At 44.5% G+C, this 72,089-nt stretch overlaps 1 long non-coding RNA gene and 1 other non-coding gene across 2 annotated transcripts; one reads left to right on the top strand and one right to left on the bottom strand.

The window, feature by feature from the left end:
- Window positions 1-15,306: 15,306 nt before the first annotated feature.
- LOC123590876 lies at window positions 15,307-71,626 on the bottom strand. The gene is made up of 3 exons (XR_006709011.1): window positions 71,545-71,626; window positions 71,140-71,294; window positions 15,307-15,602 (listed from the first exon to the last, which is right to left on the bottom strand). It is a non-coding gene; the product is annotated as an uncharacterized LOC123590876 (long non-coding RNA).
- On the top strand, window positions 59,043-59,154 carry LOC123592307. Its single transcript, XR_006709699.1, has one exon. It is a non-coding gene; the product is annotated as a U6 spliceosomal RNA (small nuclear RNA).
- Window positions 71,627-72,089: the final 463 nt, after the last annotated feature.

Raw genomic sequence — 72,089 nt, 5'->3', positions numbered from 1 at the left:
TTTCAACGTAGCATAAGAAGACAGTCATTTTCAGAAATTTTCATACAGCTACAAGATTATTTTCAGGTCACAGAAGGGGATGTTTTCACTTCTTATTTCTCTCAACTCTTCTTCAACTCAGACTTGGGAATCACTAACATTTGCCCAGCCAGCTCCCAAGTAAGAAACTGGTCAGATGATTAAAGGTATAGGTAGCCAAATCTGCCTAAAGTGGAACCAGAACCCGGAAGCTTCTCGGGTTGGCTATCAATAACTCAAAAGGAGAGGGCAAAATTATAAACAAATTAAAGAAACTCCCCCACTGTTAACAAACAGAGGAGCAATTTGCAGGTCACTGAAAAAGGTGTTCTCACTTTCATACCAGAATCAGTAAGCTGCCTCCACTCTGATTCCAAAAATATCCTGGTTCTACAGGTTCCCCGTGAGGCTTTCCTTCATTCTGGCAAACCGCATCCACATATCGGACCCATTCTTGAGTCATTTGACAAATATACCGAAGAGTTATTCTGCAGGAACCACAGCATAGGACATGGGATGCAAGGATGAATTACATTTGGATCCCGACTTCAAGGAGCTTATTGTCATCTGGCTGAAGGGCCGCTCGGCGGGAGGGAAAAGAACAAGCAGGATAGTGAAGGCTCACTTCACTCCATTCTGCCTCTAGGACGTGATTTTAGGAGTGAACACTTGCAATGCGATCAGTTCCCCCCGTGTGAGCTGAGCCAGAACTGAGGAAGCTAAAATGGAAGGGAATTAGGGCAGGGAGAGGAGGAGGGAGGGTGGAGGACATTGCAGCCTGAGACATTCTCAAGGACGTTCCAGTTCAGAACAGCCTATGAAAGGAAGGAACACAACTTGATTCTTCAAAATCTGAAATAAGCTTCATTGTGCAATTTCCCAAATAAGAGAGCTGTCTGATCGGTGCACGTAGCATTCTCACAGAAGGAACCTATATGTGGGTTGTACCACCCGGAAGGAAGGGGGAGGCTTCCGTTTTCCATGTGAAGATTGTTACCACCAGGTATCTTGACGTAGGGATGGGACATTTGTCATTACTGCTGGTTTGGAAGTTTTAAGGCACTCTTCAAGAAACTAGCTTTTATTCCATGTTGGTAAGAGGCAGACCCATTTCTGTAATTAAGGGCTCAGAGCTTCATAATCCCAGTCCCCCATCAAATTCATCTGTGCAGTATGAACAGGTTAACCTTTCTAAAATGCCAATTTCAGTATGTCATTCCCACAGTCCAAAACTTTTAATGGCTCCCCATGGGCAATAAGAAAAGAAGAAAGTCCTCACTCGGTATTGGAGGGTCAACCCACCATATCAGCCAACCTTGCCCACTGCTCCACCATGCAGACCTGTGGTGGGTTCTTCTCAGGAACCTCACGGCATGCCATGCCCGCTCTCCTCTCCACACCTTGCCTACACCGTTCTCAACCTGGTGGACACCCATCCTTTGTTTCTGCCTATTTTTTCATTTATGTGTTTATGGGATAAATAGTTATGGTGCATATGGTCAGTTCTAGAAACCTTAATAGGTTCTGGAGATCCAGAGATAAGCAAGACAGACAGGGTTCCTACTTCTGGGGCTTTGAACTCCAGCTTTGGCAAGTGCCATGCAGAAGTAGAACGCATGATGACGACGCGTAACTGTGGTTTGTCACCTTCCAGTGGGTCAGGGAAGGCTTCTCTGAAGGAGTGATTTTTAATGGGATATAAAAACTTAAGAGGATGTAGGCATAGAGCATTCTATGAAGAAAGAACCACGTGTGTAAATTCCAAAGGCATGTCCAATCCTAGCCATCACACAAGTTTCAGCCCAGTTTTCAACTTCTCAAGAACCTTTTTCTGACCTCTGGAGTCCATGTTGAAGACTCCTTGCTCTTCTGAACTCACCGACGCTCTAATTTTGTATCACTTTCCTAAGATGTTAGTCACAGTTTGTCTTGTGATGGTGTCACCTTTTATGCTTTTCTTCTCACCTGACTGTATCAGGGCAGAGCCATGCTTTAAATGTCTTACTATCCTTACGAGGACCTAGCTTCCAGCAGGAGCTCAAAAAACGTTAATTAAATATAGATATATATGCATACATGCATGCATGCAGCCATGAACGAACGGTCCGGGTGAGTTAAGATCGCACGCATGGCCATTCAGTGAGCCTTGGCAGAGGATATTACAGCAGTACAGAAGATGCTGTATTATTAAAAGTCAAAGAGTCACGGGCTATTCATCTCATTACACAGATCCTAATCTCCCATCTCCCAAAGAACCATGGAGACAGATGAGCGTTCAGAAAGCCACTATTCATAGTGCTTGTAAGAAGATCCTTCTTCTCTACCTAATGGATGTTAGATTATATAAGTTGTTCTCGAGAAACTCTCAAAATGGAACGAGCTAAATTCCGTTGGACACAATACCTTCCTAGTGAAAAAGAAATCACCTTAACGAGCCTCCAGGCAGAAGAACCCTTTCATAGGAACCTGCTCAAGGATGTGTGAATAGTAGACGCCCCTGACAGCGAACCTTTCCCACCAACCAAAATTTAGAATTAGTACCATATGCCAGTCTGCAGCGACGTCCTCTCACACCCACCAACATTTTCATCTCAGGGCTTCCTGCCTTCTCCGTCTTTATTTCTCAACCTCCTTGCATCCGACCTGCCAAATTTATACCACGCTATATCATTTTCCTCTCAAGGAAATTTCAAAATGGAACATTTGCAATTTCTGCTGGATGCCGCAGAAACCATCTCAGTGAGTCTATAGTGCATATTTGTGTTTGGAAGCTGGCTAGAAGGGGGTGCAAACACAACCATAAGGAGGCAGCTTACCTAGAGAAGGCACAGGAAATCTGAACTATCTATACCTCAGCCTCTAGCCTCTGAGTTTTCCCATCCTCTCAATTTTCTTTTTTTTTTTTTTTGAAACTTAAAACAATTTTTATTTTAATTCCAGTAGTTAACATACCATGTTATGTTAGTTTCAGGTGTGCAATATAGTGATTCAACACCTCTGTACAACACCTGGTGCTCATCATGACAAGTGCATTCCTCAATCCCCATCACCCATTTCACCCATCGCCCCCCTCCCCCCGACCTCCCTTCTGGTAACCATCGGTTTGTTGTCTGTAGTTATCAGTCTGTTTCTTGGCTTCTCTCCCTCTCTCTTTTTCCCTTTGCTTGTTTGTTTTGTTTCTTAAACTCCATATATGAGTAAAATCATATGGTATTTGTCTTTCTCTGGCTGACTTATTTCTCTTAGCATTGTGCTCTCTAGTTCCATCCATGGCATTGTAAATGGCAAGATTTCATTCTTTATATCTGGGTAATATTCCATCGTGTGTGTGTGTGTGTGTGTGTGTGTGTGTGTGTATCCATTCATCAGTTGTTGAGCACTTGGGCTGCTTCCATATTTAGGCTGTTGTAAATCGGGCTTCTATAAACATAGGGATGCATGTATCCCTTAGAATTCGTGTTTTTGGGTAAATACCCAGTAGCGGTATAGCTGAATCATAGAGTAGTTCTATTTTTAATTTTTTGAGGAACCTCCACCCTGTTTTCCAGAGTGGCTTCACCAGTTTGCATTCCTACCAACAGTGCAAGAGCGTTCCTGTTTCTCCACATCCTCACCAACACCATTTCTTCTGTTGTTGATTTTAGCCATTCTGACCGGTGTGAGGTGACACCTCATTATAGTTTTGATTTGCATTTCCCTGATGGTAAGTGAGCCTCTTTCCATGTGGCTGCTGGCCTTCTGTATGTCTGTTTTTGGAGAAATGTCTGTTCATGTCTTCTGCCCAGTTTTACACTCTTTATCAGATATGTCCTTTGCAAATATCCTCTGCCATTCAATGAGTTGCCTTTTAGTTTTACTGTTTCCTTCACTGTGCAGAAGCTTTTTTAATTTTCATGTAGTCCCAGTAGCTTCCTTTTGCTTTCATTTCCCTTGCCTCAGGGTACCGATCTAGAAAAAAGTTACTAGGGCTGATATCAAAGAAGTTACTGCCTGTGTTGTCTTCAAAGATTTTTATGTTTTCAAGTATCATATTTAGGTTTTTAATTCATCTTGAAGTTATTTTTGTGTATGGTGTAAGAAAGTGGTCCAGTTTCATTCTTTCGCATGTTGCTGTCCAGTTTTCCCAACACAATGTGTTGAAGAGACTGGGTTTTTTTCCCCCCATTGGTTATTCTTCCCTGCTTTGGCCAAGATTAGTTGATGATTTAATTGTGTGTGTATTTCTGGATTTTCTATTCTATTCTACAGATCTATGTGTCTATTTTGATGCCAGGACCATACTGTTTTGATCACTACAGCTTTATAACATAACCTGAAGTCTGGAATTGTGATGCCTCCAGCTTTGCTTTGCTTTTTCAGGATCGCTTTGGCTATTTAGGGGCTTTTGTGGTTCCATACAAATTTTAGGATTACTTGTTCTAGTTCTGTACAAAATGCTGTTGGTATTTTGATAGGGATTGCACCAAATATGTAGATTGTTTTGGCTACGATAGACATTTTAACAATATTTGTCCTTCCACCATTCTCTGGATTTTAAATAAAAGTTCCAAAATGGGGAGCATTTTGCTTAACCTAAGTAGAAATGCAGTCTTTGCTGTAGGGGCCAAACCAGAAGGTATCTCACTAGGCCTGGCATGAAGAACAATCCCGGGATAAATTGGAGCTCAGTTCAGCTCACAAAATATCTTTTGAGCACCTACCAAGTTGTATACTCCGCCCTGGGCACTGGATATACAAAGATAAATAAAACGTCGTCTTTGATTTGAAGGAGTTTGTGATCTAGTGACAGATTTAGACACTTAACAAATGATCACTGCACAGTATAGTAAGCACAGTGAGAGGGAGGGGATGAGAAATAGGAAACCTTTATCCACATCAGGGCAGCATAGGAAGGTAGGGTGGCCTAGAGGGTTAAAATGATTCTGAAATGGACACGCCAGTGTTATAAAGATAGAACATGTTGTTACATAGCAACATAAAATGTTCCACATAAAAAGAGGTCACTGTGTTTCTGGAAAATAGTTACTTAGTTCCTGGGCTCGTGGATCAAATGAGGATTCTATGGCACACAAGAAGCCAAAGAAATGTGAGATTTAATTATTTTAATCACTGAAAATGGGCAATGCACACAGCTCTTTGCTCAGATCCTGAAATTTGACGACAACTTTTGTAAATTGTTTCAGGCAGCATTTATCAATGTCAATACCATTGACATGTTAGACTGGATAATTTTTGGTTGTTGTGGGGTCTATCTTCTATATTATAGGATGCTTAGCCTCTACTCACTAATGCCAGTAGCATTCTCCCTCCAGCCCCCAAACTGGGACAAATCAGAATGTGTCAAATCACCAAATGTCCATTAAGAAACAAAAATCGCCCCCTATTAAGAACCATTAGTTTAGGGCTCAGTCAGCTAAGTGTCCAAGTTCAACTCAGGTCATGATCTCACAGTTTGTGGGTTTGAGCCCCGTATCAGGCTCCTTACTGACAGTGCAGGGCCTGCTTAGGATTCTCTCTCTCTCTCTCCCCCACCCCTGCCTCTCTGCCCCTCCCCAACTTGTATGTACGCTCTAACTCAAAAATTAATAAATAAAACTTAAAAAAAGAACCATTAGTTTAGGATGTTTAGTAGAAATAAACACAATCATGTCTATTTTTTTCTAGATAATCAGTTCCTATCTAAGGCTCTATGTAATAGTCCAAACGCAGGGACTTGTCATCAGCATTGCTATTAAGCCTTTTCTTAGCCAATTTCTGCTTGGGATCTAGTAATGGCTGTGACAGAAACTTCTAATTTCTCTAATAATTCCTTCTTCTTTTTCTTACTCATTTTGGAACAGTAGCCCAAATTTCTAGCTGGGTATCCAGAATAAGACGTATTCTGGTCTTGCCAATGAGCTATCAGCAGAGTTCGTGTGCACTATTTGCAGAAACGTCCTTCAAGGGAGGACGGGTGCTTTTGTTCTACGTCTCCTTTCTGCTGCTTGACGTGGATGTAATTGCTGGAGCTCCAGCAGCCATATTTGATTATGAAGTGACCTTAGGAATTGAACTCACGCACGTTGGAGTAATCGATGGAAAAGTTTATACTGTGGCGGGGCCTTGCCACCTCTGAACTGCCACCTCCACACTAGTACATGAGATACTGGGGTTTTCCTACTGTTATCATAAGTCTCTGTCACTTTCAGCTGAGCCCGATGTTAACCAATACAATAGCCTAAAGTAGACATTTATTATATTTCCAAAAGTCTCTGAGCCATTCTTTTCCTCCTATTAGGAAGCTTTGTCAGCTGTTCTAAGACTTTTACCGAAAACCCTGTCTTCCATATTTTCCTCTCCTGCAGTGTGCAATACAGGAGGCTGGTTATTTCCATAATAACCTCCCACAGCCCGGCTCGCTCTGACTGTAGTGGGTCAGTTACACTAGACATTCTGTTGTTACCTAGTTACTAAAAGTTGATATCTCCTTACACCCATCAGACACACAAAAATGAAATGATAATGCATATTAGTGGCAGGGTGGCAACCAAAAAAGTATGCTTTCATAGATTATTGGTAGAAATGTGACATGTCACAATCAATTTTTTAAGTAGGCTCCACGTCCAATGTGGGACTTGAACTCATGACCTTGAGATCAAGGGTCAGATGTTCTATCAACTGAGCCACCCAGGCACCCCTTAAAACTCAGTTTAATAATAGCTAGTGCATTTAAAGATACATATACCTTTTAACCTAATTATCTAAGAAGTAAAATCAATATTAATTAAGAATATATGTGGAGGGATATTTATTGCATTTCTTCCCACAGTGGCAAAAATGAACGGAAAGAGGGGCGCCTGGGTGGCTCAGTCGGTTAAGCGTCCGACTTCGGCTCAGGTCATGATCTCGCGGTCCGTGGGTTCGAGCCCCGCGTGGGGCTCTGTGCTGACCTGGAGCCTGTTTCAGATTCTATGTCTCCCTCTTTCTCTGACCCTCCCCTGTTCATGCTCTCTCTCTCTCTCTGTCTCAAAAATAAATAAATGTTAAAAAAAAATTAAAAATGAATGGAAAGAAAGGAAATATCTCTCATAAGATAAGTGACTGAATACATTTGAGAACCAACGACACATAGTCGATATTTAACACCTTGGGGCAGAATGAAACTGCCCAGAACATGGGTGGGGAAGGAAAGAAAAGAAGAGATGTGAGGACTGAATCCTGGAGCGCTGCAGCATTAAGAGGTCAGGATCCAGCCAGAAAGAGAGAAAGAGAGAGAGAGAGAGAGAAGTAGTGGCCAGTGAGGTTGATGGAGAACAAGGGGAGTAGCTCCCCAACAGCCCAGGGAAGAATGTTTCAAGAAGGGTGGAGTGATCAACGGTTCCAAATGCTGCCAAAGGGCAAAGTCAGGTGAGGACCAAGAAGGAACCATTTAATGTGACAACGTGGAGATCACTGGAGACAGAAGCAGAAGCAGTATCTGTGGATTGGTGGGGACAACAGCCTAACTGGCGGGGGTTCAAGAGAGAATGAAAGGTGAAGAAATGGAGACGGTGAGCATACATAGCTCTGGGTTTTTACTAAAAAGAAGAAGGAAATAGGTCAGTGGATTTATGGAAGGTGTTTTGCTTTTAGGTGCAAGGCATTGCAACATGTTCTAAAAGAAATGAATACGCATAGAGTGGAAAAAGATGACTCAGTAGAGAGGAGGCATTTGCAGGGTCAAAGTCACTGACTAGGTAGCCTCACAGAGAGGTGAGCCTCAGAACAGGAGAGTGCACCCACTATGACCTGAGGGAAGGCAAAATACATGGGCACCAATGCAGGTATGGGGGCATATTTGGTGGTGCCATGTGAGGAAGTTCTCCTTGATTACTTTGGCCAACATCCAGCTCAGACCAGAACTGCTCAGCATAAGTCAACAATGTCCAGACTCATGAGCTACATATATGCTTGTTGTGTGAAGCCACTAAGTTCTGGATAATTTGTTGCGTAACATTACGGTGGTGCGACATTGTCTCATATCCAGTACATACAGAGCTGCTTTATTTTCTAAAATGGTTACATACAGCATCCAGTCATAAGGGCCTTATTTTAGTTATTTTACTATTTCCCTGCTACTGTAAGCAATGATGCAAGGCATATCTTCCTACATAGATCTTTGCACACACATGGATCTATCTATACAATGAATTCCTAAATGTGGGATTTCTGGATCAAACTGTATATGCAAGGATAACTCTAATAGATATTGGCAAAATACACTCTATAGAGGATATTCATTTACATGCTTGCCAGTAATTTGAGTTTCCATACATCCTGATGGTATCGGGTGTTTTGTCTTTGGTTTTCGTTTTGCCAATATGACAAGGTTAAAAAAAGTAAATTCCTGGGGCGCCTGGGTGGCTCAGTCGGTTAAGCGTCTGACTTCAGCTCAGGTCATGATCTCATGATTTGTGGGTTCGAGCCCCACATCGGGCTCTGTGCTGACAGCTCAGAGCCTGGAGCCTGCTTCAGATTCTGTGTCTCCCTCTCTGCCCCTCCCCTGCTCATGCTCTGTCTCTGTCTCAAAAATAAATAAAAACGTTATTTTTTTTTTTAAAAAGTAAATTCCTATGGGTGCCATTTTCATCCCTCTGCTAATGTGTTCTAGAATGAACCCACCCCCCATTCCACTTGTTCCCACTTACTGTGACCGTCACCTATTTCCTGATTATCAGCCCTGCCTTGAGAGCCACAGACACCTCCTACATCACACCATTTTCTGGTGGTTCTATTTTGTCAGTGCTCTCCTTTTGTTGACAGATTATCCCACTAAATTTCAGGAAGTCATGACTAATCTAACACGAGAAAAATAGAGAAAACATTCCACATATTTACAGAGAAATGAGTTATGTTCAAGATTGTTATAAATGGCAACATTGAAGGAGGGTTAGAAACAACTGAAAGGGAATAGGGAAATTAAAAAAAGAGAGAGAGATGATGAAGGGACAGAGTTTGCTGAAGTCCCTTTGACTGCTACACATTTCCTGACTTTGACTTCTCAAGGGATTTATCTGTTAGCTGCAATTTACTTTAAATATTGCGTGGTCAGTACAGTAAGTTTGTGAATGATAGTTTTTACCTTAGAGCTGGTCAGCTGTCCCAAGAGGGTGACAATTCTCACAGGTCTAAAGAGAAGTCACCCAAATAAAAAGTCATACCCAAAAAAATAAATAAATAAATAAATAAAAAGTTATACCAGTTATACACACACACACACACACACACACACACATAATGAACATATATGAATATATATGTATATATACTAGGATATATATATATGTATATATATATGTATATATATTAGGATATGCTAGGATAATGGGGGACATACTAATGAATATAAAAGGGGCTGCAAGTGCATATAGTGGGAGATACACTTCTCAGAGGTAGAATTTGGACCATTTTATCCCAATCCCCATATTACTATATCAAACATATATTAGGAATATTTATATAATTATTCGATGTGCTGTACAACTTTAGGTAGTGAGACAAGAGGGAAAAAACTTCATTTATGAATAAGTGTAAGCAATTTGACCTTAACCCAAGGCTAAATTGTCCTGTTGGAAGCATTTCTAATTTTGCCATAGATTCTCAGCTTTATCGCTTTGCACTCAAAGGGCAATTAGCTTAGATAGTGGCTTTGATTTTTGAAGTATTTTTCTTTTGTACATCTAACCAGATTGCATTTGGAATAATAACCCTCTCTGAAGTCAATAGGTCTTTGGAAAAGAGAGTGTGGATGACTGGAGAGAATCGAGATGGATCCCACCAAGACAAAGTAGTGGAGCCTAATGCAGCCTTTTATCTTCTCCATTAAATGGTCATGCAAATAAGCGGCTCAAGTGAGTCAGCCTTCTTGAAACTGATATGATTTCCTGGATGGATCAAGAAAGCATAATGTCTTTAAGCTCTGAGTTGAAACCCTTAAATAAAGCACTAACCTGAAAAGATGTATTTAAATTCAGCTGTTCATTGTCTTTTCAATTCTATCGCTATTCCACTTAGCGTATTTTTTTCTCTTTCACACATAATAAGCTTTAGTTATGAGGAAAAGAGACTGGCTGCAGAGACAACCCAGCCATTCAGGATTTCTAAACGGTCTCATCAGATAATCACAAACATTGGTGCCATTGAAGGGGCTCAGTCCATAGTGGGGAGAAAGCATGGTGGCAGGACCCCAGGCTCAGCGGCCGCGCCTGTGCTGAGATCTTGCCACAACCTTTTCCACCAGGTTGCTCAATTATATTTTTTTCCCCCGAATCGACCAATGATTTGACTGAACTGAGAAAGAAGTGGCTGTTTTGACTTGAAACTCTAGCCCGCTGCTGAAGTTTGTACTTCACTATAGCTAAGTTTAATTCACTGCTAAATTTAGATTCACACTGAGATACAAAGCAGCTACAGATTGTGTTCTAAAGCCAGTAAATCATTGTTAACTTATTCTGTGGCTTTAGCAACAACACCAGCGTGTAAAAATCGTGTAAATACCTCTCTTACCTCTCTCTGAAAACTCCAAGCAGCTAGTGATACTTTGTTTCTTTTTCTTTTTTTCTTTCACTCTGTTATTTGTTTGTTTCTTTGGAGGATGTATTAACCCAGGACTGGTTGGTTCTGGCCCATTTATTTTTATTCGTAATTAGCAGGTTTCCAAGAGCACTATCTCCCTGCGCCATGCGGGGTCTTCTGTACCTAAGGGATCCTTCTTCTTAGCCTTCCCAGTCTTGCCTCCACACCTGCCAAGGGTCTTTAACAACACTGGGCCCATGGAAAGAGGCAAGTGTGTATTCACCTGGGGGGCGTGAGCTCATCCCAGCTTCCCGTAATGTTGTATGCCTCCTCTGCCACCCAGGCAACCTATCCTTGCGTCTACCACAAAAGAATCAGAGGCCCCAAAGTTGTCCTATTTAGGAGAAGGTTGGCAGAGAGATGTCGTTGGTCATGCCAATTTCGAGAGCTTCACCGATGACCGCGGTCTGGCTAGCTATGTCCAGGCTTAGCGGAAAGAGCGCAGTGGCTGACAAGCCATGTCTGACACGTGTGAAGAGCCCACCGGGTATCTGGTCTCCCTCCCAATTGGAAGGCCTTGTTCACACTCTACATGCTGTTGGAGCAGGTGCAACCGGAAGGAGCAAGAAACAGGCTGTCTTTCTATCTTCCCAGGTTCATTGGCACTCAGTACTCCCACAGCCTCTTTCTTTTCCCACCCTCAGAGGTCAGAGAAGACTTTTCCGAAGGTGACCCAGAAAAGGGACCCTCAGTAAAGCCCTACAACAAGAGGTCTGTAATGAAGTGGCTGAGCGAGAGCCGCAGAAGGGCCAGAGTATAGATTCACGTTTCCTCCTCACTCCCTTTAACGATCCTCATGTTACACTAAACACCTGGGAGATAGCGAGGCTACGGTTTTCCGTGATGAGAAGCAGAAGCGTGATCCCTGCCCCTAGAAGCTGGCTGCCCAGGGGCTCTGTGGTGCATACTTGCTTCCAGCCAGCTGCCAACACTGGAAAACCCTACTCCCACCTTGAGCCCATCTCCAGCCTGCTTTACTGACATTGTCCTTTTAGAGAGTATGCCCCTTCCAAATAAGAAGGTTCGAATAAATGAGTTACCTCTGTGTGTTCCTTCAGGTGTTTCTTTTTTTTTTTTTTTTAAGTTTATATTTGAGAGTGAAATTGAGCAGGAGCAGGGGAGGGGCAGAGAAAGAGGAGGAGAGAGAGAATACCAAGCAGGCTCCGAGCTGTCAGCGCTGAGCCCAACTCGCGCCTCGAACTCAGGAACCTTGAGATCATGACCTGAGCCGAAACCAAGAGCTGGACGCTTAACCACGGAGCCACCCAGGCACCTCTTTCTTTTTTAACGGCAGTGTTTGCTTATGTTAGATTAGGGCGGGGTCAGGACCGACTTCATTCCTGTCTGTGGGTTCTCACCCTTTCAGTTTAGTTTCCTCAGAAAATGTTTTGATTTATTTTGGTTTTCAGTTTTAGCCCACAGTTCTCGTTTTTACTCTCTATTTCTCTCCTCAAGCCCCACCCCTCCACTCTCATGCCTACCCTCGTGCTCTTTCTCTGCTTGAAATCTCCTATAAAAAAAAAAAAAAGCATCTTTAACTCTGTAATGATCTCTGTAATGTATCTCACTCCCTGGTGGAGTGAGATATGGTGGCAAGAGTGTGCATCCAGGGGACCTGGATTCTTTCACATAGGAGCTGTGTGATTAGAGGCAAGTTAACTTCCCTCTAAGAAGAGATGCTTCCTGCCCTATCTTCTTTGCAGAGTTTTTACAAAGATCAAGTAAAGAAATGCCCTCGAATTCTCTTTGTGAAGTCCAAATCGCTGGGTAAACGTTATTTCGTCATTGCAATCCTTTTGCAAATCTGGTCACCCCACTGTAAGGTGCCAACGATACTGCAGGAGGATCTGATTGTCCTTTGTGGCAGCTGACCAAAGAATGACAGCTTCTGGGCAATGCCTCTCTCAAATAATTCTCCCTTATCTGGGGTCCCTCTTCATCATTCCCAAGAATGCTGCCTGATTTCCTGACATTAACCACAACACAGACACATTTAGGGGGGAGAAGCTAGCAGGGCACCTTCAGTCAAGGAAACACCATCACCTGCATCAGCGTGCCTCCCACATTACTCAGAGACTTTTATCTTTGCTATCCATAAACTTCTTTAGGTGCAGGTCAGAAATCTCCAGATCCCTCCCAGCCAATGTGTAGACAAAATTGTAGAGGAAGACTGTGCTTCCAATGTTGGGATTTCTGTTTTGACAGCCTTGTATTTGTATCTCAGTGAAAACCCCCTTAATGCTGAATCTGTTTTCCTATTGGTGCTCTACTTTAGTAAAATGATAAATTGCATCTAATCTGTGCTATACTGCGTAGGAGCACTTCCCTAAAAATCTTCTCCATAATTCTATTTTAAGAAACGATTTGCATTGAAAAGTCAATGAATATCAGCATTATGTGTGAGGAGATGGCACCTAACTAAAAGCTCAAATATCGCATAATACAATCAGTTCATATTTTCAAGATAGCAGTTCATCAACTATAGAAATTTGGTTTCTGAAAATCCTCAGGGTAGAATTTATAGTTGAGAAATAAAATATCATACAGAAAAAAAAAAAAAAAAAAAGCCCACCAGGTCTGGTAGAGCTAAGGTGCATTGTAAACCTTAAAATATTCTGACAAATATATTTTAATCAGTTTCAATGAAACAATAAAGGCAGCACATTCCATAAAGACAGAATCAGTGAGATGATGAGGTTTTCACCATTTGAAATTTCTGATGGTGTGTAGAGTATTTGTTTTCCCTCTCTCTCCAAAAGGGATTTGCCGCCATAGGCACAAAAGTATGGCTGAGCAGGAGGAAAGTCAGTGCTCCCATAGACTCGGCCATGAGAGGCAGGAATGGGATAGAAAGCAGGCTGATGGTCTTTTGCCTCTAACCAGGCTGCATGAGACCAGGGAGTAAATACCCAAATGATACCCTGAAGTGCTGAAGGGAAAGCAGGGGAGTATATTCCAAACAGATCAATCAATGTCATGGGCATGTGGGGTGGAGAACCACGGCAAATGATCAAAGCTGAGGCTTAGAGTCCAATAAAGAGCTTAGAAAGGAGAGAAAGAAGCAAGAACGAACAATGGCTCAGAGCAGCAGGAAGCAAGAACAGCAATGGTCGGAGATAAGGCATTAACCTCTGCAGCGGTTTTGCACATTCCGGGTACACTTTGTGGACGCGCCAGGTCCATCCAAATGTTAGAGTGATACCTGGGCTGCCCTTGGACCTCCAGCAAAGGTCTGAATCCGACGGCAGAAGAAATACGACTTGGGCTGTTTCTGTGTGCAGAGTCAAAGAAGTTTAAGTCCCAGGAGGGCATGCCTCTTGAGGAAGGAGAGACAGCCTACAGGGCAGTGAGTTTCTGACAGCGGACCAAAGCATCCCTCCAAAAGTCTGTCCTTCTGGCTGTGTGTCCTAGAATCAGCCATCGCTGTGTAGATAACATCACGTCTTCAACGATTTATGTGCTTCCAACCACCCTATGAACGAAACTAACACTTCCCTCTAGTCACTTATTATTCTTCCTTTTCAGAGATCTCTCTCCATTCTCACTTCTCCTGCTGTTATATTATACAGCATTTCTTTAATAAACAACCTCAACATTTTCAACGTCTCAGCAAGTTTTGATGCAACTATGGTCATTCATATCTTCCACTTAACAACCAAGTTTCCTGCCAGTCCTAATCTGTCCTAGTCTCAATTTATTACTGAAGATCCTTGTATTAGGCTTATTATCAGTATGTTTATTTTCTTCTTCAACAAATCCAAAGCTGGAGAAGTTGGTTGCCAAGAGGATCTTCTTGGAACTGTCAGACCAATTCCCTGAGAATTCAGGAGAGCGGCAGTTTCTTTTTACTTTTTTTTTTTTTTAATTTTTTTTTCAACGTTTATTTATTTTTGGGACAGAGACAGAGCATGAACGGGGGAGGGGCAGAGAGAGAGGGAGACACAGAATCGGAAACAGCCTCCAGGCTCTGAGCCATCAGCCCAGAGCCTGACACGGGGCTCGAACTCACGGACCGCGAGATCGTGACCTGGCTGAAGTCGGACGCTTAACTGACTGCGCCACCCAGGCGCCCCGAGAGCGGCAGTTTCTTAACGCACCTTCTCTTCTCTTGAGATTTCCACCATCAAAGTTTTAAATATTCAGGCTAATCATCAATGAGCAAAATGTCTGATTTTAGAGACATGCCTTCTTCAAGCAAAAAACTAGACCAACACCTACATTCGTCAGCTCAGGATGCTATATAACAAAATACCATGGACTGGGTGGCTTAAATGACAGAAATTTCTTTTCCCTCTGTTACGATGACTGGAAATTCAAGATCAAAGTATCAGCATGGTCAGTGTCTGTTGAGAACTCCCTCCCTGATTTGCAGACAGCTCCCTTCTCCATAGATTCACTAATGGCAGAGAGAGAGAGAGAGAGAGAGAGAGCAAGTTCTCTACTGCAGCTTCTTTTAAGGACTCTAATCCCATCCTGAAGACCTCACCTTCTTGACCTAATCTAAACCGGATTATCTCCCCAAAGCCTCATTTCCAAATACCATCACATTAGGGCTTAGAGCTTCAGCCTATGCATTTTGAGCATTTGAGAGAATTCAGTTTACAGCGCCATCCAAAGAGCAGATAGGGTACATTTCCAGGATTACCGCGCAACTTTCCATATGCTTTCCATACCAAACCGAAAGCAGTATGTGGTACATAGTAGCTGTTTAATAATACTGGTCGAGCAAATCGAAAAATGAGCAAATGTCTAGACCTATCCTTCCAATATAATGGCGTCGCATAGCAAGAATCAGCATGCATTTGTTTAGTAAATGGATATATTAGTGAATCAATACTTGGTACCCACATATTGTAGAATTGGAGACCAACCCTGAGCTGTAGTTTGTTAGCTGGATGGATCTCACTGCCTGCCGCCAAACCTCCTTCCTGCTCACTGTTTGTTCACTGCGTTCTTATTTCCACCGTAGAGCCTTTGGTGGTTACCTGTCCCTGCAAGAAAGACAAATAGGGTAAGGTTTGAATAAAGCACGGCTGGTTTCTAATCCCACAGCGACCATTTTATACCTGGGTAAAACTGGGCACATCACTGAATGTTCCTAACAATCTCAATCTCCTCGGGGATTCAAATACCTTCAAAGGAAAACAATTAGAATTAAATGGTTTTTTTTTTTTAAACAAAATTATATTTCATCAGCCTGACGCAGCATCTCAACACATGTCTATTCTCTCCTGAGAGTGGGCAATTTCCATTTTCTACAAATCCTGTTTCTTCTGTGAAAGTTTTCTCCCTAAAATCGTGTTCAGTCTTGGCGACATGGTTAACCCAGGCACTCTGCCCTCTCAAAGGGGCCCTGAGATCTGATCTACCTGCTCCTTCTTTTCACCGCCTCAGGCCTCCTAGGGGAAGGCATGTATCCCAAGTTTAGCCAATCACGTTCTCTTAGGACATTGCCGAAAAGAATGATACGAAGACAAAAGAAAATGTTTTTAAGTTCATTCATTCCAGCCGTGATACCTTTAACAGTCGTGTAATTTTTTCGTGGTCTTACCTCATTTTCCAGCCCGATTCTCTGGTCTTCCTATTGACTACATGAACTTAATCAAATATATGATTTGATTAAGTTAGCTGCAATTAGATTCTCTAGTTTGCAACCACAAAACGCTGGCTATAATTTTAAAAAATTATATTTTTACAACTTCTCTTAAAGGCACAAAAGTAGCCAAATAAAAAGAAATAGTTCTTGTTCATAGGCAGAAGGATTTGATAGTGTAATGATAACATTTTTTCTGTAAAAGCAACATGGTAGTAATGAAGCCACCAAAGGCTTGTTCCCAGCTGAAAAAAAAAGTTAACTCTACTAGATATTGAAAGGCATTGTTATACCCCAAATTATGAAAACTGCAGTACTGGACTATTTAATTAAGGATACATTGATAGCTATTTTGGGAAGAAAAAAAACCCCTTCATCTATCAAAATAAATTCTAGAGGGATCGAAGATTTAAATGCAAAAAGTAATCATAAAAATTTTATGAGAAAATAATATATTAATGTACTTACGCTCTTGGAGTGGGAAAAGCCTTTTCAAGTATGAATCAAAAATTGAAAGTCATAAGGGAAAAGGCTGATTAATTTGGCTAAATATATTTTAAAAATTCTCGGTAGAGCAGAAATACCAAACACATGACCCCCTCCACTGCACTGATTCCCAGTTTGCTCCTAGCCTCATAATATTACTTGTGACTTACCATTTAATCCCTGTAATCGTTTCTTTGTAACCCATAGTGAAGATTCCATATCAGTACTTAGTTATACAATATTGATCCAGATTCAGGAATCTGGTGATAGTCCCCTTGGACTGAAGCATGTGCATTATTGAAATATGTGTGAAATGATGAAGGTAGAGTTTTAAAATACATATTATCTGTCAAGTAAGCGCTTTACATTTATCGTCTCCCTTTAATCCTAACAAATAATTCAGCCCACAGTTCTAAATGACTAATACTATTACATCCATTTTACAGATGAAGAAATGGAGAGTTGAAGAAGCAGGGTGAAGACTTGAACTCAGGTCTATCTTTGAACCGAATGTGTGTTGTTAATAGCTTCATTGCACGGCTGTTGATGGAATGGAGATTGACACATCTCCATTTGGAAGACTTAGTAAGCATAAGACCAGATGCTCCCTATTGTTCTCCCCCTCTGAATAAAAAGCAAGCTTCACTACACACACAAACACCTGTTCATTCATTCAAAAACCTTTACTGAGTATCTACTATGTGCCAAGTGTAAGTTCTAGAGGTTAGTAATCTATCAGTGAATAAATCCAAGTGTCAAAGTGTCTGCTCTCAAGGGAGGAAACAGTACAAAGCAAACACATAAATGCTACATGGCAATAAATGCTAGGAAAGAAAAAGCAATTAAGGAGAATAGAGTGATAGAGAGAAGGCAGGATGATCTATTATGACGGATGGTCAGGAAAAGTGTCTCTATTAAGGGGACATTTGAGCAGATACTTGAGGCATTAGGGAGCCAGGCAGATATTTAAGAAGAGAGTAAGGAGCGCGAGAACTCCAAGTGCAAAGGCATGGGCACACTGTCATGCTCATGAGGACCGCCATCAAGAGCAGTGTGACCGGAGCGAGCGGTGGGCAATGAGGTCAGAGGTCTAGCGGGGGCTAGAACACCCGGGGAACATGTCCACCTGCCACGTTCACAAACAATACCCTTTAGTGCCAGTGTCTATGAGACAGCACTAGTCTGACTTTCAAGCAGAAAAAGCATTCTATACTCTCGTGTGCTCTTGGAAGAGAGCTGCACAATCTGATGGCAGGCTCAAATCACCTACTGTGTGGTACCCAACCAGAAAGGCACACTATGCCCTTAGAAAATGGGAAGCCAGGAGACATTTATGATTAATTTACATATCTGCTAGGTAATCTCTCCCATTATTGTTTTCATCAAGCAGAGTAGACTAAACAGTTGAAATGATCAATTAGCTTAATTGCAACTTGGAGCCGTGTTCCCTACCGTGAAATGAATTCTCTCCACTTTGACGAGGTTATGCATTTGAGATTTACAAGTGATAGCGCTAGTATGATTTTGGTTTACAATTACTCTGATTCTCCTCCTTGCGGGTTCTTGTTAAAAACTCAACATGTTTGGGGCGCCTGGGTGGTGCAGTCGGTTAAGCGTCCGACTTCAGCCAGGTCACGATCTCGCGGTCCGTGAGTTCGAGCCCCGCGTCAGGCTCTCGGCTGATGGCTCAGAGCCTGGAGCCTGTTTCTGATTCTGTGTCTCCCTCTCTCTCTGCCCCTCCCCCATTCATGCTCTGTCTCTCTCTGTCCCAAAAAAAATAAATAAACGTTGAAAAAAAAATTAAAAAAAAACTCAACATGTTTAACGTTCAGTCATTAGCACATATTGGGGGAAGCGAACTAGGGGAAGGAATTCTGTGGATTCTGTAAATAAATTTTTGTTTTTTAATTCTGTTCAGCTGTGGTCTGATGTCCTATGTAGACTTGTGATTAGGACCCAAGTCTGATCAAAATCAATGTCAAAAGATGAATTTCACGAGAAAAAGAGTGAGGGGTTAAGAAGGTAACCTTTAAAAGGGAAGATTGTTTAACTGCAATTGAGTTACTGTATTAAGAAATTACATTCCTAAGGATCAAGGAATGACAATTTTTTTTTTCTATCCAAGGCCATACAGTAAATATTTTAGGCTTTGTGGGCCATGTAGATCTCTTTCATGACTACTCAACTCAGTGTGGAAATAGTATGTAAATGGATAAGCCTGGCTTGTTCCAATAAAACTTTATTTATAAAAGCAGGTGGCAGGCAAGATTTCCCTCACAGGATGTAGCTTGCAGACTCCTGGTATGGAGCCTCTGGTTATTTATTTCTGCAAGTGCTCAGGAAAACAGGTAAGGAGATAGAAAAATAGCACAGCTTCTTTCTCTGTTCTCTTTGCTCACGAATCTCCAAACCAAATGTGATTTTCAAAAGCAACCCAATCAGGCAAAAACAAAAATAAATACCAAATAGAAATAATAGTGGGGCTCAGGGTACAGATTACCTCTGCAGTCCTAGGACAATGCTAAATATATCGATGCCTAACCACGGCAGGCAGGACTCTACTTTTGCAGTGGGTCATAGCAAGTGTCTTGTTAAGGAAGGTTTCCAGTCAGTCATATGCTCCCTCCTTCTTTTGTAGCATGTGAAATCTGACTAAGGTTTGGGGGCGTGGCTGTGACAATTGCATCAACCTCTATCACAGACTTTCCTTTCTGGGGCCGGAGAAACTTACTGGCTTTCCCTGGGCTCCGGCTATGGAGACCCTCCTGGCTGGCTCCCCCCCCCTGATGTGCCAGCCTCCCTCCGATATTCCTGGCCAGATCACCAGAAGGGTGCTCCTCGAGAAAGAGGCAAGACACAGAGGCAGGATTGCTTCCTGTACCCGCTCAACTCAACTATAAACCCTTAGAAGGGCAAGGTCATACGACATATTTCTTTCTTGTACCCTTCAAGAGGCTAACATAGACCTGTCTGCAGAGAGGGTGCTCGAGAAACTCTGGTTGGAAGGAGGTGCCCCCAACCCTGTTGCTATTTATCTATTGATCGTTCAGGGCCTTTTCAGGTCCTAATACTCAGCAGCCCTCACTGACCTTTCCCCCTACCTCCTTGCACACCACTTCCCATGCCAGACAGGAACTAAGCCCGAAGGTGAGATGCCTTACTTGTTGGAGAGCCTCAGAATTTTGTTTTCATGGCCCATAAGCAGATAAATTTCGTGATTCTGTAACATTAAATCACATGCGTCCTCATTAACCAACAATGGTGGTGGAAAACCTAAACACGGAAATAGGCTGGTGGGACCTGTGAAAGGCACACGTTCCCCCTCCCCAACAGCCTTTTTTCTTCTTTTCAGATTACAGTGACAGATTGTTCTCAGGACAAGGCATAGGTTACCCCGTGTGCCGGACGCTCTGTTGTCACCTCAGCGTTGCCACCCCTCTAAGTCTGGTTACCACGTTTCACAAATTCCCTTCTCTACACGGCCCAGCTTAGAGCTTGCCCACGAGAGGAACTTGCAGACATTTGGAAAGTGGAAGTGAAGCACAGCCGTTCCTATTCTCCAGAAGCGGCTGTAGGCTGATGTGGAGGCAGAGAGGAGATTCCCAGGGGCTTCCAGAGAGTTCTCCAGAATCATCTGCTTTGCCGCAGCAGACTGAGACTGTTGACGCTCCTCTAGGATTTCTAAGAATTCCAGCAGCTTCCAGGCAACCACCTGCGTAGGTACTCCTGCCTGAGATCAACAGCGTCAACAACCTTGACCTCTAGTGGCACCTTTGCTGATTTCTGCACCCTCATATTTCCCACAAAACCCCATGTTAAACCCTTTATCCAGACTGAGCCCTGTTTTACCACAGGTAAAGAAGGATAGGGTAGTATACAGTTAACAGCACCTTAGCATTTACTTTCCTTTCAGAAAAGCATGGGTGTTAAGGAGAGCATCCACTGACGAGCCAAGTGCTCTATTCCATTCAATCTAGGATGTTTTTGATTATAAAACATACAGGCGCCATTAAGAAAGAAAAATGCCCCCGGAGCACCTGAGTGGCTCAGTCGGTTGGGCCTCTGACTTCAGCTCAGGTCATGATCTCGCTGTTTATGAGTTCAAGCCCCAAGGCAGGCTCTGTGTTGACAGCTCAGCTCTGAGTCTCCCTCTCTCTGCCCCTCCCCCGCTCACGCTCTGTCCCCCTCTCTCTCAAAAATAAATACGCATTAAAAAAAAAAAATTTTTTTTTTTTAAAGAAAAAGAAAAATGCCCCCTCCATGGAGGTCAAGAGGAAGCCCCTCCATAAAGCTGGGAGACCAGTTATATCTCCAGTGCAAGCATAAATGAGACATCTCGTTTAGGAAAGGAGGGGGAGACATTGCCGACGGGGCAGCAAGAAAATCGCCCCGGTTAGAATTGGAACTCCAAACTCCTCATGCGGCTTTGCAGTCTGAATTTATACTGCCAAGGTAGCCCCCAAATGCTGAGGCAGAGAAGGTACAGGTTTGGGGTCAGTGATGCCCTCAATAATCCGCCCCAGCAAAGGCAAGCCCTCCCTGACCTCACTTTCAGTCCAGGTGCAGCGATTGTGGGCCTGCACCGACAACCGCAAGATGCACTCTGTTCTCAGACTCGGAGCACGGAGGTAAAAACCACGGTGGGGGGGGCGCCTGGGTGGCGCAGTCGGTTAAGCGTCCGACTTCAGCCAGGTTACGATCTCGCGGTCCGTGAGTTCGAGCCCCGCGTCGGGCTCTGGGCTGATGGCTCAGAGCCTGGAGCCTGTTTCCGATTCTGTGTCTCCCTCTCTCTCTGCCCCTCCCCCGTTCATGCTCTGTCTCTCTCTGTCCCAAAAATAAATAAACGTTGAAAAAAAAAAAAAAAAACAAACACGGTGGGTCTTAGAATTATGAAACGTGTTGGCAGACGACGCCATACTAGCTGTGTTCTGTGAGTTTCCCACTCAGAAGGTTGAGAGCATCGCCTTTGGATTGTGACGCAGAGTCAGGCAGTTAATCTGCATAGAGCCCAGACTCTGCTGAGTACGAGACCCCCACCTGGCCCCATCCCAGTCTCCGGACGTGCTGGCACGGGCTTCACACGCCATGCACGCACTCTCCACACTCTGTTCCAGCTTCTTGCAGCCACTTCCAGCTCTCAAGGCTCACTTCTGAGCACATTTCTGAGCTTTAATACTCATCATCCGTCTGCTCTCCGCTCTCTCCTGTCCTTTGTGGGTTGGCTCACTCAGGAGGAGAGCATTGCCTCCTTAGGGAAGCTTTCTCTGAGCATGTCTGGTTTACGTGTGCCTTCTCTCGGCTTCCATAGCTCTCATGTTCAGGAAGAGCCAACCAGGGTGCTTTACGCTTTGCTAAGAGTTAAGCTTAATAAAACACAAAGTGCCTACCCCAATGGCCGGCACACTCTAGATGCTCTATAGATGCAATTTCTCTTCTCCCTTTCTTTTTTTTTTTTTTTTTTAACGTTTATTTATTTTTGAGACAGGGAGAGGCAGAGCATGAACGGGGGAGGGTCAGAGAGAGAGAGAGACACAGAATCCGAAACAGGCTCCAGGCTCTGAGCTGTCAGCACAGAGCCCGACGCGGGGCTCGAACTCACGGACCGCGAGATCATGACCTGAGCCGAAGTCGGATGCTTAACTGACTGAGCCACCCACGCACCCCTCTTCTCCCTTTCTTAAGGGCCTTGAATGTCCAGTTCAGCAAGATGCGTTCCCTACAGCATGCTGGCCGCAGTTGAGGCGACAAGGGTGAATAAAACAGGCCCTGCCCACGAGATGACAATACGATGAAAGAAAAGCAAAGAAAAGTAGCTTTTTAATTCACACGAGACAGTATTACAGTGACTCACGGGATGGCCTGCGTCAGGCTGCTTGTGTGGCTCAGGAAAAGGAGCAAAGAGTGAGGATCTGACGAGCATCTCAGAGACCCAGTTATCACTAGTCTGGTAGTGAAGAAGGTAGAGATTCGTGAGCAAAGACGTGGGTGCATGAGATGACAACTGTAAGAAGCGATGTGATCAGTGTTTCAATTTACACAGCTTTGTATCCCAGAGTTCACGGGACCGGGCACATGGTGGGAAGGAACGAAGCAGTGAAGGAAGGAAGGAGAGAGAAGGAGAGAGCAGGAGAGAGGAGAGGAGTCTGTCCTGCATTTAACAGTCCAGCTGGTTATGGGCAAATGGAGCCCATATTTATTTATTTATCTATCACTAACCAATAAAGCATCTAAGTCAAGAAGGGAGGGAGAGGGAAAGAGGGGGCAGGAGGGAAAAAGAAAGGAAGGAAGAAAAGGAGGAAGGAACTCCGTGGGGAGGATTTTTTTTAATTTGTTTTCGTCCTTCTTGTCTCACACTCTTGACCTTCCTCCCAGCTTTTATGAACTTAAGATTCCAAGGTGCCCATCCAAACTAGGGAGATGGCCCTTTCCCCCCCACGCGAAAGCAGCAAGGACCTCTGTGCGGTTAAATGTTGGTAAGTATTTAACAACCGGCTCTCCGGGAGGAAAACAAAAGCCCTGATTCACAGCACGTGCCAATTTCAGTAGCACAAGCCCTTATCACGGCCGATTTCAGGCTACCACATGACACAACTGGTCCCAGAACTGGGAAGAGACAGCGCAGTGGGCTCTCAGGAGCTGGTACAAACCGGCCCCAGCACGGCAGTCTGCGTGGGAGTTCCAGAAACGCAGAAGGCCGGCAGGGACGAGAACCGGTAGCTAGAGCACCGGGAACAGCAAGCCGTAGGGTCCTAACTTCTGGAGGCCCCAGGCCAGTTTTTCCGCAAGGGGCCACCCCTCCGAGCACCCTGGGAGGTCACGTGGTTCAAGGCCCCAGCCCTGCAGGAGGTGGTTCAGGCAGAAGATGCAGTAAAAGTCTGATGAGAATGCTGCTGCATTTCCGCTGCACTTGGGGTGAAATCCGAAGTCCAAAGCTGCACCCCCTCCCAACGCCCTAGAAAGCCAAGAGGCAGCTGCGGTCCTCCAGCTCTGGCCAGAGTTATGCCCCGAGCTGAACACACAGGAGCCCCCCTTGAACATGTGCTGAAGGAATTAAGGTGCTCTGCTGTGCGCCTGGCAGGTGGTCAAGTCTCCTCGAGGGGAGGAGGAAACGGAGAGGGAGGGTGAGCACAGTCATAGTATCCGAAATACCTGTAAGCTTCCAGGAGCGACAGGAACATTTATACAGCACGAGGGCATCCATGGGAATGAGGGAAGGGTAGTGGACAGAGGCAAGTTTAGACTCATTGTTAGAAATGGCTAAAAAATGCAGGTTCTTGAATTGCCCTCTCTTCCTCCTTTTTCTTATCAGCTGGGAGAAAATGGTGAGTGGGCACAGAGGTAGTGGGAGTAAAACAAAGAAACTCTTTGTAGCAAAACAAACAAGAGGCTGTGGCTCATGGGCATAAAACTGCAATCTCTCTCCTCCCCCAGGCAAATGTGGGGCTCCCTCACCCCGTCCGACACCCTGCTGCTAATTCTCTCCTGGATGTGATCAGAGAGTTCAGGCAGATTATAAAAATGCTGAGAGATGTGTCCGCACAAAGGCTTGTACGTGGATGTTTATAGCAGCGTTACTTAAAATAGCCAGAAGGTGGAAACAACCCAAATACCCATCAACGGATTAATGGATAAACAAAATATGGTATATCCAGACAATGGAATGTTACCAGGCTATAAAAAGAAATGAAGGACTAATATATGCTACCATATGGATGAATCTTGAAGGCATTATGCTAAGTGAAGGAAGCCAGCCGCAAAGGACCACGTGTGACCATATGATTCCGTTCCTTGGAAATGTCCAGAGGAGAATATCTATGAGATAGAAATTAAATTGACAGTTGCCTAGGGCCGAGGACGGGGTCCGGGGGATGGAAGGTGGTTGCCAGAGGATATCGGATTGCTTTGGGGGGGACAACGGAAATGTTCTAAAATTGACTGTGTTGATGGTTGTACCTATCCGTGAATATACTAAACACCATTCAACTGTACAATTTAAATGGGTGAATTTTATGTTAGATAAAGTGTATCTTAATAAAGCTGTTTTGAAGAAGCTGATGGAAGCTGACGTATGATGTGTGACGTCTGACCTGTCCTTGCCTCAACCCCTCCTCCTTATTACCCCAGTCACAGCGTGGCATCATTCAGCCGGACTGCTGAATTATGGGTGTAGGACCTCTCGGACTACTGAAGCAAAACTCGTCAGACAATAAAAACAAATGAGACAGAACACATCTGAGGGGAGAGATTAAAAGTAAACAGAGGCGTGCAGCCACAGTCTCTCCAGCTATCCAGTCCAGACACCCAGGAGTTATCCTTGGCACTTCCTTGGCCGTCATTCTCCGTATTGGGTCCATCATCAAGTCTGTGGATGGTGCTGCCCCAATACTTCGAACCTCTCCCCTTTCCCCCGTCTCTACTGCTAACCCCTAGGCCAAGCTATCACTTAAACACACCAATAGCCTCCTAACCATCTCCCTACTTTCACTCGTGCCCTCTCTGGCTTATTCTCCATGCCATAGAGCAAACTTTCTGAAACCCAAATGTTACTGAGTCACAATCCCCAATAACTTCCTATGGCTCTTAGGAAAAAGAGAAAAATCCTGAAGCTTGCCTACAAAGTTCTGTGTCATCTAGCCCCTACCTTAGCCTGCTAGCCACAGCTTGTAAGAGCCTTCCCCTGGCGTTCACTGCTCCAGACGCACTGGCTTTCCTTTATACTTCTTCAGAGGAACAAGGCTTCCTTATTCCACAGGGCCTTTGCACATGCTGTTCTCGCAAGCAGAAAGGCCAAATCCCTAACCATTCACTTGGATCCTTTTTGTCCTTCAAGTTGTAGCTCAAATATCACTCCAATGGCTTCCCCTAACCACATTACCGAAAGTGGCTGTGCCCCATCCCCTACACTCTGTCACACAATCTGGTCGTTCCCTTCATAACATGAGCACAGTCTGTAATGGATTGATTATTTATTAATTCTCTACTGGAATGAAAGTCTCCTCATCTTGTCCCAGACTTCCTAGTCCTAGTCTCTCCCACACGCCCACTGCCAGCCCCATACAGGGAACAAATTCTCAGCATAAATTTAGGAAATGTGACATTCATGTTTATTCTCTTCACATGTTCTGCTTCACCTCTGCAATTCCCCAGGGCCCTCTATCTTCTCGCTGCTCTGGGGCCTCAAGGCATATCCCCTCACCTGGCCTGGCCTATCCAGACAGTCTCAGTAAAAAATGGCCTTCCTCCTTCCTTCTGCCCCTTCCCCATCCATGTTGCTGCTGACCTCAACTGAAGCATAAGAAATCCATATCGAACCTAATTAATTTACATGATAGTGAGAATGTGGCTAGCCCCTTAAATAGGTGTAGGAATGATGTTTCTAGAAGAGTACCAGCAAGAGAACCCCTTCAGCAGAGTAGCACATGAGGCTATGACCAAGGGGCTAACTACCCCCCCCCCACCCCGTCCCCCCAAGACAATTGTCCTCAGCTGCTCTGGCATTTTATCACCCGTCTCCTTCCTTTACTCCTGCAATTTCCAGGGCATCAGCAACTCCCAGATGAGGGCAGGGGATGGGACAGACACGACCTCAACTGTTTGTACACAGGGCCATTTTCAAGCCTAGGTTTTGCATTTGGGGATGGCCTACATTACAGTGCTGATAAATATATTCGAATTGAATTCTTCCTGAGCTCCATGCCCCAGACTTACCCAGGTTGTTATATTGTCTCACATCAGATGTTTTATCGTAGCACTGAAACAGGAAACCACTGTAAGAAAGCAGCTCCACACCTAAATTAGTCTAGATCAAAGGACTCCAGATTCTGAGTGCTTATTGGCCTCTGTGTCAGGTCACAAGTTCAGGCTAGGTCCTTCACACTTGTGGGTCCAATGAACAGAGCTCCCCAAGGTTTCCTCATTCAAGACCCATTTGGGGGGGCGCCTGGGTGGCTCAGTCAGTTGAGTGTCTGAGTCTTGATTTTGGCTCAGGTCATGATCTCACAGTTCGTGGGTTCGAGCCCCTCATCGGGCTCTGTGCTGACAGTGCGGAGTCTGCTTGGGATTCTTTCTCTTCCTCTCTTTTTGTCCCTCCCTGCTTCCTCTTGAAAATAAATTAATTAATTAATTTAAAAAAAAAAACACATTCGGGACACTTGTTACAAATGCATCTTCTCACGCTCCTGGCTTGCTGAATTAGAAGCTTTATGGGAAGGACCACCTGGTCTAAAGATTATGGGAAATCTTCAGGAGAGGTGGTGACTCCTAGAGCAGTCGTGGTTTTGTCCTTGGTAGTTCCGTCCCCGGGAAACCCTCACGGTAGTCCCACCGTTGGAATCTCTGACCTAGAAGGATGGGGCCCAAGAAAGTGAATTCCTAACAAGGTCCCACGCCATGCTGGAGCTGCTTCTCTGCGCACCACCCTTCAAGGATCGCTACTTTTGGGGCGCCTGGGTGGCGCAGTCGGTTAAGCGTCCGACTTCAGCCAGGTCACGATCTCGCGGTCCGTGAGTTCGAGCCCCGCGTCGGGCTCTGGGCTGATGGCTCAGAGCCTGGAGCCTGTTTCCCATTCTGTGTCTCCCTCTCTCTCTGCCCCTCCCCCGTTCATGCTCTGTCTCTCTCTGTCCCAAAAATAAATAAACGTTGAAAAAAAAATTTTTTTTAAAAAAGGATCGCCACTTTTGAGCAAAAGTCTTTGAAAGGATCATCAGTGTTTGCTGTCCCCCACCCCTCCCTGGCCATTCTCTCCTGAACGCACTCCATTTGGGATTTACTCCCTTTCTTTCCCCTGGAACTACTCCCGTCAGGATCATCCAGGACCCGCTCTTTGCTAAGTCCGGGCTCTCTTCATTTTACTTGGCCTCCCTGACACGCCTCATCCGTGAAATGTTTCCTCACCAGACCCCCAAGACACCCCCTCTCTCACTCTCCTGGTTTCCCTTTTATGGCACTGACAACTCCTTGGCAGTCTTCTGGGCTCGGGGACCTCTTTACTTTATTCTCTTTCCTCACTGCCTACAAAATCCACATGGTAATGGCTCTCAAATATACTCCACCTCAAGCCTGGCTCTCTCTCTGGAACTGTATGCGAACCGTATATATTTCATATATCTGACCGCCTTGTCAACAATTCCACTCACACGTCCATTGAGTAGGCATCTCAGACTCAGTTACAGAATTAAACTCTCATGCCCCTTGCCTCCACCGTCCTGCTCCACGCCCCATCTCAGCAAAGGGCACCCTCATGCTTTTCATTGCTTAGGCCCAAATTGTTTGCGTCATCCTTGACTCCTCTCTTTTTATTTTTTAAGAAAAGTTTTTTAATGTTTATGTGTGAGAGAGACACAGCGTGTGAGCGGGGGAGGGGCAGAGAGAGAGGGAGACACAGAATCCGAAGCAGGCTCTGAGCTGTCAGCACAGAGACCAAGGCAGGGCTCGAACTCTCGAACCACAAGATGGTGACCTGAGCCGAAGTCGGACCCCTCACCAGCTGAGCCACCCAGGCACCCTCCTCTCTTTTTATCACAACTCATACCCCCTCCATGAATAATACTGTGGGATTTCAAGGCTCACCCTCACTGCCACCACCCTGGCCCAAATGACTCTTGTCTCCTTCCCGGATTCTTGCAACCACGTCCTAACTGGCCCCCTGGCTTCTATTCTTACCCTGCTTTGGTCTGCCCTCCATGCGGCAATCAGAGCAATCCTGTGACAAGAAGGACTCAAAAAAAAAAAAAAAAAAGTCTCGAGAGTGACCAGCAAAAGCCTGACCAGTCTGTGCAACTGCCTTGTCCCACATCATCGTTTGCGCACTCCAGCCACTCATGCCAATGCAGCTCTACTGGGCTCGCTCAGATATGCAGGACACCTCAGAGTCTTAGCGTTTGCTCTTCCCCTGCCTGGAATACTCTTCCATTACACGCCTGCACAGCTCACCACTCTTCCCTTCCATCCCTTCTCAAGTGTCATCTTCTCCGGGACGCCTTCCCTGACCAGGCTGTTTACAAGTGTTTAAGAACCCCAGCTCTCATTCCCTGTCCTCTCTCATGTTCGTCGTCAGATGCGTTCCCTTAATTGTCTTATGTTATTTACTGTTTATTTACCTCCACTGGATTGTAGGTCGATAAAGGCACAGATTTTGTGCGTTTTGCTTATTGATGTATCTCTCGGCGCATAACCGGTATTGAAAAACGTTTGTTGAATGCATGAATGAGTTCTGATTTTGATACTAGTTGCTATGCATAAGTTACCTCATTTATCTCCATTTCCCAGCTAAAGAAACTGAGGTCAACACGGTTATAGTAACCACATTTGTCTAAGGTCGGTACAGCCTCCAGGGTGAGCCCTTATTTGCCCGTGGTCTTGAAGGGGGCCCATAACTTTCTGACTGACTCTCACCGGACACTGGAATTTGTCCCCAAATGACGGGTCATTCTCGGTAACAAGGACAGCTGGGATTCAGGTCTGTTTGGCTCTAAAGCCCTGATTTTTCCACAATGCTACCAAACCCCTACTACAGATTCCGTGGTATGCTAGTAAATGTGTTTATGTCATTCAAAGCATTCTTTTTTTTTTAACTTTTTATTTAGATTCCAGTAAGTAAGCATGCATAGTGTAAGGCGTACAATTTAGTGATTCAGCCCTTCCATACATCACCCCGTGCTCACCACAAGTGCCCTCCTTAATCCCCAACACCTATTTCGCCGCACCCCCCGACCCACCTCCCCTCTGGTAACCCTCAGTTTGTGCTCTGTAGCTGAGAGTCTGTTTCTTGGTTTGCCTCTCTCTCTCTCTCTCTCTCTCTCTCTTTTGCTCCCTATGCTCATTTGTAATGGAAAGCGGTCATAATCGACTGCACGTTGAGTAACAGTTCACCCTGTCCGGTTCCCAATCCCCATGCGCAGTGCTTTCTAGATTTCCTAACCGCAGATTGTCCCTTCCCACTCAGAGTCTTGCTGGGCCACTTCTAGCTTCTGAGCCCGAAGCGGGGTTGGACTGGAGACAGGGCCTGCTTCGTCAGCCAGTGCAGAAATGAGTGCACAAAAAAGCAACCTCCGGGGCGCCTGGGTGGCGCAGTCGGTTAAGCGTCCGACTTCAGCCAGGTCACGATCTCGCGGTCCGTGAGTTCGAGCCCCGCGTCGGGCTCTGGGCTGATGGCTCAGAGCCTGGAGCCTGTTTCCGATTCTGGGTCTCCCTCTCTCTCTGCCCCTCCCCCGTTCATGCTCTGTCTCTCTCTGTCCCAAAAATAAATAAACGTTGAAAAAAAAAAAAAAAAAAAAAAAGGCAACCTCCAACTTCCTTCTCTAAACGTCCCCTGGTCCTCTTGCTTTCTCACCGCTTCTTTAATGTCTCAATAGCCGCCATGTCAGCATTAGGATCTTCATAAAACAAAAGGAAAGCCTCACTCTTAGAAGAAAAACAAAACAAGACAAAAGTTTTCCATGGAAGTTGGCTCTCTCCCCCATTTGCCCCCACTTATGGGGTCTTTTCAGTCTCTGCAGAAATAGTGTCTTTTCCACTGTCAACCAAGAACCCTCGGCTGTAAGACTTAGAATTATTTCCCTTAGATGAGCACTGGGTGTTGTATGGAAACCAATTTGACAATAAATTTCATATATTGAAAAAAAAAAAAAAAAAGAATTATTTCCCCTACAATTCCTTTACTTTTCCCAAACTGCCATGCAAAATCTCTACCTCTTTGTGGTCCCTTTTTCTCTCTTGCTTATGACTCTCCTGTCTCTTTTTAAGTGAGTATTCTTAACACAAGTACTTCTAATTCCATGAAAAGTCAATTAAAAGTCTCAAAAATGCCTGAAAATACAGAGAGCATTTAACTTGTCTTGGGAGACCTGCTGGAGGAAATATTGTTGTCCTTGTCGCTGAGAATTTCAGTCACTCGGAGACAAATTACATCTATTGCCTAAGGAATGAATCAGAAGATGTTGGCGACACCCTCTTAGATATGGACAAACAAGGAATATTCCCTTGGGGAAGGGTGCGCCCAGGCAATGTTCAGAGACGCAAAGGTCAAGATCCAGATAATCCCCATGACCATGGTCAGCCCTGCTGCTGTCCCACCAATGATCAGAGCCGGGGCTACTTGGAGCCGTTTTCTGAGGAGGCCCTATCTCCCTTACCCCCTAGGACTTCTGTGCCTGGGGAAGCACTGCATGAAAATAGGGAAAATAAATGCAAAAAGAGCAGGGTCTCTGCTCAGAGAGCAGCGCTAGGGCTCTCTTAGAAGCCTTCCAATCATGACTCGAAGCATGGTGGAATTTTTTAATTCGCCCCCTTGTCTGCCAACATGATCAAAAGTACCCAAGTAAGAAAGCACCAGGAGCTAGGCAGTCTTCCCAGCAGAGGCTGCATTACAGCTGAGCATTGTATTCAAGGGGCCTGTCCCAGGCAGAGAAGGTACAGGAACCAATTAAGATCTGTGGAGGCCCTCGGTGTTGAGAAGGATACAAAGAGGTAATTTTTAAATAAAAAATGCTAAGCCGTAAAATAAATATAAAAGAGTCCTTTTTTTTGCCCACTCTGATATCAAATAATTTTTTTTAATTTTTTTTAACATTTATTTATTTTTGAGACAGAGACAGAGCATGAACAGGGAGGGTCAGAGAGAGAGGGAGACACAGAATCTGAAACAGGCTCCAGGCTCTGAGCGGTCAGCACAGAGCCCGACGCGGGGCTCAAACCCACGGACCGCGAGATCATGACCTGAGCCGAAGTCGGCCGCTTAGCCGACTGAGCCACCCAGGAGCCCCTGATATCAAATAATTTGAAAAGAAAAGATACTGTTCCTCTGACTTACTGGCGCCCTACACACACACACACACACACACGCACACACACACACATTCTGTTTTCGAAGTAACATGGCCATGCCAGGCAGAGGTTTTCCTCATAGGAACTTGCCTGAAAGTAGAAGACGTTTATCCAGATTCATCCATCCCTTATTAAGTGCCAGCTATCTGCCAGATGCCACACTCAGCAAATTTGCACATCGCCTTTGCTGATCCTAGCAATACAGTTTTATGGTGATTTGGGGACCAATTCCATCCATTCCACGCAAGTGAGAGCAAATCAAAGGGTTTGGTAACTCCTGCCTAAACGGCGGACCATGTTTTACAAACAAGAAAACTAAGCGTGTTGGTGAATCCACCAAGTAGCAGAGGCCAAACCAGGCGAGACACGCAAGTGATTTATTAAGGGAAAAAACAGGAGCAGGCAGGCAGAGCCTTCAGACCTGGCTCCTGTGAAGCAGAGAGAGAAAAGAAAGGGGGTCAAGTAGGAAGAGTCTAGGCCTGTAGCACACATACATGAAGAGCACAGCCAGGCTTAGGAGGGTCCTCAAGCCAAGGAGGGTGCCCACTGGAGGAGTCACAGATGTGTCCCGAATGGGGCTGCCTTGATGCGTTACTGTGCTAGGTCACAGGCTGGGAAGAGACCCCCTGGCTGGGGGTAGATCCAGTGACTGGGGAGTGGGCTGGAAACAGGGCATCTGTCAATTATGTCCCTGAAGCAAGACATCTGAATGGTGTATTTCCTTAGTCACCACACTGAGGCATTAGAGAATGAGAGTCAGTTTTCCTGTGTCACCTTGCTTGTTTGGGGGTGAAACTGAGATTCAAATCCCAGCTTTTTGGGTCCGTGTTCCGTATTTTTCTCACTCTACCAAGCAGATCCCTTAATTCGAGATGGTGTGGAATTATGGAATTTTAGGTTATTTGCATTTATGTGTGAAATTTAAAAAAATTTTTTTAAAAGTCTCCTTTCAACGTGTGGCAGTCAGCTGGCTTACGAGTTGGGGAGTTTTGCCAACTATCAGGCTGTCCTGTGTAGGATTCTATCCAGGTTTGTGGGTATAAGCCCGAGCCAAGAGAAAACATGACACCCTTGAAAAGTAACCAGGCATCATCGTACCTCAGGCGTCTCTGAAATAGAACTTGCATTCTTGTCGGAGACACAGCATCCTGCCCTATTAAACATCTTTTCTTCCGGCGGATGCCATAAGACAATGAACAGACACATCAACTTCTAGCTGTGACAAAGATCGGCTTTTCTGACACATTCACACCCCTCTTTCTCTCCGGCTAAGGAGGAGGTCTTGTAGCACAACAAGCCATCAAAGTTGTGCTGTCGACGATCGCAAAAGAAAGGTTTGTTAAATAGATGCTATCCTCTGAGGAATTCATCCATTCCACAAATATTTACTGAATGCCTCCTATGTCCCAGGCACTGGAAATGTAGTATTGGGTATGGGGACAGATGAGCCCCTAGTATGAAATTTTCCCTCCGGGGGGAGGAGAAAGACAAGAAACCACAAAGAAATCACACGGAATAGCAGGAACCGCTGTGAAGAATATAAAACATTAGAAGAGGCTCGAAAGGAGTAGGGAAAGGTGGGGGTGCTTAAATAACACTCCAGGGATGGCTTCTGAGCATGGACATGTAAGAATGGAGCCATCTGTGTGAAGATGCATGCCAGGCAGAAGGAACCTTGGGGAGAAAGGGCAGCTCCTGGAGGCAGGCACACGCGTCTGCATTTGAGGCGATGGAATGGAAAGCCTGCAAAGCACGTGGGGGTGTCATGGCTCAGACACTTAGCTGGGGACTGAGTCACACAGGGCTTTGTAAAATCCAGATAAAGATTGGATTCCATTCTAACTGCACCCGCGAGCCGCTAGAGAGTTCTAAGCACAGTAGCATTGGGAGCTGAGTTAGTGCTGTGGGAAAAATGCATTGTGGGAGGCAAAGATAGAAGTGGAGTGGCTGTTTGGCAGGGACTGCAGTGGTCCAGAGGGAGGGCATGGTGGTGATGGAGATGGTGAGAGGTGTTCAGGTCCGGAAGCCCTTGGCCTCCTCCCACACGAGCCTGTAGGAACCCCGCCTCATCCATGCAGAATGGAGGCCTGAAATAATGGTCTCTGAGCCCTGACCACATAGGATGTCATCTGAGACGTCAGTAGGATGCAGTGTCGAGCTGGGGTGTGGCAGAGGGTCTTAGCCAAAGACAGAGAGGGAAGTCAAAAGCGTGTCTCACTTTGCGCACGGTTGAAAGGAGATTCAATTCAACAAGCAAAGACCTATTAAACCGTATTTTGGGGGATTTGGGGCATGTGTTTAGGATCCGCTATTGGTAAGATGCGTTGCTTCTGGTAATCGCCTGTGGCTGCACACCCCTGGAGACACTACAAGGCACACTGGCGAGTCACATGCTACCAGCGGTAGCTAACAATTCTACAGAGCTCACTGTAGCAGGCACCGGGTGTTTTTCCCCTACTATCTCATCTAATGCTCATAGCAACTCTATAATGAAAGATCATCATTCCTACTTCATGGATGAGGAAACCGAGGCACGGAGAGGCAAAGTTATCACACCTGATTACTCTCACTTTGACAGATCTCTTCTGCTACATATGAGTGGGGCTCCAATGACTCCAAGGACCTTCGACCCTCACCCTGTAACCCATGGTTGTCTTGCATTTAAGGGCACCTGTGGCATTCTGAGGGGCATCTTCTAAGACCCAGAGCTATGGTGCAGTAATCACGGAAGTGAGTTTTCTCATTATAGGTGTTTCCAATGTATCCTGGCTGTCAGAAGGGCCCAAGGGAAGACCTTAGAAGAGGGCACCCAACCCAGCAATTGCACTACGAGGTATTTATCTAAGGGATGCAGGTGTGCTGTTTCGAAGGGACACATGCCCCCCATGTTTATAGCAACACTATTGACAATAGCCAAAGTATGGAAAGAGCCCAATTGTCCATTGACGGATGAATGGATAAAGAAGATGTGGTATATATATACATAATGGAGTATTGCTCGGCAATCAAAAAGAATGAAATCTTGCCATTTGTGACTACGTGGATGGAACTAGACGGTATTATGCTAAGTGAAATTAGTCAGAGAAAGACAAAAATCATATGACTTCACTCACACGAGGACTTTAAGAGACAAAACCGATGAACATAAGGGAAGGGAAAGAAAAATAATATAAAAACAGGGAGGGGGACAAAACATAAGAGACTTTTAAATATGGAGAACAAACAGAGGGTTACTGGAGAAAAATGGGGGGATGGGCTAACTGGGTAAGGGGCACTAAGGAATCTACTCCTGAAATCATTGTTGCACTATATGCTAACTAATTTGGATGTAAATTTAAAAAATAAAATTAAAAAAAAAAGAAGAGGGTGCCCAGCCCTCAATAATCAGAAATTGCACGGGGCGTCTGGGTGGCTCAGTTGGTTGAGCGTCCAACTTCAGCTCAGGTCGTGATCGCGCAGTTCGTGAGTTCGAGCCCCGCGTCGGGCTCTGTGCTGACAGCTCGGAGCCTGGAGCCTGCTTCAGATGCTGTGTCTCCCTCTCTCTCTGGCCCTTCCCCTCTCGAGCTCTGTCTCTCTTTCTCTCTCTCTCTCTTTCAAAAATAAATAAACGTTTAAAAAATAAAAAAATAAAAAAATAAATTGCTGGTCCACCAATGTCATGGTCCAGCTCTAACCAAAGCACTGTTCAGCCTCATAGTGAGGAAACTTTTAGCAACGAGTTCATTTATTATTTATTGACCTACTAAATGCTAGGCACTGTCCTAGACACTAAAGGTGACAGAGAAAAAAACCACTCTCTGCCTTCAAGATTCTTACAGGTTAACAGAAATACCAACCAGGTAGACTGGCTAAAGTTCACAAAAGGAGAGAATTAACCACACAAAATGTGTGTGTAAATATTTAACCAGAAAACTGCAGACCAGAGAAATGTGTTAGCTGAACAGAAACTAGGATCCAGAATCCATGTGGGTTGGGGCGCGCAGGGAGAGAAGGATTTAAGAGAAGAAAGGGGGAAATTATTAAGGTCGCAGCAGAGGAATTTGGAGTATGTCTAAGGATTCCAGACGTTTCACTGAAAAAGGTAGCATCTGGCTGTATTTCTGCCTGAGGCCATTGTCCTCCTTTGAGGCTGAAAGCACTTGCCATCTGCTGGAGGATGCTAATGTTAATACAAGAAGCATTTTGCTTATGACTTCTATTCTGCCCAGGAGAGGTGGGTAACAACTCTAATAGCACATGGAATGGAGGAAAATATGTTCTTGGGAAGCTCCCAGGCTAAAATCTGACCGACCGCTCTTAAGACCTCTTCGTGAGATAGTGGGCAAGATTTGCTTAGGGATCTTTTGCCAATGAACGTTGGGAATTTGAGGATTCTGGGGCTCTAGTTACCCTTCTCCCTCATCCATCCCACTCTCCCAGACATATGAAAGAGTCACTTGGGTAACGAGAAGAGGAAAACAGGAAAGGTTTCTGGTGAAGGTCCCACCCTTTCTTCTGAGTTAGAATTGCTCATCTGGGTCATATTACAGAGGTGGGGACAAAGTTTCCAGAGGCTTCACTAAAGTATTTTCTGGGAAAGGGAATTGGCGTCTTCTTTTCTTCCCCTCTTTGGCATGGATTATTAGTTCTTTGACACTCGGTGAAAACAAAACGAAACAAAAAAAACAAAAACAAAAACAAAAACAAAAACAAAAACAAAAACAAAAACAATGGGTCTGGGCAATAGGAAAGAGAGGGCAGTTCTGGGTACAGCACTGTCTCGTGACACCAGCCTCCAGACCAACCATCTGGAACGCACCTCTTCCTCGATGCCATGAGTGAGAACTCTCCTGTCAGTCATAACACCACCTTTTCCACTTAAATTACAAATACTTTTATCTGGCTTGTTGTTACCTTTTAGTTCTGCTTACAATATTTTTTACTTACTGAAGGATTTTACTTTTGTATAGATAGTAAGCTCTACCAGTGTTGGTCTTTATAGTTTCTACCTTTGACTTTAAACATACACAAGGCTCCCACATCCAACATTTTGAATTATTCATCTATATGCATTCTAATTCTTAATCTTTTTTAACGTTTTTATTCTTTTTTTTTTTTTTTTTTTTTGAGACAGAGAGAGACGGAGCACGAACGGGGGAGAGGTAGAGAGAGAGAGGGAGACACAGAATGTGAAGCAGGCTGCAGGCTCTGAGCTGTCAGCACAGAGCCCAACGTGGGGCTCGAACTCACGGACCGCGAGATCATGACCTGAGCCGAAGTCGGACGCCCAACCGACTGAGCCACCCAGGTGCCCCTATATGCATTCTAATTCTTTAGCATTAATCTATTGTATTTTTGTGTATGACATGGGATAATGATCTCATTTTAATTCATTTTCCCACATAATTAATTTTCCTGGGACAACTTTTTTTTTTTTTAATGCATTTCATCAGTAATTTGAAATGTATTTTCATCATACACTAAATATTTTATACACTTAAGTATGATGGATCGCAGCACCACAACATTGCAAAATATTTTAGAGCCCCTCCTAATGGTATCCTGCCTGCAGGAAGGTAAGACAAATCTTGTTGAATTCAGGCATAGCCATATAACTTGTGTCGGTCAGTGAAAGGCAAGTAGGAATGACAAGTATCACTTATGCAAAAGGCAGTAAGAGTCAGTGAGTGGCTCATCGTGCCTCCCCCCCCCCTTTGTAACAATACCATTAATGTTTCCTGATAGATACTCCTCCATCAGCCCACGTCCCAGGATGAAAACAACATGGAAGAGGATAAATCCTTGGGGGGGAAGCTAAGCATTCAAATTGTCTTGTACCCACTCAGTGTTAGGGTTTCGGTGTTATCTTCCCTCCACTAACACAAGAGTCCTGGCAACAGAACGGGCTGTCGTGCCGTTGTCCGCATTACCATTTCACATATGACCATCTCTGTGAATTCCTGCCTGTGGGCCCGACCGGAGCTCCGTGGGAAATGGTAACATTGGGTTGCCAGAAGTGGTGTGGGAAGGTGAAGAATGGGATTTACTTGGGGAAATGCTGAAAGGTAAGGGATGTGGGAAGCCGGTAGAAACTTGCCCGGATCCCCTTTCCTCCAACCACGGGTGCTGCTAATGCCTCATGAATGCAAGCATGTTTAGAGATGCTGCTGTGGCAGTCACCCTGTAAGGCACCGAACTTTCTGAGAGTTGGCACTGTAATTGAAACACCACTGGGTCTGGAAAGATTAGGTGCGAAGAAACCCCACTTTCAGGGGAAGGGCTCCTTTCGTGCCCTGCCTCCGCTTCCAAGTGACTTGCCCATGCCCCAAAGGGCTGAATGCCAACTCTGAGAGATGTCAATGAGGCCCCAGAGAATGTTCAGGTTTGCATGTTTCCAACTTCAAAACCTCTTCACAGCCTCAGACTTAGCCAGTGGGAACCGATGGATTCTAGTCCGAATCACGTTGGTGTACGATAAGACCTAATTCTGTGCCTCTGCCTAAATTTTGACATTGAATGGCAGCCAAAATCTGGCTCTCTTTTGAGCTGGAAGTCAAGGCAAACTGTACTATTTCAAAGAGCATTCCTACTCCAACCCCCCCCCCCCCTCCACAGCCACCTCCACAGCTCTGCAGAGATTCACAGACATATAAATCAGAGTTGGCTCAGGGTAGAGGAGGAAAGAGAACTGGACGCCACCCAAACAGAGAAGTCATACCCAGAACAATTAGTTACCAGCAACATACATTCCAAACAGCACATCACAGGAACAGGAATCTCCCAAGTTCAGTGCAACTAAGAACAGAAGCAGCTGGAAAAACAGAAAAGAAGAAAAAAAAAAAAACTGGAAAACATGCTAACAGAAGGCTTCATTTTTGCGATTGACTGAATCTTTCTGTTTCCTCCAAATTCATTTGTTGAGACCTAATTCCTAAGGTGACGGTATTTGGAGGTGAGGACTTTAGGAAGTCCTTGGATCGTGAGAGCATATCTCTTCTGAATGGGATTAGTGCCCTTATGAAAGAAGCCCCAGAGACCACCCTTCACCCCTTCCACCACGTGAGGATACAGCAAAACAACGGCCGTCTATGACTAGGAAGCAGGTGCTCGCCAGACTCTGAATCTGCCAGCACCACGATCTTGGACTTCCCAGCCCCCAGTACGGTGCTGTTTATAAGCCACCCAGTATGCGGTATTTTGTTGTAGCAGCCTGAACAGACTAACACAGTAAAATGAAACAGAATTCTTTCCAGCTGTTAAGGGACGTCCTACCTGAGAAAAGGGCATGCAAGAATGGCACTGGGCACAGGAAGAGTGTTATCAGTGAATTAGATGGTGGAAAGCAGAAAAGGGTACAAACTGGACCAAATCCAACCTATTCACATTATTACCCCCTTCCTGAGAAGGAGGCTAAAGGAGCAGGTTATACATGATGGTGGTATCGCTACAGTCATGCTGATGTGGTTGCAAACTTGACGCGGTTCTTACCCCGTAGCTGAGGATCAATCATTCTGAATGATTAAGAGTTGTTTTTCTTCATACACCCCCCGGGGGTGAATAATCTCATCAGACTTTTTCTAGATGGATGTCTGAAGTAGGTAGGCCCCACTGCCAAGTGAAGCCAGAACCGCGGTGCCCAGACTGGACAGCCCAAATAATCAGCACTCCTTCCAGAACTGCGCCATATAACGAGGCTTACGCTTCGTGTCTGTGAGCTCCTTGGATCCTCACGGTGCCCTCGTAAAGCAAGTAGGGTCCATATTTTACAGATTAGGAAACGGGGGCACAGTAAAGCCTGGGTCATAAAGTTGGCAAATGACAACGCTTTCTCATTGAAACTAACTCTTCCGGAAAAACGCTGCGAAGATTCAATGTTCAAGCCAACCCAGAAAGACATGTCCTAGACATATTTGAGGATGGCTTCCAAGCTCCTTTGAGATCTCTCCTGAGCCCAGGGGTGGGCCCTCAGCAGCCAGACCTAACACATGACACCTTCCTGCACCCTGGCCACGGTTGATGGATCCAGGTGGAGGCTTGATCCCATGTAGACCATTTAGAACAATGTCACAAAGCAGCGCTTGGTGGCTCAGTTAAGCATCCAACTCTTGATTTCAGCTCAGGTCATGATCTCACGGTTTGTGGGATCGAGTCTCATGTCAGGCTCTGCACTGACCGCGTGGAGCCTGCTTGGGATTCATTCCCTCTCTCTCTCTCTCAAAATAAATAAATATACAAACAAACATTTAACATGTCACAAAACAAACAAACAAAGAAGGAAAACCATGAGAAATTCAGAGAGAGTGAGATATTAGAACTAGATTCTGTTAGGGGCAACTCTCTCAAGCCATTCTTCTTGGGTGCTGTGACATACTTCAGTATCTCCATTCAACTTTTCAAAAAATATAATTTAGGGGCACCTGGGTGGCTCAGTTGGTTGAGCGTCCGATTTCGGCTTAGGTCATAATCTCACGGTCTGTGAGTTCGAGCCCCGCAGTTGGGCTCTGTGCTGACAGCTCAGAGCCTGGAGCCTGCTTCAGATTCTGTGTCTCCCTCTCTCTCTGCCCCTCCCGCGCTCATGCTCTGTCTCTCTCTCTCTGTCAGAAATAAATAAACATTAATATATATATATATATATATATATATATATATATATATATAATTTGATTTTTTTAAACTTTTGCCGAACTAATCACTTTCTGCCATTGGCAACTAAAGAACCACAGTTAATACAACACAGTTTTCCCAGTCTCTCTCTTTCCGGGTCTTAAACTTGTCTTTCCACATAACACCTCTTGCTTTCATCTAAGTGCAGTTCTCTCTTCACTGATCATTTTCTCTGCTTTTGTGTAACGATGGCAAAGTTGGGGTACTTTCTCTGTAGGCCACATTTTCCTTGGACTCACCAACTATTGACCTTCTCAGATGACCACGAAAAAAATCAGAGGCTACAGAGAAAAAACCCACTTACGTACTCAGGAGGAATGAGTGGGCTGGCAGGAAGCCAATGGGATTGCGAAATCCCTGTTAAATTAATAAACTCCCTGTCAAACTGCCTCAGTTCCTCTGCACACTAACAAGACACTAGCAGTCTGTCTCGGGCCCACCAGAACCAGTGAGCTGACTCAGATTGCAGGGTAGGTCAGCGCAGTATCCTTAAATCACCTCCCCTTCGAGTAGAGTTTGCAGCTCACATAATACCAGATCAGCAGGCCCGTAGGTAAAACAACACTCAGCAGAGTATTATGAGCTCTAAGCTTGCAAGTGGAGTTATTTAAATAAAAAAAAAAAAAAAAAGAAAGAAAGAAATCATCAGTCTAAAACTTCATCCCTCTTTGCTTGAGTGAAGGGAGACAAGGACAACCTCTTAGCCGCGTTTCCATCCGGTAAGGCTGAGCGCAGCAGCTATAAATTAGCAAATAACGAACAGAGTGGTGAGGTTACACCGGAAGTGCCCTGGAGCCTTCCCGCGCTTTCCAGGGAGTTCTGCAGGATTATGGGTAAAGCGGATCCAGCGTGGATGCAGTCAAGAGGGATGATCGCACGAGAGGGCCCAACGGGCTTCGCACAGAGGTCTTCTCGTCTCTAGGTGGTGCCAAGCATGGGCAACCGAGGGCTTTTTTTTATGAGCCTCCAGCGTCTACTTGAGCACGGTTAAAGGTGCTCTTCATTGGTCTTCTATTCAGAGGCCTTAAATTAACTTTAACTAAAAATAGTGCTTACTTGGTTCAACGAAGGAAAATTGGATTTAGATTTAGAGTTGCTGTACAGATGCAAAATAAGCTCTAAAGCCTTCACTTTTTTTTTTTTTTTTTTTTTTTTACCATAGCATATGGGCAAAGCAAAATGCAAATGACTTTGCAGTTCTCGATTTGAATAGAAGTACTTTTGTGTCTGACACCAACATGCTTTTTCACTTTTTCAGTTTGATATTGGGGAAGAGGAGAGTTAGGGAAACGGAGGCAGATTGGGACTCTTCTCCATGGTTAGTCACCGTGGATGGGTAAACCTCTCTCTGGGGTGTTCCTGGAGACACTCTACCGTTCTTGGGATACTTTTTTTTGCCTCCTAAGTATCATCCTTAGTATTTTAGCACTTCGTTTAACCTCCTAGCCTTACTAGCCTATAAATTCCTGGGAGAGGAGGCTACGGGCTACCCATTTTAGTCACTCGCCCAGTTCTGAGCCTGATGGCTTCCCGAATTAGTTTTACAAATAAACGTATGAAGTACAAGTAAACAAACAAAAACGATGGAAAACACAGCGAAGTAGATGGTGGGCTCTAGAATCAAAAAAAAAAACTTTAATTCTGTGCCTGTCCATATTCACTATGGGATCTTGGACAGTAACTCTGTTTTCCATCTCCTCATCAATAAAGAGGAGATAATCACAATACCCCTTGCAGAGGGTTGTTGTAGGAGGATTAAATGGGATAATGTGTAAAAGGACCTAGAAGACCACCTGGCATTCAGTAAGAGTTCAATAACCGTTAACCAAAGTTGTTGCTATTGTGTCACTACCTCCCTCGTTTACAATTAGTCGGTGGCTCTTTGGGCTGTTTTGAAACATCCCTCCTTCTCCTAAGAAGAAAAATACATTCTGATGCAGTACAGTCCTGGGTAAAAACTATGGTTCTGAGTTAATTAAAAAATTTTTTTTCTAAATATGCTGAGCATATCTGCTTAAAAATTCAAGGAAGTAAGTTTGGTATTTTAGAAACATGTCCATCAAATCACCACTATAAAATGTCAGCACTTCAGAAGACTTCCCCTCTATGAGTCACTTCGTTAATATGATCTATAGTTCACCTGTCTCGAGGTGTGCAAGAGTCATTTGCTTATTTTCCCTTAGTACGGCTAAAGAGAAATGAGGCACAGAGAAACATTCGGCTCCAAGATAATAGAATCAATTGCATAGCTTATCCAAAAAAATCTCTTCATTCTCAAGTCTTCATCCAAATACCAAATGCAGAAGCAAATTTCATTTCGCTCTTTCTTTTAAGTATAGCTTTTAGTTAAAGGGTGTTATCATTAAACTGAACCTTCAAGCATCCAAATCTACAGTTAGATTCAAACAGCTAGCATTCTGGTGGTCCTGTCCGTTGAAAGAACGAGCTTCAGTTAATTTATCACATGGAACCCAGTCAGGAGACAGAAACCACCCCAATAATTTTAACAAGGTAAAGTAACATAAGAAATCGCTAACTAGGTACTGAAAAACCGAAAAGGCAAAAAGAGAATGCTGTTGGGGGAGCAGCAGTGGCAGGAAGCGGCTACTCTCCTAGGCCAGGAGGAAGAACAAAGAGAAGATGTTGGCGCCATGGAGCTCAGCTGGGACATCTCAGAAGGGCCGCTGCATGGCGGGTGCTGGTTTCTCTAAGCTCGGAGGATGGCTCCAAGGGCCTGCGACCCATGCCCTGAAGAAAGGCATCCCCAGGCTGCTGCTGACACCTCTGAAAGGTGTGAGGAGGCGGGTTCTGGGTGTGAGGAAACCTACATCCTGCAGCCCACTGCTGCTACTACAATGACAAAACGCTTTGCAAAGGCGATCTGACAAGAACTGCAAACAAATGGGAAGAAGGAAGTCCCTCCTCCCTCCTTCCGGTCTCCATCCAGCACCTGCAATTGGTGGAGGCGAACCAGAAAGCAGCCGGCAAAGCAGGAAGTGCTTTGCAGAGAGTCTGCCCTGGTTGACATCGCAATAAAGAAAAAGGTGTGTTGGGGTTAAGAGATAATCACTGAACCAGCATAAGTGCCTAAAGGAGGGACAAATTCAAATATTTTGTTTGGCTTTATCATTACTTATACCCAAGCTAGTGATCTGTCTCCTATACTTTTCTTGGCTCCTATTTGCATATGTTTTTGGGTTTTTCTCCTACTCATAATTGAGGTAAGAAAGTTGATTTACCGATCCAAATACGTTTTTTTAGACCTTTAGATTAAAATTGGGGGTGTTTTTTAAAAGCAGAACACCAGATTTTTCACTCTGAAGCCCTACAAAATGATGATTTATCCACTATACTTATTTTCATAAATGCTATTTATCTTCAAGGAAAGACTATATAGGAACCTGTAATTTTCTTTATTTAAAAAAATTTTTTTAATTTATTTTGAGAGAGAGAGAGTGAATGAGTAGGGGAAGGGCAGAGAGAGAGGGAGACAGAGGATATGAAGCAGGCTCTGTGCTGACAGCAGAGAGCCTGATGTGGGGCTGGAACTCAGGAACTTGGACGATCATGACCTGAGCCGAAACCAAGACTTGGACACTTAACCGACTAAGCCACCCAGGTGCCCCATAAGAATCTAGAATTTTAAATGATTGAAAGATAACACTGAGAACCTAATGGACTCTGTAATGTGTCAGCAAATAATTATAATGAATAAGTTTATATAGTTATTATTAACGATAAGTACATATAAATATAGTAATTGCTCTGGAATCATCCTGTTACTGGAAAATCCTCAACATTTTTGTTGCCGTCTTTGTTTGAATTGTTACAAAGGATGAATTGTTCAACACAAGTAATCCCTAACCAAACCTGTTAAAACTTAATTTCATTCTACTTTACAGTAACTAAGAAGTTGCATTCAGATGCATTGGAGACCAAATCTGAAATATTTAGCCAGAGAATAGCACCCCTATTCATTTAGGACTACTATTGATTCAAAAAACATTCTTGCATGTCTGTCACTGAACATGACTTTGTAGGTTGGTTAAAACAATGTCTCTAATTCAAGAAGCTGATAGTTTAATTGGAAAGAACTTACTAAACATCTAAATGGGCCTGAGTCTGAGACAGGTGGCTGATCTTCTCATGGCAGTGGGGCATTTGGAAGGCTGGCTTCAGCACAACTCCCAGCCTCCCTTTCAGCAACCTGTGACTCTGTGATTAATTTCTCTCCAGCAGACTATGACAGAGTAGGGGTGCCTGGGTTGTACGATATTCTACACGCGTTCCTTCGTGTTTCTCCCTTGCCTGGGGGTGTGATGACAGACAATGACTAGGGTGACTTTGGAGGCCATGTGTTGAGGGCAGCAGAGTGACATCACTGTGAGTTTCTAATTGACCATACAGATCAGGGACAACCCTCTCGCATCACCCCCACCCCCAACCTGGAACTTCTTCCCTGGACTATAATGGGAGAAATGAACCTTGACTACACTTAAGCCAGGATACTTTGAGTCTATTTGTTATTCGAGTTTAGCCTACTCTAATTAGTCGAAGACCAATACATCGTACAGAAGGATTTCAAGTAATAGAGTCAGAGTTCCTAGAAGAGATCAAACCTAATCTGGGTGTTGCCTAATTACAACTACAATTGATTTGGAACTTTAATGTGCCAAGGACTGTCCCAAGAACTGACACATATCATCTAGTTGTCACAACAGCCCTTCGTGTTAGGTATTATTGAACCTTACTTTGCAGATGAAAAAAATGGAAGTTCAGAGCCGTTGAGGTACTTCCTCTAAGTCATACAGCAATGACGAATGGGAGGCCTACAATTTGAGCACAGGTATTTCTGTCTTCACAGCCAGGGCAGGCCGGCGGGGGACTATGGATGCATGTGTTCTCATTGAGGCTGGGGGGATTCCGGGAGTGACAATAGCTTTGGGACTTTTCCTTCCCAGTGATATTCTTCTATAAAAAGAGCCCACCTTGTTCTCCTGTTCTTCCAGCCAGTCTTGACTTCTAAAATCTGAACTGCACTGCTTTTTTTGCCACCAATGCTACAGCAGTGGGAAAGCCCAGAATAAATTATCAAGGCATTTGGTGCTGAAAAGGAAACAAAGAACTCAGCCCTCACCCACCATCCCAGTCATCCCCCAGCAGTAGCCCAGTCCATCTGAGAGAGGATTGAATGGAGACCGAGAGCAATAAAGTGGGTTACCCTTCCTCTGTATAAGGAGCCTCAGGATGATTGGAAGGGTGAGGGGCAGGGATCTTGGCCACAGAACAGAAGGAGAGGAAGCCCAATGAAGGGCAAATACGCATTGCTCAAGATGACCAACCATTTGCAAAGATCATCAAGAACTAACCGTAAGTCATTTGTTTTTGGCACTTGGCTGGCCCCAGAGGGATTCAAGGCAAATAAACAAATGTTGGCCTGGGGATGTCTAAACAAAACCACATCCAAGAGCTACTAGGCCTCGGAAACCATGCAGAGCTTTGAATAGAGGAGGTGGACATCCATGGGGCATATGGACAGTATTTCAGTATTTCCAATGTTGTCTTTGAGCAGACATGTTTAAAGTGTTAGAACCGGTCTTTTTTATTTTTAATGGAGCACATTTATAAGTCATTTCTATTGCAGATGGTCCGGTGCCCCAGAATGCCACGAAATAGCTAAATAGAGCCTTATGTTCAGCTTGCTGTGCTCTAAGACACTCTTGAAGCCCTTCCCCGAAGCCTGCAATTCTCCTTAACCAACAGTGACAGCCAGCAACCAAAAAGGTTAAGGTCACTCAGACTGAGAAAGCCAAATGCTTTCACTGCAGAAGCCGAACGGCAACAGAAACCATGGATGTCCTAAGTACCGTTTGCCAAAAATCCTTGGTGTCTGGCTTCTAGACACTGTCTTCTCTCACGTCCCCTAGGCAGGTGGTCGAGGGTGGCCATGCAACTGATTCTGGCCGATGAGTTAGCAACAGAAGTGACAGGGCCACTTCCAGCCTGGAGCATTTAATTGCTAGTGCCAGACCTTCCAGAATTATCTTTCCTTCTGCCAGAGCCACGGGCAACATTTGAGATGATGGCTGCTCCATGAGGGGCACGTAGCTTGAGCAAAAAAAGAGACTTTGGTTATGTCAAGGCCCTGGGATTTTGCAGTTATCTGTTGCTGTGGCCTGATCTTAATTTTCCTCACTGGTAACAATAATAAACTCTCACTGAGTGCTCTAGTCTAAGCACTTGATACATACACATTTAATTCTAACAACCCCCCTCTGAGACGACTACTCTTATAGCCTCATGGCACAGATGAGACAGAGAGCTACAGAGAAGTTATATAAATTAAGACGGCATCACTAATACAACAGATTCAGGTGTAGGAAGTCTGTCTCAGTGCCTGAGACTTCAGCGCTGAGCTGTGTTGCCTCTTGACCAGTGTCATGCATTTTAATATGATCACTGTGACAAGCATTGATAAAACGGTGCATCATCAGACACACCCACAAAACCTGCAGGAAAAACATGTCGTCATATCAAAGTCACCATATGCTACCATCAAGTTTAACTCTTGTTTGCGGCTCGTTGCAATTATTTTATGAGGAGGAAAAAAAAAATGGCATCTGAAATAATTGCACCCCAGATGTCACTACTTGAGTCGCCAAGTTGCGTGACAATTTTTAAAAAGCCAGAGCATGCACACGAAATAAATAATGTTTAATCACGTAGGCTATGCTTTCCACTTCCCGCAAGATCTGCATCTACGCTCTTGAACCTGGTCTTCCTGAGTTCGAGTGATACCTTAAAAAAAAAAAAAAAAAAAAAAAAAAGCAGGAACTGGGAACATTATCTATTTAGCATGTTTCATTTTAGATTAAACAGATTTTACTCCCTGTTCCCTGGTAATTATATATAATTAAAAAGCACCAAGGAATGTGCGTAAAAGCACAATGAAGTAATAATCATGTGAACAGTGGCTTATTTTAACTCACCGCTGAGGGGAAGCTGCTTCTATTCAGGTTAATTTGTGAAAGGGCTGACAAGAACATGGCAGTGAGGCAGACGGGGAGCGTGTTCTTTCAAATTGCTCAGCTCAGAAAACACGATTAATGAAACACATCTCATTGCACCAATGCTTCAGAAGGCATTATTGCTGAACATGCTTTAAAGGTCATGCTCCTCTGTAACAGCTTTCTCTTCGGAGGAAACCCATCCTAGTTTTCAGAACGTTTCTGAAGTCAGATTGACTGAGATCACTTCTAACACAAGACCTACTGGAACAGCTCTAACGATTGGGAGCGAGCACAGGCATCTTCTCAGAGCCACACCGTCCCTCACTCGTGCACGTTCTCCAGGACAAAGACAAGTCTGGAAACACCGACTCTGCTAATTAAGTCATGTATTTGCTAAAGAGCGATGTACTGGGCAGCGGGGAGCCTGGGCGGCTCAGTTGGTTAAGTGTCTGACTCCTGGTTTCAGCTCAGGTCATGATCTCGTGGTTCATGAGTTCGAGCCCCACATCAGGCTCTGTGCTGACAGTGTGGAGCCTGCTTGGCATTCTCTCTCTCTCTCTCTCTCTCTCTCTGCCCCTCCCCACTCATGCTCTCTCTCAAAATAAATAAACTTAGAAAGGAAAAAAAAAGCAATGTATCAGGCATCTACAACAGCAGTAAGGCACTGAGCTGGGTGCTTAGAAAGTGACATATGAATAAACAACTAAAGGAAGTGAAGAGGAAGCCACAGAACTCTCTGGGGGAGGGCACTGTAGACACAGAGAATGGCTCATGCAGAGGACTTGAGGTGGGAGGGTGTTGAAGGGAAGGCGGGAAGGTGAGGAGGAAAATAGTCAGGGACTTGTCACAGCAGAAGAGGGCCAGAGCATGGACGGTCACATAAGGACTACAGGGACAGGGCGAGTGTCACTCTAAGTGACAGGGCAAGTCCGTGGAGCGTTTTGAGCCGAGGAGGGTGATGATCCGACAACCACAGAATTGCTCTGGCTGCTGTGCTGAGAACAGACCCAAGGGCAGCAAAGAGGCAGGGAGGCTAGTTAGGAGGCCCCTGAGACCAATCAGGCACAAGGTGACAGGGGTCTGGCCAGCGTGGCAACGGTGGAATGTAAGAGAAAAGGCCAGATTCTGGATTTACTATACTTTAAAAGTAGAAACAATAGGAGTTGTGACAGATCAGATGGGACGTGTAAGAGACAGTGGGGGCGGAGATGGCCCCAGATCGTTGGCCTGGTAACGAGAAACGGAGTGGTCATTGACTCGGGCAGGAAAAACTGAGAGGAGCCACTTTGGAAGCCCAGTTTGGGGCATGTAAGTTTGAAATACCCATAAGATGACCAAGTGGAAATGTCAGAGACTAACAGCGCTGAGCTAAAGGGATCAAACCGAGCTGGAAATACACACTTGAGCCTCATTAGCATAAACATTGTATTTAAGGTCAAAGGAGTGAATGAGGCCACCAAGAGGGTGTAGAGGAAGGATGCCCAAAGGCTGAATCCTGGGTCACACCAATGTTCCAAGTTTGGAAGATGAAGAGGAACCAGCACAGGGCATTCGAGAAAGCAGCCACAGAAGCAGGAAGAAAACCCGAGAGTCCAGACCGGTGATCTGGGAGTCAGCTAGCTAGAGAGAATAACATTGGTCTGGCTCTGCCTACTTCGGTGGTGTTTTGAAACACCATGAGAGGATAAAGGAGAAATCCTTTAAAAAAAAAAAAGTTATTGTTGTCCATGTCTCCAAGATCCTCAAGAACATCCCAAGTGTGTGTGCAAATTAAATATATTTATTTTTAAAATAAGTGTATGGGGCGCCTGGGTGACTCAGTAGATTAAGCCTCCCACTTTGGCTCGGGTCACGGACTCAAGGTTTGTGAGTTCGAGCCCTGCATCGGGCTCACTGCTGTCAGCACAGAGCCTGCTTCGGATCCTCTGTCCCTGCCCCTCCTCTGTCCATGCTTTGTCTCGAAAATAAACATTATTTTCAAAATACGTGTACATATGCTTATTATACTGATTTAAAATATATGAACTTAAAACCAAAATTTCTGAGGTGAAGCTCCAGGAATAATAATAAAAATTCAAACAGGTGCAACAAGTTGTAAAACCCACCAAGATTCATCAACGCTGTGGAGTCTCCCCGCACCCCCAGCCACCTGACGAGTCTTTCAGTGGCAGTGGTGGCTTAAAGAGAAAAATATTGGCCTTTTGTGGGGTCGGTATCACTGTAGGATTTAACCTCCTACTCTCTACCAAAAGCTACAGAGCCAGCTCCGGAGGGTTAGGAACCAAAAACGAGTCTGTATCCCCATTTCCCCTAAAAACAGGGACATCCTAAATCTAGTGACTCTTTTTTTTTTTTTTTTTTTTTTTTTTTTTTTTTTTCTTAAGTAAGCTTCACCCAGCACAGAGCCCAAGGCAGGGCTTGAACTCATGACCCTGAGATCAAGACCTGAACTGAGATCAAGAGTCAGACTTGTCCGACTGAGCCACCCAGGCGCCCCCTAAACCTCAGGACTCTTAACCTTGTGTGGTATCTGTCATATATGTACGACCTGTTTTTAAGATCATGATATTTGTGTTTATTGGACTTAGAGCTTAGAAGGAACCTATGAGTCTTTAGGGAATGGTGATGACAGATACTCATTTACTTATTCAGCAAAAATGCTAGAGAGGCAAGGCATAAGGCTATTGTTGAGAGCACGGTGCTGTCCTTAAATCCTAACTGGGCATCTATCAAATAGAGACAAGCATAGGACCTGCCTCCTGGGCTTCACACATGCCCACTGTATGCTCAATATTGTTGTAAGTGCGGGGCGCCTGGGTGGCTCAGTCGGTGAAGTGGCCGACTTCGGCTCAGGTCATGATCTCGCGGTCCGTGAGTTTGAGCCCCGCGTCGGGCTCTGTGCTGCCAGCTCCGAGCCTGGAGCCTGCTTCGGATTCTGTGTCTCCCTCTCTCTCTGCCCCTCCCCTGCTCACGCTCTGTCTCTCTCTGTCTCTCCATAGTAAATAAACATTAAAAAAAAATTGTTGTGAGTGCTGGGGGTGCAATGGAGAACAGTGCAAGATCCATACGTGGGTGATGGCGGAGCCCAGAAAATAAACAAGGAGATAGCTAAATGGGATATTTATAAAGCGTGTGCAGTATTAAACATAGACCTGTGTCCGAGAGTGGCTAGGAGTGGAGGGAGGGGAGGAAAGACCTCTTTGAGGAGGAGAAATTTGAACCAAGGCCTGAGCAATGGAAGACACCAGGCATGCCAACAAGCCAGGGTTAGAGGACTCCCAGCGGAGAAAAACCACAAAAGCAAAGAGATACAGCCATGAAGACAAAATAGCCAACTTGATCTCAGAAAATAAACCATCTAATTAAATGTGGGGAAGGCATATGAGTCAGACATGCAGGGCCAAAGGAAGCCATTCAGGGTCAGGCAGGGAACGTATCCACGGGGGGAACTTTCACACTCCTGGGCAAGTCTCAGAATGTACTGATGAAGTATTGATCAGGCTTGATGCTATAATGTAAAGATACATTTGAATTCTAATGTGATTGACCTGTAAATTTTTACAGCAGGCTTTAGGAGTATGCCTCCTCCTTTCACCCACCCACCTATGCCCTCATTAATACGGTCACATGATCTTTTAAGTATGTGCTTCGAACCAAGGCAGGACAAGGGAGTGGTCACTTCTCTCGCCTGTGTGAAATGACCTTCCTGTATGGTTTATTTTGTCCACTTGTGTGTGCTGCTTCAATTCCTTTCTGCCAACTGCTGAAGGAATGGCATGAATTCAGACAGACAGATTACCTGGTCCAACATCTTCTGTCTGGGACTGTCCTCAAATACTATGTTAACGGCCATCCAGGATCCTGCAGCTAAGGAAGCCTTTCTGTCTCAGCCTCCACGGCCTTTCTGCTCGCACAGCCTGACGGATGAGTTTGTGCCTTTCTGCTGTCCCCAGCCCCTGGATCTGTTTCACTTTTGACAGCTATGGACCTTTGGGAGAAGCCAAACAGGTTTAGAAACCAGTTTAGTCCCAGCAGACCTGCCCAGCGGGAACTCACCTCTACATACAGGGATGTGGGGCAGGGCCTGCCTGGGCACTAGGAAGTCAGCCCAGGTTCCCAGAGAGCCCTAGGCATCCCGTCTAAACAGATACATCAATCTGCTCACCGAGAGAATAAAGCTGGCTCTCCCCATATAATTACAGGGTGGCTGATTTATTATTCTGAACATTATTCTGTGCATGGCAGGGGTAGTGTTATTTGTGCCAGTATACAGTATTGGGCCAAAAGATGAAATACCAAGCTAGTCTGATTGGCTCCAAGAAGCCATTTGCACAAACCGAGCTCCTGCATATGCCAATGCGTGTTCAGGGATTATGCCACGTGGCTTAGTCTCTCTGGCAAAGCCCCTTCGAGAAGGAAATTACAGTGGCAGGGGTCTGATGATAAATCTTCCTATTTGGAAGTTCTCTATGAAACGTTTTCGCATTTATGTTTACCTTTCCATCATCATTTAAAAATCAATCTGGCCAAATCCTAGATTTGCCAAAAGACCCATTTGGATTAGACTTTAAGGCTCAGGGCTGTTTGTGAGGGGTAGACACATTGATACCTGGTTTTAGGGTATACATATTTAAGCAAAAATAGAAACAATTCTTAACAAGAATTCTTATTCAATTTTTCTCTCCCACGGAATGAATTCATAGATTATTCAGTTTTCTGAATCCCAGCAATACCTCATCACCGTTAATACAATTATTATGAAGGGAATAAAGAAACTGATGCAAGGAATAAACAGCTTTATGCTATTTTAGGTGAAATAAGCAGGTTATAATAATGCACATTTATTATGATTCACATTGTGTTGAAAAAAATTTTGTCCAGGAAAAACAACATAAAGGAATATCCTAAATAATAATTGTTATCTTTAGGTAATAAAATTATGAGTGACATTTTTTTCTATTTTAAAACGTTTTTGTCTCTAACGGATATAAATTTTACAATCTTTTTTTAAAAAGTTTTTATTGAAAAAAAATAAATAAAATAAATAAAAATAAAAAAAGTTTTTAATGTTTATTTTTGAGAGAGAGAGTGTGAGAGACAGAACGTGAGCGGAGGAGGGGCAGAGAGAGGGAGACACAGAATCAGAAGCAGACTCCAGGCTCTGAGCTGTCAGCACAGAGCCCCACATGGGGCTTGAACTCACAAATGGGGAGATCATGACCTGAGCCGAAGTCGGACGCTTAACCGACTCAGCCACCCAGGCGCCCCTGAATTTTATAACCTTAAAACCTGTGTCTCAAATGTAAACAGCCCCTACAGGATGAGAATAGCTTGTAACTAAAATACAGGCTGAGTCCAGATGGGCCACTGAAGGAAGGGCGAGGGAACCCCCTGACTTCCCAGCATTTACATCCCAAACCCCCAGACCCTGGTTTGAGGAGATTCTCGTACTGTGCACTTCAGAGCCTTAAATGCTCCCCTGTGTAGCTCCAACAGGTGTGATTTACAAGGCAAGTTTCCCTCTTAAAACACCTTTCCGGGAACCTTCATTCTTTTTAGTACTGGTAAGTTCCAGGAACGGTCTGTGCAGCATGAAGGGGCTCACCCTCCGTGGTGTTCTCCCTTGGCGTGTCCCCGCGGCCCGCTCCTGGCAGACAGAGAAATAGGCCTGTTGGTTTTCTTGTCTCTCTGGCACCCCTTTTGGTCACCTCTGCCCCCTTTCTGGCAGTCTTCCCCACGCCTTAGTCACCGAGCCCCGCCCAGGCCAGACCTTCCTTGGCGGGCCTTCCAGTGCTGCGTGCCCGTCCTCCTCGATACTTGGCTTTGAACAGCGTGGCGGGAACTCCTACCTCTGCCAGCTGCTCCCTTCAAGTGCCTGGGGCTAATGGGGTTGCACACGCCGGCACACACACTTATTTACTTGTTGGTATTTTAAATACCCAGCTACCCCAAAGCACACCAATCGGGAGCTTTTGGAGGTTGGCTCTGACATGGGTGGTTCCAATGTCCAGCCGGGGTCGGGAACCACCTGATTAACACCCAAAGCTGAGGCGGGACGGTGAAGGACTGAGAACACACACTCTGAAACCAACTGCCTGAAATGAATCATGTCTCCACCAGGAACCTGACAGCTGTACAGCCTTGGGCACTTTATATCCCTTTGTCCGTCTTCTCCTTATTTGTGAAGTGGGGTGGATGCTGATAGTGATATCTGCCTCGTGGGGTTGTGGCGGGGGGGGGGGGGGGGTGGGGGGTCGGATCCGATAACGCTGTGAAGTACGCTGTGGTCCAGCCCAGAGTCGGCACTTCTGGGATCGGGACGGAAGGCCGAGGCAGAGTTTGCAAGGTCCTCCTTCGCCTCCGAGCGAGGTCCTATGAGTGCTCCTGTCCTGAACAGACTTCTGCTGGTCTCCCAGCCAGGGGCTGCTGGGAAGGACACTCGGGAGCCGCGTGCATCAGCCACACCAGTCTGGGCCTCTCCTGAGACAGGGGCTTTAAGAAGCGCCTGATGGGAGCTTCTCCTGCAACTATAAAATCGCATTTCTCACCGACGGGCCTGGTTTTCGGGGGGCCCAGGCTGCAGCCCTTGCAAGGCTTTGGCAGCTCTCCCGGTGCCCCGGGCTGGGGAGCAGCGGGCAGAGTGGCCCTATTGCGTCGAGGTTTATTACCCCCTCCAGTGTACTAGCCCTCGCTTCAGAATAAATACCCTCCCACGCTCAGTGTGCCGCGCACCTGTTAGTGTTTGTTTTCAACTGACAGTGTTGATTTAGCGTTAGGCCCAGCAGGGGATGTGGTTACAACGCTATGATAAAGGGGCCCGAGCGGCTCTGCGCACAAGAGGAAAATGCCAAGTTGGGTAATGAAAACTGAACCGCCCCATGCTTCGGCTTAAAAATATCCTTACCGAAATTATGAAAGCGCCACAAAAACAAAACAACGCACAAATCATCCCTCTCTCCAAGAGCAGTTTTCCTTCCCCACACTGCACCGCAGCAAAAAGCAGCCTGGCTTGTCTGAAACTCAGGGGAGGGAGCCCTGGGTTCTCTCAGCACTTCCGGCTCTCCCTTGGGGGCTGCTGGCAGATTTCACCTCTCCTCTCCCGGCCTTGCTTTCCCCTGCGATGGAGAGAAGGGTTTGAATGCCCTGAGCTCTCTGATTCCTTCCAGTACCCCTTCACCCTGCCTAGCATGTTGGTGAATCCACTGATTCACTGATGCATGATGCGTTCAATTACAGAGCACGACCTACACAACAGGCAATGCGGGACACGGGGGAGAGAAGGCAAGGCAGAGCAGGCCAGGCACCATCCCTGGAAGCAAGTGTGTAAACAAACAGGCACGACCAAGGGTACACGCTGGCAGTGACATATGTTCGGGGGAAAGGTGATTTTCACAGATCAGATGAGTGGTCTTTCATAAAGAGGGCGACTCTTTAAATTGAGTGTTGAGTGATGCACCGATGCTTGCCAAGGTGGGGAGGGGTGTAAAGAGGGCTGCTATGGGCAAAGCTTTAGTAAAAGGCGAGCTGCAAAAGAGCCTGGTGGGGTGGGGGATTGCCAGTACTTTAGGGAGTCAGAAGCCTAGACTCTGGGCTGTGTGTGTGAGAAAGACAGACAGAGACGGGGAGACAGAGAGGAGAAGGCTAGTAGAGAGCAATGCTTTTGGATATCAGAAGAGATTCAAAGTGGGCAGAGGCCACATTAAAGCCGTACAATATGAAGGAGCTCAGAGTTTAGCCCACAAACATGGAAGAGCTATGACAACCCGTTTTTAAGCACAACTCAGTCAAATTTGGGCCAGTAGAGACTTTATGCAAAATAGTTATATGTGCAAATAATTAGGAGATTAGAATTTGTCTTATTTGCCACATTTCCCCCCCGGTGTTAGATAACAAATGTGCAGGCGATGGCACCATCCTGTTTCCTGGTTTGCTCGTTCAGGTGGCTGGACTGGAGTCTTCAGGACCCAGGTTTACAGGTTGTTAGCTTTAACTTACAACCTTCTTCTTCGTGCCCCTTCCATTTCCACAATGGAGATTGGAAGACTATCACTTCCTAAAAGCTTTCAAGACTAATCCCGTTGTATTCTTATCACTCCTTTCCTTTCCTTTCCTTTCTCGTCTATCGTGCATCTTCCTTCTTTTGTGTGTGTGTGTGTACCTTGATTATCATCTGGCGAGCAGAGATTATATCATGAATATTTTATAACCCCATAGCGCCAGTATACAAGAGCCTATTAATAGCTCAATGACTTCAAAGGATACTTGCACATGCCTAACACAGGCCAGGTACAGAGCAGGTGCAAAATTATAAGAAGGCACATAAGCTGTGGAGTCAGAAAGTGCAGCGGTTTAACCCCTAGCTAGGTCACATAATCATTAGTGGTCCTGACCAAGTCATTTGATTCTGAGCCTCAGTAGCTTCCTCTGCAGAGTGGGGTTAATAATAATGCGAAAGGGTATTTCTTTTTGTTGTTGTTGTTGTTAACGTTTATTTACTTTGAGAAACAGAGACGGAGCATGAGTAGGGGACGGGCCGAGAGAGAGAGGGAGACACAGAATCCGAAGCAGGCTCCAGGCTCCGAGCTGTCAGCACAGAGCCCGACGAGGTCATGTGACATCATGACCTGAGCAGAAGTCAGACGCTTACCCGACTGAGCTATCCGGGTGCCCCATGAAAGGATATTTCTTAAGAAAAGATAAAATCATGACTCCCATACAGATATAAAATAAACACATGCTAAGGATTTTATTTAACAGATAAATGTTAAATTGGTTCAAAGGCGAAATAAAAGAAGCATAAATTTATAATGGTGTTAAGAAGTGTTGGAATGAGTTTACACATCGACAGAAACTGGCTTTTTCCAATGAGGGTTGAGTGGGTGGAGAAGCCAATGTAATTCCATCTAGCGAGTACGTATTTGTGTATCCGCAGACAAGAATCATTTGCATCGCTATCAGTTATCTATAGCGTACAGAGTAGTAAAATCGCTTAAAGCCAGTGAAAGGCTCAGAGCCCCTCCCCTCAGAATCAGAATCAGAATCTGATCCTGGAAAGAGCGTGCACTAAACAATGCATAGTGTTCTACAGAAGCACAAACCTTTCTCTGTAATGCCTACCTGGCATCCTGTGATTGCCGGGAGGATCAGCTCTCACAAATGTGGAACACCTTGCATAGTCCCGAGAATGTACCAAGTGCCCAAGCAAATGAGAATTGATTTTATTACTATCAGTAGAAGTTATAAAATAAAATTGCTTTTTGGCTAAGTTTTTGCTCATCAAACCAGAATGGGTATTTTTCCATCGTTATCATCTAATGGCATCCAATCTAGTGCCTGGGTACTGGCTTAGTGCTCAGTAGATTTTTGAATGACAAGTTTATACGAAGGACAATATTCTGGTGAACCGTGAAATAGATTTTTTAAGTTTATTTATTTATTTTGAGAGAGAGAGAGAGAGAAAAGCATGAGCAGGGGAGGGGCAAAGAGAGAAGGAGAGAGAGAGAATCCCAGGTAGGCTCCACACTCAGCATGGAACCTGTGGCGGGGCTCTATCCCATGAACTGTGAGATCATGACCTGCGCCAAATCAAGAGTTGGACGCTCAACCGATTGAGCCACCAAGGCACCCCGTGAAATAGATTTTGAGAACCATTGATGATTAACCTTGTGAGTCAGGACAGATGGCAAGGAAACCGAAATGACTTCTGCCATCATGCTCTCGTTCTGAAAGTCAGTGAGACTTTCAGTGGGACCTCGCGTCCCATTCATGTAAAATGATGGTGTTTGAACGCTACTCTGCTCTGACCCCTCTCCACTGGATGCCAGCATGAGTTCTGTTGAAATGAGCATTCGCTTTACCCTGGGTCTAAGTCCTTATTCAAACACAGCTTTCAATGATGCCAGCTGAGTTTCCCACATGCCTGCTGTGACATCCAGTAGGATCTTCTTCAAGGAACCAATGGCAGTTCAGTTCTCGTGGGAAGCAGACTAGGACCCACAAACAGTTTCCTGAACTCACCCCATTTTAAATGATAAGCAAAGGCAGAAGGGGAACTCAGTAGAGCGAGTGTATGTGTGAGTGTATGCGTGTGCTTGTGATTAAATAGCAATATATACAACAGCCACCCCAAATTTAAAATGGCGTTCCTTGTATAACGCTAAAATAAGTTGCTGGTGGCCAAGAGGAAAGTGGGAATGGAACATGGATAAAAATTGGATGTATCTTGGAACTGTCTCTGGTTTTAGTGGTTTGGACCCCAAAGTGGTTCTACTTGTCTCTTCCTTCTTTTTTCTTCTGGAAAGCCTTTCATTTTAGAATGGTAATAAGCAACCACCCAATTTGTACTTAACTGTGGACTTGGCTTCTACTAATTTTCAAGAGTTAAAGAAAGACAGAAAAAATTCTTTAAGCCTGACAGAGTTTCTGGAGCCCCAGCCCTCCTTGAACACCTTCCAGCATCCTACCTGGGTCTTAGAGGAATGCTGGCCCAGAGACAAACTTAATACGTACCACCCTGACTCCCGCAGCTGCTCTTAACTCTTCCATGCATAGAGAGAGCTCTTTGACTAGAAGGAAAACTGTTGTAAGGACAGGTATGGGCCAGGGTGGTAGGAAACGAATGATGACTTTAACCAGAAAATAAAACTCAACTGTGGGCAAAGCCAGGGCTGGTCTTCTGATTCGGGGACTATCGACAATTATTTCGTGAGTTCCCGAGCAAGATCCATTCTGCCAAAAATAATTCCACTTTGCAAAAGGATGCCAGGAAATCCACAGTTTTGAGTTTTAGTTCAGTCAGTGACTCAACCATCTGTTAATTTGCAAGGATGTGTGTCTCCAATTCTTCCTTGGATTCTCAGGGAAAGAAAGGACCACCTAATCTAGTGATTCTAGTGATTCTAAGCTCTTTTTTTTTTTTTTTTTTTTTTTTTTGGATGATGGATGCCTTTGAGAACCTCAGTTTTGCAGCTCAGAAAGATGTAGACAGGCACTCCATGTGAGTTAGACTTTTCTCCCACTGCAAACAGTAGAAGCCTGCTGCAGCTAATTTAAGCAACAGAGGGATTTAATGGAAGGAAATGGAGTGGGAGAGGAAATAGGTCTAGAAAGCTTTGGGATCTAGAAAGCAGGAACTAATTCCTAGTGGGCACAATTTCTTCTGTGCTGTCAGCAAAATGAATCCGATAAGCCATTCCCCCCACCAACCCCCCCCCCACCTTGTTGCAAGAAAGATTTCCCAAGAGGAATTCTGTTTGGCTTACATTAGACCCTTCCCTCTTCCCCCACCATGGCTAAAAGAAGTGAAGTTTATTGACTGCAAGTGCCACCAAGATAGAACAATATTCAGAGGCGATCAAGGCCCTAAAAGGGTAATTAGGGTCTTGATATTACTGAAGGAGAAGGAAACGACGCTGGGCAGGTGAAACCTACCGGTGTCCACTAAAAACACCTCCACACAGACATCCGAATATCACGTGAGTAGGGGAGCCATGCACCCTTGGCCTAGACCCCAGCTCTGAAAACTGGGGCCAAGAAACCCCTACCTAGGCTACACCCTATGGTTAACATTTACATGCATGCTCTCACACACTCCATTTCCGGAGAGTACGTGTGTTGTTAGAGGACCAGAAGTTCAAGAAAAAATGGGGTACCTGACAGAAGAAAAAATAAGCCTGAGGATACCAAGAGTGACAAGAAGCAAACAGAGACGCTGGGAAGAGTAAAACGAAGTCTTTCCCAGACCTGATCCTTGATTAAGTGATCTGCATGTAAGGACGTGTCGTCTACTGTTGCACCAGTCACGGGCTCTCAACTCAGGGATCTGCTGGTTGTGCACTTGGGTCTGGCGCTATTGCAGTACCTAACGTTCCAGGGACGTGCTCACTTCGGCAGCACATATACTACAATTGGAACGATGCAGCTAGGACAGCAGGGCCCCTGTGCAAGGACGACACGCAAGCTCGTGAAGCTTCCACATCCGAAATAGTTCCCGTGAGGATGGTCTCGAAGGACCTGCTACCTGCAGAAGGAGGTCCCTGGAGGGAAGGGTGCTAAGCCAAGCCTCTAGGCTTGATTTCTGATCTCGCTGGTGTGGGTACAGCACCAGAGAAACCCATGAGGGGATGGAGGGAGTCTTGCATCCATTTCAGCAGGGAAGCGGCATGGATCCAGCCCCGAGATGGCCTGGGATACATACGCGGAGGACAAGGAACAAACACACCGTGCACCTCTAAAACTGTTTGTTCCGTACATGACCATGGGCTATGGGGTGAAATGAACTCCTCTTGGACGACTGCACCATTTCAGACCTTTATAACCCGATTTCTGAATAGATGGTACAAGTACCCTGTGAGGCCCACTGTGATTTTTGCCCCCGCCCACTTCTCCGGATTCATCTCAAGCTCCTGTCACTCTTACATACTAGTCTTCGGCTACCCTGGCCTCCTTCCAAACCTCTCATCTTCCCCGAGACCTCAAGGCTCTATCGTGCATTGTGCCCAGGCCTTCTATGCCCTTTCCGACTCTGGATAACTCCAAGTTATTTCTCAGTCCCAGCTTAAATTTTATTCCTCACAAAAATGGTCACTGATCCAAATTAGATCAGGCCCCCACCTGTCGGCCTGTACTTATTTTTCATGGCACTTACCATGCTGGTTAAATATTCACGTGCTAATCCATTATACTCCTGCCTCCTTAACTTGATAAACTCTGGAAGGGTCCAGGCCGTATCTGTCTCATTCACTGTTGGAACTCCAGTGCCAGGCTCACGGTAGGTGATCATTAAATATATGTTGAATAAATACCGTGCATTATTACACTGAATGGGAGGAGCTATCAGAGACAAATAGTAGAAATGAAATTAGTTAAGGTAGTAAATTTAGAGAATGATATATATGCTAATAAGTGTGGAGGTGGAAACAGATATAAAACGTAAGATGCTAACAGAATTGTGGAATATCTTCCATTCTTTCAACCTCAGGAATGAAGGGAGCCAAGAAAGCCTATGGAATGTAGCCAAAGAGAGTTAAGGTTTCAATTAAAGCAACAAGCTCATATATCACATTTGGTTGCCCCGGCAACAGAATTACCATCTTACGATAATGATATTATAATATGATAAAGCAAATACAAATAATTTAACAATTTATCAGAAATGGAGTAACAAATGATTTACTTAACTTCACTTTGGGGGATAATCTAAGGGGAAAGTTTGGAAAGGGCTCTCTGTTACAAAGGATACTGTCCTAGAACTTGAGTTATATATAAAAAGGTTAAACCGAGCCACGGAATTTGACACCAATTTTAAAATCTATACGGAGAAGCACATAAGGCTATGATCAACTTAGATGGTTTTAAATAACAGAACAAGATAGGAGACTTGCCCTACACGTCAGTTATCTTTTTGCATTATTATGTTGTGGAACCCACGGCTATAAACCTCAGGGGCAGAACGCAATAAGCATTCGTTTTGGCTCACAAGTTCATGGGTCAGTTGTGCCATTCTGGTGATCTAAGCCAAGCTCGGCTATTTGGCTTAGGCTCATTCATAAGGGCAGCTGGTGAATTGGCTGGGCACTGGCTGGTCTAAGCTGGTCTTAGCTTGGATCGACTCCACCCTGTACCACGTGTTCTCTCATCCTTCGGCACACTAGCTTGAGCTTATTACTATAGTGAAGGCAAAAGTCCCAAAGAGGAATGGAAGCGTACAAGGTCTCTGAAGGCCTCAGTTTGGCACACTGTCACTTCCACCACATTCCCCAGGCCAAAGCAAGTAGTAAGTCCAGTCCAGGTTCAAAGGGTGGAGAAATAGTCAACTTCTTGATGCAATGACCTGCAAAGTTGTATTGTAAGGATAGAAATACAGAGAGGCCATTGATTATGCCCATCAATGCAATTAACCTACCATACCAGAAGTCAACTTATTATAAAGCTATAGGAACGAATTCAGTATGATATTGGTGTAGCAATAAAGAGAATAATTAGACCGTATTATGATCCAAAAGAAACTCACATGATATTAAAATACCATGACAGAGGAGGCAACAAAGATTCTCTATGGGGAAAATGATAGACTTTTCCACAAATGGCACTATGACAATAGGCTATTCAATAGGGGAAAATGGATCCTTACTTCGCATCATACTCAAAAATCAATTCCAAGTATATGAAAGATCTAAATGTAAAAAAAAAAAAACACGCTTTAAAAGTCTTAGAAGAAAATATAGGAAAACATCTCTGTAGTTTGAGTATTGAGAAAGACTTCTTAACACCCAAATGGTACAAACCATAATAAAAATGTATATAAATTTGGTTGCATTTTAATTTATAACTTCACAATGAGATATCACTTTACACCCGTCAGAATGGCCAAAATCAAGAACATAAGAAATAACAAGTGCTGGAGAGGATATGGAGGCAAAGGAACCCTCGTGCACTGTTGGTGGGAATACAAATTGGTACAGCCACTGTGGAAAACAGTATGCAGGTTTCTCAAAAAATTAAAAATAGAATTACCCTGTGGTCCAGTAATTCCACTACTATTTACACAAAGAAAATAAAAACACTGATTTGAAATGACATATGCACCCCCTATGTTTATTGCAGCATTACTTCCCAGAGTCAAGATATGGAAGCAACCCAAGTATTCATTCATAGATGGATGGATAAAGATAATGGAGTGTGTGTGTGTATATATATATATATATATATATGCAATGGAATATTACTCAGCCATAAAAAAATAATGAGATCTTGACATTTGCAACAACTTGGATGGATCCAGGGGGTATAATGCTGAGTGAAATAAATCAGATAAAGATGAATACAATACAATTTCGCCCATATGTGGAATTTAAGAAACAAAGCGAGTGAACAAATAAAGAAAAAAGAGACAAAAAACAGACTCTTAAATACAGAAAACAAACTGGTGGTTGTCAAAAGGGAGGTGGGCAGCAGAATGGGTGTAGAAATATAAATAGGTCTTTCAAATGTAGATAAATTTGATTACATTATAATTTATAACTTCTCTGCAAAGAAACCTCCAAAAAGAGGTAAGAAAAGCCCCAGTCCTCAGGAAGATAGTTATAAAGCAAATAATGGAAAAAAGATTACTAGTATAGTATTGGGAACTAATAAAGAACTTCATGAAATCAATGAGAAAAAGATAAGTCAATAGAAAAAAATAAATGAAAATTAATATGCAAAGAGAGGCAATTCACAGAATAAGACACCTGAATGGCCAAGAAGCATATAATTAGTAACTGGGCACATGCAAATTAAAACTGTAATGAAATATCATTTCACAACTATTAATTCGGCAAGGATGATGTACACTTATATCAAAAGTTAATCTGGAGCCACTGGAACTGTCCTACACAGTGGGCATGACTCTGTGGAGAGCAATTTGGCAATAGCTAGTAAAACTGAGTATACACATACCTGTGACCCAAAAATATATATACCAGGAAGTTTCTCCTACTTTTCTCAACTTATGCTTGAAAATATTCACTGTAGGCTTATTTGTAATGGCAAATGGGAAACATCCTAAGCGTCTATAAATGAGAGTATGTGTAGCTATGATTTGGCATATTCATCCAATGGAATACAAAACTACAGCAAAAATGAATGAACTAGGGATAATATATTACCATGGAAAAAGCTCACAAACATAATGTCAAACAAAAAAGCAAGTCGCTGGAAGATGTATACAACATAATAACAGTTATGGGGCACCTGTGGCTCAGCTGGTTGAGTGTCCGACTTCAGCTCAGGTCATGATCTAGCGGTTCGTGGGTTCAAGCCCCACATTGGGCTATGTGCTGACAGCTCAGAGCCTGGAGTTGCTTCAGATTCTGTATCTCCCTCTCTCTCTGCCCCTCCTCCACTCGTGCCCTGTCTCTCTCTCTCAAAAATTTAAAAAAAAATTAAAAAAAATGTATATAGTAACAGTTATATAAAGTTTAAAGACATATTAAACCACACCATATTGTTTAGGAATACCTACATACATAGTAAAAGCCTAAAGATATGCATAAGAATGATACATAAGAAATTCCGAATAGTACTGGTAGTTAGTTATTTCTGGGGAGCAGGTGAAGTTATAAAGAAGAAAAGGTCATTAGGAAAGATACACATGAGGTTTCAACTGTATCCATAATGTTAAATTTCTTTTTTCTTTAGATTTTATTTTTAAGTAATCTCCACACCCAATATGGGGCTCAAACTCAACAATCGATCAACAATCAGATACTCCACTGACTGAGCCAGCCAGGTGCCCCCATAATATTATATTTCTTAAGCTGGGTGATGTTAACATTAGTGTTTTTTCTAATATTGTTCTCCACATGCTACTTGTTGTCTGATGTTTATTATTTATTTTTTTTATTTTTTAATAGATCAATTTCTTCTTTTTTGAGTTTATTTATTTTGACAGACAGAGCGAGAAAGAGAGAGCACAAGTAGGGCGAGGGCACAGAAAGAGGGAGAGAGAGAATCCCAAGCAGGCTCCACACCCAGCAAAAGGACCCGATGCCGGGCTCTATACCATGACCATGAAATCACAACCCGAGATGATATCAAGAGTCAGACGCTCAACTAACTGAGCCACTTAGGCACCCCTATATCTTTTTAAAGTTTATTTATTTACTATTTTTTTTAATTTTTAAAAGTTTTTTAATGTTTATTTTTGGGACAGAGAGAGACAGGGTGCAAGCAGTGGGAGATGGGACAGAGAGAGAGGGAGACACAGAATCCCTCTGAGCTGTCAGCACAGAGCCCGACGCGGGGCTCGAACTCATGGAGTGCTAGATCATGCGAGGTGATCAAAAAGAATGAAATATTGCCTTTTGCAACTATGTGGATAGAACTAGAGGGCACTAGGCTAAGGGAAATTAGTCAGAGAATGACAGATATCATATGACGTCACTCATATGTGGAATTTAAGATACAAAACAGACGAACATAAGGGAAGGGAAGCAAAAAGCATAGAAAAACAGGGAGGGGGACAAAACACAAGAGACTCTTAAATACAGAGAACAAACTGAGGGTTGCTGGAGGGATTGTGGGGGGACGGGCTAAATGGGTGATGGGCATTAAGGAGGACACTTGCTGGGCTGAGGAGTGGGTGTCACACAGAGGGGATGAATCATTGGATTCTACTCCTGAAATCATTATTGCACTGCATGCTAAGTTGGGTGCAAATTTAAAAAGGAAAAAAAAAAAAAAGAAAAGAAAAGAAAAGAAAAGAAAAGAAAAGAAAAGAAAAGAAAAGAAAAGAAAAGAAAAGAAAAAGAAAGAAAGAAAGAAGAAAGAAAGAAAAAAAAGAAAGTGCTTGATCCTTTTTTGAACTAAGTGTTGATTATTACTCACACGAGGGTGGGGGGGGGGGGGAATAATAATGTACCTGTCTTCAGAGACTAGTTTTGGAGACTAGGACTGCCATAACACAGCGCCACAACGTGAGTGGCTTAAACCACCAAAACCTATGGTCTCACAGTTCTGGAGGCCAGAAGTCCGAGATCAGGCTGTGGGCAGGGGCTGGTTCCTTGCTGCTGAGGGCTGTGAAGGAGAAATCTGTTCAAGCCTCCCTCTTAGCTTCTGGAGTCTTGCTGGCAGTCCTCAGCGTTCCTTGGCTTCCGCTGCACCACCCCGGTCTCTGCCTTCATGTTCGCGTAGCGTTCTCCACGTGCGCAGGTCTGTCTCCAAATTTCTCCTTTGTATCAGGACACCAGGCGTATCGCGTGAGGGGCCCACCCTACTCCAGCCCGACTCCATCTCAACTGGCTATATTTGCAATGACCCTTTCTCCAACGTGGTCACATTCTGAGATCCTGGGGGTTGGAGACGCCGAGACCAATTAAAATCCCATCTATGAAACTATTGCTACATTCTCGTAAGGGGTTACAAAGTGTGAGATTCTGTGTTTGTCACAAATGATCACATCTTAAAGCATCTAGTAACCTATTCGTTGCACCACACGGCAAGAACTTAGCTTGGCACAGATTAGACAGTTTGGGGGAACGATGCTAACAGAGCTTGTCCAGGGACTCTTTAAAGCAAGCGCTCTGTTGGGTTCTAAATCTGTCCTCGGTAATTGATTGCTTTAGCTCAGCTAACAGAGAAAAATCCATTCTGTAAAGAGTTACTAGATACATGGGGTTTGTATATAAAAGGAGCTACAGCAGTATGTCGAGAGATTAAATAATTGCTTGTAGGCAGAGATTCGAAGAAATTTCCCAAATTAGCCGGGCTGTTCCGTGGTTAAACTATAGAGAGAATCCAGCTTTTCTAATGTGCAGGCTTGTGCTATGCCCGCTGACCCCAAATGCGTGTACTTTCTTAATGGGTGACTTTTATAACATCATTTGCCCTGAGCGGGAATTCAGAATGACATTAGGCCACCTTTTACCTAGCAGGGCCATTCAGGCCAAAATGACCTTGTCGTTAAGGGGAAGCAGCATATCATGGTGGTCAAAAGCAGGGATCCTGAAGTTCAGCTGCCTGGCTGTATGTTCTGGGTTTCACTGTGAGGTCTTAGACAAGAGATTTCCATGACCTTTAGCAAATAATCATACTCACCTGGTAGGGCTGCTATGAGGATTAAACCAGATAATCCTTGAAACAGAACCCTCTCTGGAACATAGACTGTGTTTAACGATTGATGGTTACAATTACTCTCTGTAATGACAGAACCTCGGAGAAATCACTTTGAGATAATCTTTCCCTTTTAAATTGTGAAACGGAAAAATAATGATACCAACCAACACAACCACTTTCATTTTTGTATAGCATCGTATGGTTCCTAGGATACTTAGAGTGAGATATCATTTTGTATTGTGCTGCTTAAATGTAAGCAGCTTCCATGTTCCTACACAGGAACTCAGTTCCAAACAGCTGTATAAGATTCCATTGAATTGATACATCAAACTTTACCTAACGTTGTTCTTATGGTTAAATATTTGGATGGGACGCCTGGGTGGCTCAGTCGGTGAAGCGACCGACTTCGGCTCAGGCCATGATCTCGCGGTCCGTGAGGTCTAGCCCCGCGTCGGGCTCTGTGCTGACAGCTCAGAGCCTGGAGCCTGTTTCAGATTCTGTGTCTCCCTCTCTCTGACCCTCCCCTGTTCATGCTCTGTCTCTCCCTGTCTCAAAAATAAATAAACGTTAAAAAAAAAATTTAAATATTTGGAATTTTTTGGTTTTGTGACTCTGGGTACCACTGACTAATATCACTTTGTAGAAACCAATATATTTTTTCTCATTAAGATAAAGCAACCAGGAGGCGTCTGGGTGGCTCAGTTGGTTAAGCGTCTGACTTCGGCTCAGGTCATGATCTCACAGTTTGTGGGTTCGAGCCCAGAGCCTGGAGCCTGCTTCGGATTCTGTGTCTCCCTCTCTCTCTGCCCTCCCCCACTCGTGCTCTGTCTCTCTCTGTCTCTTAAAAATGAATAAACGTTTAAAAAAAATTTTTTAAGATAAATCAGCCAGGACCATCTCCCTTACCCCTCTGTCTAAGGGCCTTTGCTTCACTTACATCCTCCTCCATATTGTTTTGACCTAAATTATGTTCCTTATAATCTACTCCCCAATGTTCCCCAAACTCTATTTACAAAAGCCGAATCTCCATTACTGTTTCTTAGTTTCCCTCTGTAGATTCCAGGCTCTCCACACTGTTCCTTGCTGTGTCATGTCCCAGATACACTCACTGCCCTCCCCTGCTTCCTCGAGCTCGCAGTCCACTTCTGGGGGCATCAAGTATGGGGACTACAAGGTTAGGCCCATTTGGCACACTTTATGCTTGCCTTCTTATGCTGGGCATATTGTCAGAATCCAAAAGGGAAGTAATATGACGCTTTCGAAAGCATCGGTGCTCCCGTTCTGTGTCTGGCAAACTCCCTCCTCCTTCAATACTCACCTCTGATGCACCAACCCCCAGGCGTAGCGGCTCACTGCTCCATCCTCGCTGTTCCCAGGGTACTTGCTACATCTTGGTATCCTCAACATCCAACAGTGATTGTCCATCATAGATGCTCAGAAATGCTCAAAAACCAGTGACTGCGCATTACAGATGAACAAGTCAGTTATGGACAGACCTGTGTACGTGAAGTTCGAAACTCTTTAAGTTGCCTGTTTGGATGGGATTGGAGTCTATTGGTTAAGAGAAAAGACTTCGGAAGCAGATAGACCTTGATTTGAGTGTGAGCTCTACAATGTGCTAATTAAGAAACCTTGAGAAATGTAAACCAGGCTTTCCGAGTCTCAGTGTCCTCATCTGCAAAAGGAGATCATTTCTGTCAACTTTCTTGGTGGGGTAAGATGTAGATTAAACGGGGGCGCCTGGGTGGCTCGGTCGGTTAAGACTCCAACTTCCGCTCAGGTCATGATCTCGCAGTTCGTGCGTTCGAGCCCAGCATCGGGCTCTGTGCTGACAGCTCCTGGAGCTGCTTCAGATTCGGTGTCTCCCTCTCTCTCTGCCCCTCCCCACTTGTGCTCTCTCTCTCTCTCTCTCAAAAACAAATAAACATTAAAACACAATTTTTAAATAAAAATTAAAGATGTAGGTTAACTGGATTAGTAGATGCAAAGCACACAACAAACACATGGTTTAAGTGGCAGCTATTAAGACTAGCAAAAAAAAAGGGGCGCCTGGGTGGCGCAGTCGGTTGGGCGTCCGACTTCAGCCAGGTCACGATCTCGCAGTCTGTGAGTTTGAGCCCCGCGTCAGGCTCTGGGCTGATGGCTCAGAGCCTGGAGCCTGTTTCCGATTCTGTGTCTCCCTCTCTCTCTGCCCCTCCCCCGTTCATATTCTGTCTCTCTCTGTCCCAAAAATAAATAAACGTTGAAAAAAAAATTAAAAAAAAAAAAAAAAGACTAGCAAAAAAAGATGCTGGAAAGTCAGGCTGGCCCAAAGTGTTGTCCCCCACTGGATTTTTGTCAGCAGATCCTAGCTTTTCACCTCTTAAAATAAAAATGAGGGTGTAGCATTAGCTTACCAGGAGGACTGAGCAACCCCTGTTTTCAGTGAGGCTCTGATGTTAGTATTGATGGATGTTCTCTATTTTTTGCTCGCTCTTATCACAGATGCTCATTTAACAGAGCTGCTAAATGCATACCCCACCCTGTCCTGTCCAACGCCAGCCCATCTCCAAGCCTTTTCCATAGCTGATTTGTGGTCTGGGATCCATCTCATTTTTGTCTTTTCTCCAAATGGAGCGTTGTCTCTAGCCAGTCTGACTAAAAGCGTGAATTCAATTTGTGATCTGGAAGGACTGACGTGATCAAGTCACTAACAGCCATGACTCGCTGGTTACGACCAGTAACTATAAGTAATTTAATAAAAGATTGTTGACCCCCCCCCCACTCCCCCGCAAAGAAAGTGGAATTGTTATGAACAGATGAGGAGGAAGCATCATGAGAAAACGGAGGTTTAAACGGCACTCCCAAAATGTGGCCCCGAGCAGCAAGAGGGTGGTAGACTGTGGGCATCTCTTAGGAAAGAAGAGGAGTGTACACGATGGGGAAGAAGGGAAGACAAGGGAGGAGTGGTAGCCCAGGGATCAGGCTTCCTGTGCCTAGCGACACCCAACACTCACCCGCTAGGCTGGTGAATGGGCTGCAGGCTCTGAGGGAAGCCAGTGACACCCAAGTTGGATCAAGCTTGCAGGCCTTGGTACCACTGGACCAGTGCCTGTCAGTGCCAGGCAACCTTATAGGCTGTCAGACCATCCAGGGGCAAGGAAAGATACGCTCATTGGCCCTAGGAAAGCTCTTTAAAAACTCGAAGCTTTGCGTGTGATTGAGGTGCACAAGCTACAAGGCAGAGTATTGAAATGCAAAAGTCTGCTAAGGAATACAACCAAAGCAATGCCAAAGAATTTAATCTAAACGCAGACACGTAATAAAATCATAATTCTGTTTGCTTGGCCCAGATGCCTGAAGCATCTTGAAAGAAGGCACATTTCTGCACCTGAATAATGTTAATCTTGGGCTTAGAAAGCGTTGGAGTGAATATGGAGAGTTTTGAGACTGCTAAAAATCACTTCTGATAACTATTAGGTATTCTAGTAATGCAACCAAGTATTTATTAGAAAATTGCAATGTAGAAGACATAGTACTGACAAACGATGGTGATGACAACACCTAATCTTTATTATGGTACTTTAGAGTTGACACCAAGCTTTTTACGTGGGGGAGGATGCTCATCGGTGTCCAAATAATATGCACGTGTGCAATCTGTTTTGAGGCATGATTTTCGCCCCTCAAAAGCTTACGGTGCAGCCACAAAAGAAAGACATGAACACAATGTAATATAATACAAGCTGGATGATGCTAAAAGCTATAATAAAGGTAATAAATTATGATTTTCAAGGGCTAGGCTACAGAAAGGAAGCATAATTTAAAATGTACTTTGAACTTCTGATAGGTAGATAGGTGTGAGACAGGCATTTCAAGCAAAGAAAACATCACGTACAAGGGCAGGAAATGGAAAATTGCAGCATGTGTTCAAAGAATGATAGGAGACACAAGAAGAGTAGGTTGTGGTGGACATCTGTTACTTTTGCCTACTCAATATCCACTCTCTATTCTCTTCCTAGTGGTAAATGGTTCCTTTGGGGGAACCCATCTACTCTTGGTATCTAACAAGTGGAGTTGACCTTACTCCTGGAGTCAAGGCAGGGTCAGAGTGATCATCACTTGACCAATCACTGCCTTCTATCTCCCTGGATATAGCAATTGCTTCAGAGTTGGGTACACAACTCAAGTTATCCAATGTCCCAAGGCGAAATCTCAGGAATTTTGTTGGAAGTTTGGAAAGAAACATTCTCCTTCCATGAGATTAGTAGCTCTAAAGAATAATGAAAATCTGGAATTTTCTGGAAAATCTGGAATCGTGGTCTCTCTGAGGAGAGTGCCTGACATGGAGAAAGGCCGACACATTTATACACCTGGATCCTGTCATGTCTGAAACAATCTGCCCCTTGACTTTTCAGATACAGGAGATGACACATTCCCCACGTGTTTAGCCAGTTTGAATTTTTTCCTATAATGCAGAGCTGAAGACAGATTAGAAAGGGCCTTCATGGATTCATGAATTCATGGGAATTCATTCTCTAGTCAACAAAAAGCCACAGGATGTTTTAGGAAAGTGATGGAATTTGAATTCCATGCCCAAAACAGTTTGGAGGCACTGTTGGAGATAGGGAAACCAAGGAAGTGACTTCTGCAGAGGCAAAGCCAATGGTGCGAATTGTTGGCTCTTTGTGAGTTCCACAGAATCATCATTGCCTTCATTTCTGAAGCTCAACGTGCACTGGTATTTTTCTAAGCACTTGTACACCCATAAACCCACTTGATGCTCACCCTAACCTTATGAGAAAGGTCCAGTTATTATCATTTAACACACCAACCCTGTGAGGAAGGTCCAGCTTATCCCCATTTTGCAGAAGATGGAACAAACCTCCAAGGTCCCACAACTAACCAAATGGCAGGTTGGACTTTGGGAGTCAGGTGTCAGGGCCTGTCTTCAAAGTAGACAACTGCCAACACCATAATGTCTTGGAGGTGACAAACTATCCTCCCCAGTGGCCCATCCTTTCCTCCCAATAGCCTGGAAGTCCATATTGAGAATCATTTCTTTGACCTAGAAGATGAAGTTGGAGGTGTTGCTTCTAGAATGCTCCAGTTACATTGTCACCTGAGTAGGAGAATAGGGTGCTGGCTTTCACATTAGAAGAACAGAGCCTTAAGGGGGACAGGTAAGTTTTGAACATAAAAATGTGGATGTTGGGGCATTATTTGAGGAAATGCCAGTTTCCCCTTGTATTGGCAAGAGGAGCATCTGGTGTGCAGGTGAGCAAAGAAGCGGGGGAACAAAGAGAGACTCTGTGTCCTAACAAAAATCCCCTATCCCCTTCAAAATGCAGATTTTTTTTGGTCAAAATTCCCAAAAGCACATTCTTGCAATGTTATACTCACTTCCATAAATGGCCCTTGTCTGTGTTGTTTCAGTCAGTCCCTGGATACGAGGAGATGAAGTCAGGCCTCCCAAGTACTTTCGCTGTCAAGTACTTTCTCTCTGCCAGACCTTCCCACGGCCCCAGATGGTCTAGCTTCTCCTTCTTTGTCATTTCCTGAGGGGGTGGGAGAGAGGAAAGAGTTAGAAAAGAGGCAAGAAGCATCGATTTGCCAGTATCAGCCCTGGCTCTCACACAATCCACCCAGTGGGCCAGGTTTGAAACAGACCATGGGTTGGTAAGTGGTTGAAGCTTGGCCCTCTGCCCATGCTTCCCTGCCTGCCCACATTCCTGGGCAGGAAGTACCACCCACTTCCTGCCCACCTCAGGCTATCTGTTCTCGTAGGGGCTCTTAATACATTCTCACCACATTGATATAAATGATGAAGTATGCACAGAAGTAATGCCCTCCTGTATCACTGGGGTGATCACATTAATGAGAGCATCTGCGGGGAGAATTTAGAGGAGACATCATGCTTCTGGAGTCATTTGTTTATTCACCCATTAAGCAAATCTTTATTGAGAACCTATAATACACCAGGGAATATTCTTGATACTGGAGATAGAGTGTTGAATTTTTGTGGAATTTTATTCTTGTAAACATACAAGCTCATTTCAGGTGGTAAGAAGTGCTATGAAGACAAAGAAATATCAATACGAATAGTTAGAGGGGTGCCTGGGAGGCTCAGTCAGTTAAGTGTCCGACTTCGAGCTCAGGTCATGGTCTCATGGTTCGTGAGTTGGAGCCGCGCATCAGGATCTCTGCCGTAAGCACAGAGGCTACTTCAGATCCTCTGTCCCCCCGCCCTCTGCTCCTCCCCTGTTTGTGCTCTCTCTCTCAAAAATAAACATTAAAAAAAAAAAAAGAATAGTTAGATAGAGAGTATGAGATTTTGATTTATGAAGAGTTTT

The sequence above is a fragment of the Leopardus geoffroyi genome, chromosome B4 (assembly GCF_018350155.1).
Source record: "Leopardus geoffroyi isolate Oge1 chromosome B4, O.geoffroyi_Oge1_pat1.0, whole genome shotgun sequence".
In the NCBI taxonomy this organism is placed as follows: domain Eukaryota; kingdom Metazoa; phylum Chordata; class Mammalia; order Carnivora; family Felidae; genus Leopardus; species Leopardus geoffroyi.
The sequence above is the reverse complement of the archived record's forward strand: the minus strand, read 5'-3'. Positions and strand labels throughout refer to the sequence as shown.